The sequence below is a fragment of the Takifugu rubripes genome, chromosome 14 (assembly GCF_901000725.2).
Source record: "Takifugu rubripes chromosome 14, fTakRub1.2, whole genome shotgun sequence".
Lineage (NCBI taxonomy): Eukaryota > Metazoa > Chordata > Actinopteri > Tetraodontiformes > Tetraodontidae > Takifugu > Takifugu rubripes.
This window is the reverse complement of record NC_042298.1, coordinates 15,446,827-15,518,915: the sequence shown is the minus strand read 5'-3', so window position 1 is coordinate 15,518,915 and position 72,089 is coordinate 15,446,827. Positions and strand designations below refer to the sequence as shown.

The 72,089-nt window shown below is 47.5% G+C and overlaps 1 protein-coding gene and 1 long non-coding RNA gene across 2 annotated transcripts; one reads left to right on the top strand and one right to left on the bottom strand.

Moving 5' to 3' along the window:
• Positions 1-24,370: 24,370 nt before the first annotated feature.
• Positions 24,371-52,451, top strand: LOC101078956 (complexin-1-like). The gene is made up of 4 exons (XM_011619421.2): positions 24,371-24,679; positions 25,267-25,377; positions 48,034-48,209; positions 49,937-52,451. Exons 2-4 carry the CDS (start codon positions 25,347-25,349, stop codon positions 50,129-50,131), a joined length of 402 nt encoding a protein of 133 aa, XP_011617723.1. The 5' UTR covers positions 24,371-24,679; positions 25,267-25,346; the 3' UTR covers positions 50,132-52,451.
• Positions 31,373-32,166, bottom strand: LOC115252394 (uncharacterized). The gene is made up of 3 exons (XR_003890839.1): positions 32,082-32,166; positions 31,825-31,935; positions 31,373-31,435 (listed from the first exon to the last, which is right to left on the bottom strand). It is a non-coding gene; the product is annotated as an uncharacterized lncRNA (long non-coding RNA).
• Positions 52,452-72,089: the final 19,638 nt, after the last annotated feature.

Below are 72,089 nucleotides of genomic sequence, written 5' to 3'. Positions count from 1 at the left end.
CGCAGTCTGACCTTCAGACTGTTGCATCAGGGTCATCAGACAGAATTCTGTCCTTGTCAGATTCACCTAATGAGGTGTTCTTCAGTGGCTGTTGCCATGACGACATCCATAAAAGGAGGTGGATGTGCCAAACTAATCTGAGGACGTGGGCTTTTGAAGCAAGTCGTTTAAACTTGGCCAATTCCACAAAACCAAAAATGGAGATGAAGGTGAGGAAGACGTTGGTCTGGCGTGTACGCTTCAGCTAATTAATCCTCTTTTAGCAAATTAGAGTCCTGAAATGAAAAGAATTGATTAGTCGATTCAGTTTAAAATGAGGAAATCTTGAATTTGAGAGTGCTCTTTATTCCGAAGAGGAGCGTTGAGAATCAGTGTGAGGATGAGCTGCTTCTTCAGACTCATAGAAATGTTCACATCTTTAAGATCAAAGCGTAATTAAATGTTTCAGGTGACCTTTGGTTTCCCGTCACAAAACCTTTTTATATGCTCAGCTGCAAACATCAGATTTGGAACTCCCAATAAAGCTTGTTAGAATAATGTTGATGAATAAATCATCAGCATCACAAATTCCACTGCTTGTTGGCTGTAATGTGACTCCGGCTTTAATCTGACTCTGATCCGACTCTAATCTTCTTCCTGACACCTCTCTGAGAGCCTGGCAACAAATCAGGGCTTTGTCTTCACAGCTGCCATGAAAAAGGAGCTAAATCCCCGACCTTCACCTTTGTGAGGATTTCCATAGACATTATTCAGGACCCCATAATCCTGACCCTGTCCCATAACCCTGACCCATAACCCTGACCCATAACCCTGACCCCATAACCCTGACCCCATAACCCTGACCCTGACCCCCTGACCCCATAACCCTGACCCAAAACCCTGACCCCATAACCCTGACCCAAAACCCTGACCCATAACCGTGACCCATAACCCTGACCCTGACCCCCACAACCCTGACCCCATAACCCTGACCTATAACCCTGACCCTGACCCCCACAACTCTGACCCCATAACCCTGTCCCATAACCCTGACCCCCATAACCCTGACCCAAAACCCCGACCTCCACAACCCTGACCCCATAACCCTGACCCTGACCCCCACAACCCTGACCCCATAACCCTGACCCCCATAACCCTGACCCCCACAACCCTGACCCCATAACCCTGACCCCCACAACCCTGACCCCATAACCCTGTCCCATAACTCTGACCCTGACCCCCATAACCCTGACCCAAAACCCTGACCCTGTCCCATAACTCTGACCCTGACCCCCACAACCCCGACCCCGTCCTAAACTCACATTTAACCTGAGTCTCAAAAAATGTCTTTATCCTCAAACAGTCCTTTGATTTTGTTAGGACCAAAAATGTCCTCACTTTTGGTACTTTTGGAGGATTTTGGTTCTAAATTTGTATCAAGTACAAGAACACACACACACACACACACACACACACACACACACACACACACACACACACGCACACACACACACACACACACACACTGCAGACACTTTTTGTGCCATTAAATAAAAGACCTGAGCACAGTTGCGATGCAGCAAAGATGAACATTAAATCCATTTTACAGTAAGATGGAAAATAGAGCCAATCGCCCTCTGGTGGACGGCTGCGAGACAAGATCAACTCCCCGCCAGCTCCTCCATTAGGATCGCACACAAGAAACAGGCAAATTTATATGTGAGGCGTGTAGTGTGTATTCAACACACACTGAGTCGTCGGGGTGTTTTCGCCGTGGATGGACACCAAGATGCCTTCGATGCCCACATTTGAGTAGTCAACAACAAAGGGGTTGTTTTCCTCTTCTGTTGCTCAGCAGGTACACACAACGATCTCAGCTGCCCACACACACACACACACACGCACACACACACACACACGCACAGACCTGTCACAGTGCCTGAACTCTGATTTCAGGGAGTGGACACACATTTCCGCTTATGGCCATGACATTTCTCAGTGTCACCACGAGCCAGCTACCACTGCGTCAAGTGGGTGGAACAAATGTCAGTTTTTTTTATGACCTTTATTTAGTCTGGGGAAGGTGATTCATCTCCATGTCACATTGCTCCACAGCCGCCGCTGCTCAATTCAAACTTAGTACCTTCAGCAATGTCGGGCAGCAGTAATTATCCAGCTGGGTCCCCGTTAATGCAACCACAGCATCGCGATGTGAGTCGTCCTGGACTTTCTGTCTAAATAGCTTGAGACCTGCAGATAAGTGGACAGTTTCTACATACGTTTCTAGTTATTTTTGAGTCTGGAGTCTTCCATGCTCACATTCACAGGATTTATAGGCCCAATCCCTCCATGGAGACACCTTCTTTTAGTCAAACCTTCAAACTAAATCGGATTGGCCTAAAGAAGCTGTAGTCAGAAGTGAGTGGAGTCATTATTGTTGAGCTCTTCAACACTTCTTTCCTCTACTCTCATGTAATAACTTTGATTTGAGTAATGATGAGCAACGACAGCTCGTCACCAATGCCTCCTGGTGTCTGCATCTCCTGGCTGCATCGGGCTGAGGTGGAGTGAGCGAGCAGGTCATGTGACCGGCCCGGTTATGGCGAGGGGGTGTGGTGCAGAATGACTGCAGTGAAAGAGAGAGACGCTGATGTGCTGCAGCGCTGATGGCGTGACAGAAGGACCTCGATGTTGGCGACCTTCATCGCTTATTTGCAAGGCAGATTTTTGGTAAAGTCTGGCAGACGTGTTGGCCACATTTGGAGCATCAAGGACTAATTTTCCTGCTACTGTTGTCCTCTGTAAATTCAGTCACTATATGACTAATTTCATTCTGAAGGCCCTAAAGAACCTGCAAGGTTAGTTTAGGTGTCTGACTGCCTTATTTATGTTATTCTACCCTTTCTGCTGTCTTAATGCTAACCATAGGCTAGGTTGCTAACATATGGTAACTGATGAGACGCTGACATTCTTTTAAAGATCAGGTCCTGCTTATTTCTCCATTTAAAGGCTTCAGAGTTCGCTCCAGTGTTCGGAGATGTTACCCACTTGAAACTGTGTGGGATTAAATATTTGGTCACAAACACATTCAGACAGCTGGGAAATTAATGAAATCTGTGAATTATTAGTGCAGCATTAAATCAATCAAATGTATCCTTATTCAGAAAGAGTTTAGTTGCTAGAAGGACGAAAAGGAACGTCCACTAAAATAATCGCAAACCCTCTTGATTACTCATTTACCTAATTTTGGAAGATTTACTTTATTCTGTATTTGTCTAATTTGTGTTCCTTCCACATGATGGAAAAATGTGTTTCATTTATATAAATTATAATACGGCTCAAAACTAAGAACATTCAGTAGCCAAGCTCAACCTCTGTCTCACCCTTCAACATTATTTCTTATCTTTTTGTGATTAATTCATATTGAATTAAAGTAGGATGGAAATGTGCCTGATGCAGGAAACTGAGCTGCCTGTGAGTTATTTAATGAATCGGCTTCAATGTGAGCGCTCGTCTTTATTAACAGATCAAAATCGACCAAGCAGGATTAAATATCGGACACAGAAAATAAACAAACCCTGTCGGCCTCTCGTCACATTATCTGAGTAATGAAACAGCACAGTCGAATAATCAGGATAAAAGCTGAGAGGTGGAAGAAGCTGATGGGTCTGTCGTTAATTTACTCTGACCAGAAGAATGTGAGAAGCTGTTAACATAAAGCAGCATGTAGCTCAGAGCGTGTGTGTGTGTGTGTGTGTGTGTGTGTGTGTGTGTGTGCGCGCGTGTGCGTTGTACTTGGTACCAAAATGTTCATTCTACATTCAGCCAAGTGGTCAAACGGTTCTTTGACTTGAGGCCCAGCTAAAAGGACCATTTGAGAGTTAAGACCTGGTTTTATGGTTGAGGTTAGAATTGGGTTTAGCGCAAGGTCAGGGGTCACGGTCATGGGGTCACGGTTATGGGGTCACGGTTATGGGGTCACGGTTATGGGGTCACGGTTCAAGACCTGGGTCTATGAAAGTCCTCACAAAGATGGGAGTGCAGGAGTGTGTGTGAGGGATTTTAGCTCCTTTTTCATGACAGCTGTGAAGACGAAGCCCAGATTTGTTGGCAGACCATCCCGCGAGGTGTCAGGAAGAAGATTAGTGTCGGATTAATGAAACAATAACGTGTTTTTCATTCCATCTTGAAATGCTTCCTATTGGTTGTTGGTTTCACTGAGTCAGTCCTATCGACCGACAACCCAACAGAGGCCTTGTAGATTTACTTAGTCTGCAAACACAAACACAGTCACACTGTAATCAAAACCAGTCGATACTGGTTTTAATCCCACTGTAATCAAAACCAGTATCGACCGTCAGTGGTGAAAGTTTTCAGAGTTTGTGCCTGAACGTCTTCCTGTGTAGGTCAGTATTGAGATGGTTCACACGCAGCACAACTGCAGCTGCCTCGTCTTGAGTTTGTCTCCTGCATCACCACCTTCATGAGTCCTCATGAGTCCTCATGAGTCCTCATGAGTCCTCATGAGTCCTCTCAGTCCTCATGAGTCCTCATGAGTCCTCTCAGTCCTCATGAGTCCTCATGAGTCCTCTCAGTCCTCATGAGTCCTCATGAGTCCTCATGAGTCCTCTCAGTCCTCATGAATCCTCTCAGTCCTCATGAGTCCTCATGAATCCTCTCAGTCCTCATGAGTCCTCTCAGTCCTCATGAGTCCTCATGAGTCCTCATGAGTCCTCATGAGTCCTCTCAGTCCTCATGAATCCTCTCAGTCCTCATGAGTCCTCATGAGTCCTCTCAGTCCTCATGAGTCCTCATGAGTCCTCTCAGTCCTCATGAATCCTCTCAGTCCTCATGAATCCTCTCAGTCCTCATGAGTCCTCTCAGTCCTCATGAATCCTCTCAGTCCTCATGAGTCCTCATGAGTCCTCTCAGTCCTCATGAATCCTCTCAGTCCTCATGAATCCTCTCAGTCCTCATGAGTCCTCTCAGTCCTCATGAGTCCTCTCAGTCCTCATGAGTCCTCTCAGTCCTCATGAGTCCTCTCAGTCCTCTTGAGCCCTCTCAGTCCTCATGAGTCCTCTCAGTCCTCATGAGTCCTCATGAGCCCTCTCAGTCCTCATGAGTCCTCATGAGTCCTCATGAGTCCTCATGAGTCCTCTCAGTCCTCATGAGTCCTCTCAGTCTCCTCCTTGACCGGCTGATTCAACATCAACCACTGCAACAACTGGTTGAACTCCAAAAGCAGAGCTGCCCAGCCCAGCTGAAGCCCCCGACCCCCCCCACACTTTGGCTTCAGCTCTGAGTCCTGCCTGATTCGGCCTCTTCAAACAGCCCATTTGAACGAGTCCATAGCTGGCCGATGAGTGTCGGGGTGATGAGAGCGGACAGGAGGAAGCTTGTTAAAAACCCAACCTCGCTCCCAACGTTCGGCGAAGCTGCCCCCAGTTTGAAGATCCCCCGTGGACTCCTGTGCCAGACGGTTCTGCAACGAAACAGTCAGGGTTTGATCAGCGTAGCTGCGGAGAGGCTGCAGCATTCCTCTGAGGACCAAGTTCTCCTTCTTTGGTACTTGGAATAATCAGACACGGAAGACCTGTAGATGAAGCCTAACCAGCAAAAACTGACTCTACCTCTGGTTTCTACACATGAAGTTTTAAGGAGTGAAACCCTTTTTAATTACGGGGGGGCTCATCTCATCAGACCTTCACACTGAAGAGCTGCAACTGGTCGGAGACGTTCAGGAACTCAATAGAAAATGGTCAATCTCAGCAGAACACTATGGTTTTATTATAGTGTGGAAAAAGGGATGAGGAAAAATACACCTGTTGGTCCCCCCCCCCCACCGTGGCTGTGTTTGAGCTTCTGAAGCCGGTGAAAACTGCTGTTTCGAGTGTTTGTTCACATACAACTTCTGTGATGAAAAATACATTTGGGCTCTGTCAGTTTGGACTCACACCATCAGAGAAGCTGCTCCTCAACGTGTTCTTCTGACTGTGTCCACAAGCTGCAGATGTTTGGGCTTCATGTGTTTTGAAGCACAAATCTTCTTAAAAAAGGATGAAAAAAAACAACCTTCAGGGTTCCTGTTTGCGTGACTTTCTCATTTTGAACTTAGTGGTCCCACATTTCTGACCTTTCAGGCTCCACAGGAGTCCTAATGAGGAGACAATGGGAGGGGAGTCATGAGAGGAGAGGACAACAGGACACCTGGATGACCTGTCCACCAAACTACATTTTACTAGCAAAGTGAGGACTTTTGTCTGGTCCTCAGAACTTCAGTGTTCTGCCTGGAAAAGACAGAGAAAAGTCCTTCATGAAGCTGCGTCCTCAACTATGCCTCAGCTATGCATATGGACGTCCTGCAGGGACGACAGCAGGACGCCCATGACCTGCTGCTCTTCTGGGGGGTCGGAGCTGAGTTTGGGTGGAGCCAAGAGTCCTCATAAAGATAGAAGTACAGAGATGTGTGTCAGTGGTGCTGCAGGCAGAGGTGTCTGCCTGTCTGCCTGTCTACCTGCCTGCCTGCCTGTCTACCTGCCTGTCTGCCTGTCTGTCTGTCTGTCTGTCTGCCTGTCTGCCTGTCTGTCTGTCTGTCTGTCTGTCTGCCTGTCTCTCTACCTGCCTGCCTGTCTGCCTGTCTGTCTACCTGCCTGCCTGTCTGTCTGTCTGCCTGTCTGTCTGTCTGTCTGCCTGTCTGTCTGTCTGTCTGCCTGTCTGTCTGCCTGTCTACCTGCCTGTCTGTCTGTCTGTCTGCCTGTCTCTCTACCTGCCTGCCTGTCTGCCTGTCTGTCTGTCTGTCTACCTGCCTGTCTACCTGCCTGCCTGTCTGTCTGTCTGTCTGTCTACCTGCCTGTCTACCTGCCTGCCTGCCTGCCTGCCTGCCTGTCTGCCTGCCTGCCTGTCTGCCTGTCTGCCTGCCTGCCTGCCTGCCTGTCTGCCTGTCTGTCTGTCTGCCTGTCTGTCTGCCTGCCTGTCTGCCTGCCTTCTTCATTATTTCCTCAGATATCAACACATTGGTGATGAGTGGGGAGTTGACCAGGCTTGTAAGGAGAACGGCAGGTGTGGATGATTGACTGGAGATCAGTCTCAGGTGTGTCTTGATCGCCCAATGGGGGAGAGTCTGGAAGCCGCTCCGCCCTGCCTGAGAACAGACAGACCAGACCAGACACAGATAGGGGGGGGCACTCGGGACTCCTAACAGTTTATGGTTTTATAGACAACAAAAAACAGGAAAAAGTAGTTTCATCCTCAGTAAAATACCAATAACAGTCAAATGATTATTGCTTTTGTGATAGTAAAATCCTGCTTTTACAGCCAAAGGTTCAGTAATAATGTTTAAGTGTTTCCAGGGCTGCCAGACCGTTGCTACAGGACCTTAATGGCTGTGGCCACTACCGGTAGAGGGGTTTCACTCCATTTGGGAGAAGCTTTGAGAGGATCTCAGTGTGTGAGGGTGTGGGCGTGGGCGTGGGTGTGAGTGAGTGTGTGTGTGTGTGTGTGTGTGTGTGAGTGTGTGTGAGTGTGTGTGTGTGTGTGTGTGTGTGTGTCCTGTACCAAGGAGCAACAATACAGGAGAAATTATTAATATTGCACCAACTTGAGTCTAAATCCTTCTCCCCCCTCCTCCTCCTCCTCCTCCTCTTCCTCCTCCTCTCCCTTCCCCTCCTCCTCCTCCTCTCCCTTCCCCTCCTCCTCCTCCTCTCCCTTCCCCTCCTCCTCCTCCTCCACCTCCACCTCCTCCTCCGTGGTGTGGTTGGGGTGAACTGGACCGGCCCATTTTATCCCTGCAGTGATATTTATGCCACAGAGGATCTGGTGCGAGCAGGAGTTCACTTTGGCTAATTAACAAGAGTTAATGTTGTGACAGGGGCCGGCAGGTGTTTCCAGCTCGCCACGACCCCCTGCAGTCGTGATAAAGGCTAACATATGATCTCCACTCCCACCCATTAGATGACCTTTCAAACAACTGCCTTCATTAAGCTGCTACATTAGCCACACGTTCTTCTCCGCCATCGTCTGGGAAATCATCGAGCCGTGAGGAAAACTGAAAGTGCTCCTGGAATTATCGTAGTCAGGAACACGGATCCTAATTTGTTCGGGAATGTTAATTAAGCTCCAAAAACTGCAATTGGAATCCAACCTGTTTTTTCGGGGGGAGCCTTAATAAACTGCATAAATAACAACAGCAAAATAAGAGTATTTTTACATCATTTGGTGAAAGTAATGTAAAATCCAATCCATGAGAATGGGATCGGAAGCCCCACCAGGTTCCTGTATTTGAGGCGATGGCGGTGGGTTTGGACAGGACCGGCAGGAGATCTGCAAAACTGAACCACTCAGCACCTTCTGCAGTGTCCTCTGAAGCCTGAAATCAGTTGAATCCTACATTTCCTGTGCTACAGCTCAGCATATTTAAAGTCATTTGGCCACCTTAAAAGGTGACCTTTACGTAGATACAAGGACACATTCCCTTATAGCACCTTAACTACAACATTCTATTTCAGAGACACGTTTGTTCTGACAGAAAAGTTTGACTGTAGAGTTGAACTTAAGAAGGCTCAGTCTGCATCTGTGCCCCCCCCCCCCCCCCCCCCCCCCCTTAACGTGCAGCCATCAGATGCAGCATCCCATGGTGCAATGGGCTTTATTCAGCAGGCTTTGAGTGTAGTGAATTCTAATGGCAGAGAGTCTGGAGGCTGCATCGGTGACATTTACAAACGTCCAGCCAGGAGCCATTTTGTGCAGGAATATTTGCAGTTATGGTGTTGTGGTGTTAACACCGACTCTCTGGGACGTGACGGTGAAAAGCAGCCACACGCAGCCGATGCGTGCGGTTTAAAATAGGCTGGATTTGTTTTTAAAGGCCTTCGTCCTGGAAGAGGTGGCATGATGGGGCCAATCTCCACTTGACTTGCAGCCATTATTAGTCTGCAGCTCTGTAATTACAGCATCCATCACACACAAAGAGGTCTGCACTCAACAGCTGCCACCTTTTTAGGGCAGACATAGGAAGCACTGCCACTAAATGTGCACTTTAATTACCTGCTGCCACTCTACCCACACACAGCCAATGTGGACGGGATTGGTTTGTGTGGACCTTCGTTCAGACAGGAAGCCCAGTTATTAGCTAATGTTCATTATCTAAAGCACAACACGATATATATAAATAAATGTTCCTACTAATAGTAAAAGAAAAGTAAAGTTTGGAGGAAATAAATCTAAAACAGTCCAGTAGATTTCCAGGGGACATTTCTGCTGGAGCCAGCGGTTCAGATGTGAGGAACTAGCTTTCGGACTTACAGTGACCCACTTTCTTCTTCTTCTTCTTCCAAAACCCCTCAGCGTCTTCGCTGTTCATGCAGTTCAGAAACTTGAATATATTTGAGAGCGGATCCGCTTCCGCACACTTCTCCAGAGTCGGGCTGTTTATAGACTTCTGGGATGTTTCAGATGAAGGTAAAATGTCGTCTTGTTGCTCCTGGATCTGTCGTGGTAGAAAGTGAAGACAGGAAGTTTCCTGGTTGTTTCAGAGACATATTTTTAACAGCAAAGGCTTGGAGACACACCTACACAACACTGTTACCGTGGCCACAGAGGAAACGGCCACATTCGTGCTGGTTTTTTGCGTGGTCACGCGTCCCTTCTACACGTCTCTAAAGGAAAATCATTTCTCAGCTGTAAATGTGAGAGAAGCTCGAGGAATCGGATCAGACCGGCTTGGAAGTCATTTCCCTCCAGGGAGAATCTCCGAACACGCTAACAACTGCAGCTGGACCTTCAGAATTGGATCTATAGTTATATTACCTGTGTGCTGGAACTCCTGTTCGACCCACGATGCAGAGCTGGGTATGAAGCAGCCACCGTTAGCTGGTGGTTCTGTCAACTGCTCTTTGCTGAGTCTTTATTACTAGTGGACTTTTTTCTTTAGGTTAAAAAAAAACTGTTTCAGCACTCAAATGAACTCAATTAAAGCAAAAGAGAGTTTGAAACAAGAAGATAAAAAAGAAATCGCAGTGATTTGTGAGCCAAGACAACTTATCTGATTTGATCCTTTAACGCCTCTGGGATTATGATGAATTACTGGTCAGTGGATCGAACTCTCGCTGAGGGAACGGCAGCTCTGCCCAACTGGGATTTGTGGATCTATAAATGTGAAAGGAAATGTGACGATGAGCGTGGAGGGAAACGAGCAGAGCTGCTCATTACAGATTATATCCAGCTGTCTCTGATCCACCAACCACCTTCCGGTTTGTTGGCCTGCCAAAACTTTCCCATTAATCCTCAAATGAGAAGTCTCAGGAGGAATAAACAATAAAAAGATCACTTGTCCCTCATTTCTACTGTAAAGAAAACAGCTGAAGTTGCTGAGATCCCACTGTAAATATGGACCTTATTATGTCTCCTTATTATCTGCTTTAAACAGGAAAGTTGGAGAAATTTGAAAACCTGCAGTATAAAGTTCAGCTCTTTTATTTTTCAGGGTTGAATCTGAAGAATTTAATCGTTCTGAATCAAAACTCAAAGAGATTACGTCATGTTTTAAGTTTGAAGTTAGCAGCAATAAAGAATCTCCTAACTTTGATTTCCAAACTCTTTTGTGATAACAGTGAATCGCTTGCAGACAAAACAACAACAGTGTTTTTTTGGCTTATTGCTGTTTCGTCTGGGTGCTAATTAGAATGCAAATCAGTAGATGTGCTGCCAGCAGAATGCTCTGTCCCCACATTTCTGCAGACAAAGACTCGGTTTTTTCGGTCAGCAAGACTCCACAACTTGGAATCGAGGCTGAAGCAAGTTGGAGCAATTTCTGAAAACCTTCCAAGGTTTGAGGTCCAAAAACCTTCAGCTGATGTTGATTGTCAGTGAGGGAAACAGGTTGGAGACTGATGAGCTGCAGCCAGTCTGTCGTCGGGAGGCCGTCGGCTGGGCCCGATCAGCTGCTGCTCTCTAAAGGGAGGCTCTTTGGGGACGTCGCCTTCAGCTGCTTCACTTGGTTGTTGTGTGGGGATGTGGGAGGTTCTTTAAATGCAGTTTGGGGTTTTTGGGGGGGTCTTGGGCTCCCAAATGTCCAGCTCGCCTTCTCACTCAGTATTTGGTCCCCTTTTGTTGAATCAGCAGCTGTTTGATTAACAGTTTCTTCATTTCAGACCCTGTAGGAGCCATTTTCTGTTTGTTTATCACTGAGCATCACAGCATCTAGCATCTAGTTGAGCTTTAAACCGTGGGTGAAGAAGACCTAAGGCCCAAAACGTTGTGGCGTCTTTACACCCGCTAAAAGCTTCCTTGCTTTTGTGGCCTCTGGCAGAAATAAAAACACTTTAACAATGACAGGAGTGACGGCTGAGGTCAGACGGGGGCTCTGCTTTCAGTCATCACGTCTCCAGAGGTTCTGTGCTATTTACAGAGATCTGAAGGGAAAAAGGCCTTGGTAACATTAAGGACCAATAGATAGATTTTTTTCACTGAAAATGGCAGCATCCATGTGTTCGCACATCTAAATATGACCAAGTCTTTAAAGGGATCTCCAGTTAAACAGAAACCAGCACAGAGGGGGCCGCGTTTGATCCCAAACCCAAGATTGGTGGGATAGCGTGACAACAGGAGTCCTCCAGAACATCTGAAACCTGCTGATGGACCAAATGAAATAAGACGGATGCTCTAATAAAGACAACGAGCGTGGTGCCTGCGCTGATACAGCAGTAGCCCGAAGTGGAATCTGCTGATTGAGCTTGGATCTTTTCCACTCGGTCCTGTTGACAGCACTTCCACCTGGGAGACCACATTCCTCCATCTCTGACCGGAGAGGACGATCAGTGAGGTGGAGGCTGACTGCACACGCTCGTGGCGCCGAGGGTTCAGTTCTGACGCTCGAGTCGAGACGTCCTGAATGCTTGAACTGACAGCTCACAGCACGCAGCTCGCGTTGGCCGCCCGCAGATATGACAGCGATGCTGGATGGATGGATGGGTTTAGGTTTTCATCTCCATGTCGGCCTCTTCTATCTTCCTTTTAATCTGAAATGCCAACCTAAACAGGAGGAATCTCAGAAGAGGACCATGACGTTAAGAGGCGTGGCGAGCAGAGGACGATCTAAAGTGGACTCTGTCACTAATGTGTGAGAAGCTCTGAGGAGGAGCTTTTAGAGAACATGTAAGGCTTATAAATGTGCTGCACACGTCTGCCCTTCCAGGGTTATATCTAACGCCAACGTTCGGTGTGGACTCGGGGGGGCGTTTGCTGTGAAGTGATGCGGAAGAAGGGAGAGGGGGTGATGGAGGGTACATTTTAAATTGGCTTCCACAGAGGAGCCTTCGGGTTCACATGTCAGACACCTCAAATCAAGATTTATGTCTTTATGAACTGCAACGTGTAATTTGCCCCCGGCCTGGTTCTATTGACCTTGTCTTTACAATGTGGGTACGAAAAGAACCAACATCTTTAAGCTTCTTGCTCACTGACTGATCTATTATTAAAGCTCAGGCAGGCGCCGCAGTGATGAGACGGGTAACGATGTGCTGCTGCCTTTCAGTGCTAGAAATGCTGGAGCCAGCCCGACTCTGGTTGGGTCTTACAGGCCTTTCAAAAGTTAGCAAGGAGCGGCAAAATAGCGGCGGCTAAAAGTTGGTGACGTTTCATTGTGACATTTATCATCCAACGCTGCATCGATGCAATAATCTTCCGTTTGTTCCAGGCTGAATTTGTCAGCCTCCGATTCATCGTGCTTGTACAGCGACCGAGAATTCTTAATTTCATAACTGAGGGTTTGTGCTTCACGTTACAAAAGAACAGAGCTGAGATTAACCAGCCGCTGCTGAACAAAGAGCAGGAACAAGATACTACAGTGTTTGGGCTGAAGCCGTGACATAAGGGCTTGCTGGCGATGAATGAAGGGGGGGGGGGGGTGTATCAATGTGATCCTTGCAGGAAAAATACGGGCATGTTTGCGCACGAGCAGCCGCTCCCTCAATTTGTTGCCCCATGTGGTGCCAGTCAGATACATATCACATCACCTCACACACAAAGATGAGAAAACCCATTAAAAGGCCCGAGTCATGGGAAATGACGGAGATTGCAGAGAGAAGTGACACCCCCCACCCTCCTTTATTCCTCGCTGTAATGCAGCAGTTCCTTGTGGGCTGCGTGGTTTGCATAGTGGATGAGAGAAAACCCAGCAGTGGGTCTATTGAAGGCCGTTGTCCATGTTTCCATGGTTTCTTGAGCCACGGGCAACATTACACAGCAAAAAGTAACCAGATCGCAATAAAATAGAGGCTTTAACATGTCAGAGTAAAGATCTTTAAAAAAAACAACTTATTTGTATGAACAGATGAGCTGTCTCCCTCATCCCCTCGTCTCTCTCATAATAAAAGATTAGATGATTTTACAGACTAACACAACCTGCTCTGACAGCTGGGACACATTTACAAGGTCTAACCGCTCAACCTGTTACACCAAAATGTCACATAACAGGAAATATGCAGTGTTCAAAGTCTCTGAAAGCATTCGACACCATAAACCATGAAATCTTGTGGAGCAGCAACTCAGACGTGTGATGCTGGGAGAATCCCAGTATCACAAGTATCCCAGTATCACAAGTATCCCAGTATCACAAGTATCCCAGTATCATAAGTATCCCAGTATCACAAGTATCCCAGCATCACACGTATCCCAGTATCACAAGTATCCCAGTATCACAAGTATCCCAGTATCACAAGTATCCCAGTATCCCAGTATTACAAGTATCCCAGTATCACAAGTATCCCAGTATCACAAGTATCCCAGTATCACAAGTATCCCAGCATCACACGTATCCCAGTATCACAAGTATCCCAGTATCCCAGTATTACAAGTATCCCAGTATCACAAGTATCCCAGTATCACAAGTATCCCAGTATCATAAGTATCCCAGTATCACAAGTATCCCAGTATCACAAGTATCCCAGTATCACAAGTATCCCAGTATCACAAGTATCCCAGCATCACACGTATCCCAGTATCACAAGTATCCCAGTATCCCAGTATTACAAGTATCCCAGTATCACAAGTATCCCAGTATCCCAGTATCCCAGTATCACAAGTATCCCAGTATCACAAGTATCCCAGTATCCCAGTATCCCAGTATCACAAGTATCCCAGTATCCCAGTATCCCAGTATCCCAGTATCCCAGTATCATGCCTGGGCGTCTGTGGGGTCCCTCCAGGGTCGGCGTCTGCTCCGAAACTATTCATGCGGCACATTGATCATTTGTGCAGGAAATCCCATCAAAGGCATCAACGGCAGCTAAACAAAATTCAGGTTATTTTGTGACGATTTACTTAAAAATCAATTTCAGCTGCACTTTGGGGTGTTCGGGCAGATCAGGTTCATGGAATTCAGGTGATAGAAGTGTCTGAAAATTGGGTGAAAAAGGGTAAAGTATAATGCAACTATCATTGGCTGGTATTAAAATTCCCTCTCTGGCCACCGTCCAGCTCGGCTCTCATCTCTCTGAGCTGCTTTTGGAGCCTAAATATCTGCTTCTTGGGGGCAAATGGAGATAACGAAAATACATCCTGGTGAAAGCAGAAATGGGCCCGTGCGCGGCTTTTAGAGCACGCGACTGCATTGCCCAGAGAAGAGGGAGCATTATTACATTAGGTTGAGTGCCGGGGGAGCAGCCAATAATATTGCTCATTTGCATGATAATAGAGCTTTTTGTCGAGCTTTTGTTGACCTGCAAGAAATGACCGACCTTGATCTTCTGCAAATGAATAATAGCGGGAAACGCTTCCTGCGGTTATTTGTGGAAGAGCTTCTACATTCTGGACTGCATCACAGAGCGGCAAAGAGTGAGACGCTCCATCCATCCATCCATCCGTCCATCCATCCATCCATCCACCCATCCACCCATCCACCCATCCACCCATCCATCCATCGACCCATCGACCCATCCATCCACCCATCCATCCATCCATCCATCTGTCCATCCGTCCATCCATCCATCCGTCCATCCATCCGTCCATCCGTCCATCCGTCCGTCCATCCGTCCATCCGTCCATCCATCCACCCACCCACCCACCCACCCATCCATCCATCCATCCATCGACCCATCCATCCATCCATCCATCCATCCATCCATCCATCCATCCATCCACCCATCGACCCATCCATCCATCCACCCATCCATCCATCCATCCATCCATCCATCCATCCATCCATCCATCCATCCATCCACCCATCCATCCATCCATCCATCCATCCATCATCCATCCATCCATCCACCCACCCACCCATCCACCCATCCATCCATCCATCCATCCATCCATCCATCAATCCATCCATCGATCCATCCATCCATCCATCCATCCATCCATCCATCCATCATCCATCCATCCATCCACCCACCCACCCATCCACCCATCCATCCATCCATCCATCCATCCTCTACCACTTATCCGGGGTCGGGTCGCGGGGGCAGCAGCCTAAGCAGAGGGGCCCAGACTTCCCTCTCCCCAGCTACCTCTTCCAGCTCATCCGGAGGGATCCCCAGGCGTTCCCAGACCAGTCGAGAGACATAGTCTCTCCAGCGTGTCCTGGGTCTTCCCGGGGGTCTCCTCCCGGAGGGACATGCCCTGAACACCTCACCAGGGAGGCGTCCAGGGGGCATCCTAACTAGATGCTCAAGCCACCTCATCTGGCTCCTCTCAACATGGAGGAGCAGCGACTCTACTCCGAGCTCCTCCCGGATGGCAGAGCTTCTCCCCCTCTCTAGGGGAGAGCCCAGCCACCCTACGGAGGAAGCTCATTTCGGCCGCTTGTACCCGTGATCTTGTTCTTTCGGTCATGACCCAAAGCTCATGACCATAGGTGAGGGTAGGAACGAAGATCCACCGGTAAATCGAGAACTTCGCCTTTTGGCTCAGCTCTCTCTTCACCACTACGGACCGGTGCAGATCCGCCTGTCGATCTCCCGCTCCATTCTTCCCTCACTCATGAACAAGACCCGAGGTACTTGAACTCCTCCACTTGGGGCAGGATCTCCTCCTTGACCCGGAGAAGGCACTCCACCTTTTTCCGGTTGAGAACCGTGGCCTCGGATTTGGAGGTGCTGATTCTCATCCCAGCCGCTTCATAAGCGGCGGCGAACCGATCCAGTGATCGTTGGAGGTCACGGGCCACTGACGCCAACAGGACCACATCAGCTGTAAAGAGCAGATGACGTCCAGTTTCTGGGAAATCCTCCCTGAATCAGTTCTGAAACAGTTCCAAGGTCGACAGGCCAACCAGGAGAAGGAAGCTTCGGGCTGTGTCCCTCTGACAGCAGCCAAAGACTGCAGGAGGTTTCTGCAGACTGGATGAAGCTCCAGAACTGGTTCACGGTGTCCCGACGTCAACTGTTCAGCCAGTGGAGACGAAGGTCAGCAGTTAATCCTGGATAAATTCAGTTTTTCCCAGAAGCTAATTAGCATGTGTGATAAGGCAAGCTGTAAGGAAGGGGAGAGTCTCGGGGGACCTCGGTGATACTGGCTGGGCTACGGTGGGTCATAATGGTGGAAAGCAGAACCGGTTGGCAGCATTTAGGAGCCACCAGAGTCTGAGCGGAGGTGCATCTCAGCTGTAATGAAATAGATTCTAATCCCGCCGCCTGTGTTCCGCCCTTTCAAAAGATCCTTACATTATGATTATTATTATTATAATACTCTCGCAGAGTCAAATTCAAGCCACAAATATTCAGCAGACTTTTTCCATTTTCTCTATAATTCAGAAGGAAAACTGCAGGTGACAGAATCCCAAAGCTGCAGCAGTGACACAGCTCACGAATGCATCGGAATATCGCTGCCTCAGGCTCGACAGTGCACGCTTCAGTCCAGTTTTCTGTCCTGTATTCCACTTCTTGAGGACCTTGGTGGGATTTAAGAACTTTTCACCAAACAAAGTTGCTACGACAACCAGCTTCATAAATCTTAAGGAATGAGAAGCGACACTCGGCTGAATTAGTGCTCGTCAGGGTTAGACCTGGACACCAGTCCTGAAGGATTCCCAGAGGTTTTAAAAGCTTCAACACATCCGCCTGTGGCTCCGAGGGCAATTCCAGACCTTCACTTTCACATTCCAACCACTGAACAGTCTAATTGTACAGCCTAATTCATCTAAACAGGCCCTGCAGGTGTGATGTGGTGTATCGGCGATAGAGACACGCAATCATTTCTCAGTGACCCTGCTGGAAATTGCTGATTAAATTCTCACATCCATCTTTTTGGAAAATGGGGTTTCTGTCAGCAGCACAATAAACTCTCATTTGCGCCGCTGCCGGTCCCCCTGGCTGGTCTCGGTCTGCGCTCCGGCGATGACGGTGACCTCCGGGCCGAGCAGAGTCGCAGGATATGAGCTTCACCCTCGTTAGCGCTCTCTGTTTGCTGGCCGACTGGACGCAGGAAACGGAGCGAGGAGAAGATGACAATTTCCAATTTGTCTCACTTCCTTTGTCTTGTTCATCCTGACAAACACGTAAGTTGTTGGTATTTTAGGCTTATTGGGGAAGTGTGACAACACTCCCGCGACACATAAGAATAAGCTATAGAAATAATCACGTTGGCCACAAATTTCCCAGTTAGCCAGCTAATTTAAGGTTTTCCTGGATGAGGTTCAATTGCTATGTAAAACACCCAAGAGGCGGATTTCAGCTGACGTCGTTTCCAGAAGGTCAGTCCAGTCGGAGACGAACGTGACGACACCAAATCTGCGTAGCGGTGGCACCAGGTGCTCAGAGCCTCAGGGCTCCGCTTGAGGCTCTGAGCACCAACATGATCACCAACATTCATGAAAACATCACCTATAGTTGCAACGTCTTGAAACCAGTGCTGCTAAACAGGCCAGCAGGGATTGGGCTTCTGCTAGCAGGCAGAAACCTCTGCAGGATCCCCCTCAGCTGCAGAGCTCTGACGTTCCCCTCCGGGTTCCTCTGCACACCTGAGAACGGCAGGTTTCCTCCAGGGGCCACACAAGCTGCGGTTGATTATTAATCATTTCTCTAAATGCAATATGTGGTCAGAGCACGCAAACAAGAGCAAACCGCAGCCGCGCATCAGATGGATCATTTTAATTAAAGTGGTTCAGCAACAGCAGCACCTCTGGCAGCACTGGAGCTGCTAATTTGTTATGAACCAGTGCAGGTTTCCTCCAGGCCGGCAGCGATTGGGGTTATTTTCTAACTGCTGGAAGTGGCTGTGGAGATGGTAGTCTGTCATTTTTATATTTTTCAGCTTCTCTTTTTGTAGGTTTCCAGACATTTGGCCTTTTCTGAGATGGAATCCCGGGAATCAGCCAGCACGAGTCGGCCCAGATCAAACATTTTATTTTTACCATCAGCACGTCCTGCTGAGACCGACGACCATGTGGTGGCAGCAACTTTGGCTTCACACTGACATCACCAACAGCACCGCCTTTCCAAATGTTCTGTGGGTTGAAAAACAGAATCTGACACCCCCACGGGGCTCTGATCTCTGGGTTGATCGCCCTTTATCGCCTCGGCCGCCTGTCTGCGGCAGAGCTGCAGTAAAAATCCCGCCAGTTTTATTGGTTTTATTTGAGGATTGTGAACGTAACATTCAGAAATGAGATGTCATGTTTATAGATGGGAAAGGGTTTTGTTGGACTTGGTGACAGCAGGATGTATCCATCATTATTTCAATGTTCCGCCTCAGTTATTTTTTTAATCCCATGAATAAATGCAACACTGGAGTTCTTCATTTCGCTTTAAGCAGATGAATGTAGGACCAAAAGGAATAAACGCTCTGGACTGAAGGGGAGCGCCGTGCACGCTGTGACAGTCTTCCTGCTGTCTCAAAGGGCAACAGCGAGAGGGGGTTAAAAGGATGAAGAGGACTGGACGGACGGGCGCGTGCAAAGTTTTCCAGCTTTCTTTTCTCTCAGAACTTTTCCAAAGCTATTCTGGGAAAATCTGCCAGCTCAGTCTGTGAAGGTCTTTGTTTTGGTTCCTGTTCTGAGCCGAGCCGACTGGAGCCTCCCATGTGGCTTCTTCAGACGTTGTGATCCTCCACAACATCACAGCCTGTCAGCAAGATGCTGCAGTGTTAAAAGAACGAGGGTTGAATACGAGGGTGCAAGTTTCATTTATTCTCTTTAAAATGAGAAGTGTGATAGCTTTTAAGGAGCTGCATGTCCTTCATTTGTAATGTTGCCAGCAAAAATACGTTGTAATTCCAAACAGTTGGCCAATATTCAGACATCTGCAGGCACGCAGACTAACGTGCTTTATCCTTGGTAATCAGTTCTGGATGCTAAAGTAATGACTCATACGGAAGCAACATTAAGAGCCAGGCGCAGCTTTTCTCCATTAGCCTTTCTTCTAACACAAGAGGAGAATAACTTGGTAATTACTTCCAGTAAATAATTTCATTAGACAATGACATCATTTGGGTTTAATATTCTGAATTGTGATGGCAGATTTTTCTGCAGGTTATGGAAGACTAGAGGCTTTCAGCCACCCGCGACTCCTGTTTGCTTTACAGTCACAACCAAACATTTGGGAAGTGGGAGATGAGTCAGATTCTTCTCAAACTGGGACTCCTGGATTACCGTCTTCACTCCTGCTGTCATGAGAAGTTGCACGGGGAGAAGAGCCCTGCTGAGAATCAGCGCCATCCATCTGCCTGCTCGCTCGTCCATGCTGGGGACGCTCCCTGCAGACTGGACCGTTCCCACAGTAACCAGTGACCAGTCAACAACCCAACACCAGGACCCAACACCAGGACCCACCACAGACCGAGTGGTGCCGGTTCTGCTCCCTTCTTCTTCCCCTCTGTGCCACACCCACTCGTGCGAGACTCGAGGGTGAAAAGTGGCTCTTTATTTGTTGGTAGACGAAGGTGAGAAGACCTGAGAGGAAGCAGAAGGATCCTGTTCTTGTTTATTGAGCTTTTTATAGAAAAACGTTAAAATGGCTGCCAAGAAAAAGATGGATAAAGCGACCGAAGCGGTTGATTTCAGATATTTAGCATCGTGAGAACTCTGGTGTGATCATATCTCCACCATTTGCTAGTTTGAAATCAAAGTGAAGGAGAATTCCTATAGAGCTGGAACTTTCAGAGACTTTCGTATCTTTCCTGAATTTCTCCCCTTGAGGAACGTCATGGATCGTTCCATTGTACCTATTCTGGACCCAAGATGTCTGAACGTTAAACTGTCCGTTATTTATCCACTAAACTATGTTCCCGCCTGATGGGGGGTTCAGCTCCACCATCACAGCAGCACAGCAGCACAGCTCCCAGCATGGATCCTGATCTCTCACCACTCTTCCCTCAATCACTCGGCCGGGAGAAAATGTTTTTGCCCCTTAATGAAATGATTGTCAGTGTGATTTATTCTGGACGGAGCCTCCATCCGTCTGTCAGGAGCGTCATGATCAGTCTAGTCACAGGTTATTTCTGACATGTATGAAGGGCTGATTTGAATATGAATGCAACACTTGATAGATTTCAATGAGACTCATTAAAACGAGGCCGTTTAGGATGCAGCCGTTCAGAGGAAATCAAACCTAACAAAACATTGTTTTCAATAAAGGATCTGCTGACGGGAGCCACTGAAGTGTGGTGGTGCGTTCACTTGCAGTCAGTCGTGCTCTGCGAACTCTTCTGTGGGATTAGAACATCCTCCTGAAGGTTAGGGAGCGCTACGTCTTCTTTTTGATGACAAAGCACCGTCCTAAAATTAATGACATTCATTTTGCGTCAAAACAATTTGAATTAATTAACACACCCTTTTCCTTGGTGCTACTCTAAATACATTTTTGGTACAATGTTTTTGCTAAATATTAAAGGGCTGCATGAAAATATGCTTGTGTGAATCAAGCGGTCTGCTTTCGCTCTTGTTCATGAGGACAGATGACCTTACAGGCTGCCAGCCGCTCATTAGAGCTGATAACCGTTCACACGATTGTGCATCGGGAACCCAGACTGGGCATTCAAGGACACATCGACAGGCAGACTGAGGGAACGGCCTTCTGATCAATGGAGGGACAGCTTCCCCAGGAGGTCACCGTGCCAGGCCACCGCTAGTTGATTAGCATCTTTATACTGGAGGCTTTTGTAACATTTTCCATGTTAACGAGGGCATCAAAGCCGTCAGTCATTAGCTGATAGGATCAACTCCATTATTAAAGCAGAAAGACCGGGTCCTGACTTGCCCCATTTTATTCTCCAAATCTTTGGACGGCGCTGCTGTCGTTCTTTTAACTTACAACCATCCTTTTTTGGTGGATAACCACAAAGGGATTATTATTTGCTGATGTGGCTGCAGGATCGTTTTGGTTTAAATAAACCAGGAATGGCCGTAGTCAAGTCACGGTGGCTACAATCCAGACACGTTCGATCGTGCTGACGCTAAGGATAAAGCCCCTCTTTGGTTCCGCCTGTGTTCTAAAGGCTGGAGGTTTGTAGCTCATTGGTGCCATTTGGTGACCCAGTCGACCAATTTGATTTTATTATGAAAAGAGAGACGAGCACTACAGGGCAGCAATTAATGGTGCACAATTTAATAACGTAGACTTGGCTGTTGTAAGCTTATAATAATAATAAAGCTTCAATTCCTTCAGGTTTTCACATAATAAAAAAGCAACAGCACCAGAGGGAGGGACACAGCAGGTGTATCTCTGTAATTATGGCGGCAGCGTGTCAGCGTTGGCTGCTGGCAGATTATGGAAGTCAAGACTTTTTTTTTTTTTGCTTACGGCTGTTAAAATATTCATAAAATCGACTCATCATAAAAGTGACTCATCACTTAAGCACCATGTACAGCAGCCAGTCGGACCCATGAACATCACATTACTCCTGCATTGACCTGCACTATTCCTTACCATTTATGTATATATTGTATATATGTCTGATTTTATTTTATTTATCTTATTCTAGTGTTGTCTTCTTTATGTTGAATGTCGCAGCGTCACACCAAGACAAATTCCTAGCTTGTGTAATACTGTGTATTACATGAACAATGGCAATAAATCTGATTCAATTCTGATTCAATTCAATATAGTAAAGTTGGCCATTTAAGATGAATCAGGATTCCTTCCAGATTATTGAAGACTGAGCAGAGTCCAGAGGAGGAACTTTTGGACATCCAAAGGCTTGTTGAGCCATTCCCATCTAAACTGGACCAACAGTGATGCTTCTGGACCTGCTTGTGCTGCGTTAATGGAAGACAGACGTGCAGGAAACCACCGTTTTACCTCACCCTCCACCCTTAGGTTAAATTGTTAAATTCATCCTCCGGGGGGGGGGGGCAAAAACGGACTTGCTGCTCATCAGCCTCTCAGGGGAATCAGAGCAAAATATCAATAGCCTGATGGGAGCCCCTCGTGGTGATTTACAGGCCGCCCCGCACAAATGAGTGTCGGCTGCCCAGAGGGGATCCAGCGCTCATCAGCGAGTCCGTGCAGGCATTAATGTTCCCGCTTCACATGTAGACACAAGCGGTCAACTGCTGCCAGCATAGCGCTCTAAATTGGGCCTGGGCCGCATTAACGAGGTGTTGGGGGAGTGTGTGCATGTGAGCAAAGTGTTTTTCTGCCCTTGTTCTGCTCAGTCTTCACAGGAAGAGCCTGCCCACGAAGCTGCTGCCTGAGCCACTGAGGGTCCAGGAACATCTCAAATGGCTGACATTAAATGTAGACAATGGTGAGTTCAGGATCAGCGGGAAGGCCCACGCGGTGCCGCCGTCTGCTGCTTATAGGGAAACTGTCTTTCCACCACCATCACGAGCATTGTTGCTTCACAAATATGGTAAACTACAAGCGGGCCTGGCCATTTGAGCCTCAGGGTTTGTATGTGGTTGTTGTTTGACGCCTTAACTGTGGTTTCTGGGAAGTAGAGGCGCAGCTATGACATCACTGTGTGGCGTCCAGGGTACCGCCTGAGCAAAAACAGCACGTGCATTCATCAACACCCACAACACGGCTGGTGCTTTCAGTGCTCCGGCGCTGCAGGTTCTGTGAATTCAAACACTGCTGATCAGTGATTGATCAGTAGATTAATCACAATCAGATGAATTCAAAGTCTCATCGGCAGCACAATTCAGCCATGGCAGCAACAGCCTTAGAAAAATCACTTAATGAGAGTTAATATTGATTCCAGCTCTGATCAATAGTCATCTCAGAGGATGATGGAGAGGACCCACGGGGGCGTGTGGGTGGACGCCGATGACCCCCCCCCCCCCCCCCCCCCCCCCAGCAGCAGCTCTGCCCTGTGGCAGCAGGCGAGCGTGATGGACATCGATGACGAACCATTTGTGACTGAAACAAAGCAGAGAGTGAGATGAAATAATGACCCGAACTCTCCCCGTGTCACACCAGCCATGGAGACGTATCGAGTTCCTGCAACAGCAGAACAGCAAACACTTTGTTTTCTAACCGTTTCACAGGAAAAGCGGGAGCGGGGGGGCGCTGCTTTGGACCCGAGACGGAAGGTCTGAACAATTACTGCAGATGTGATGAGGCCAAGCAGGAGATGGGCAGATCCGTTTCTGCACGCCAGAGATGGGAAAGATGAGAAAGGGAACAAACAGGAGCAAAATCAGATGAAGAGTAATTGTCAGAATCTCTCTTTTCCACTATTGTTGAACTGTTGCTCCCGTTTAAGTTTAGATGGAAGACAACAAACAGTCATAGTGACTTGTTTCTATGGAAACTCTGTAGCAGCACAGTCCTGCAGTGATTCATGCAGGTTTAGGAAGACAACATAAACATCAGTGGTATTCCACAGATTAATGATGGGATGTGGACAAAGAAGAATTCCATGAAAACCCTTTGATCTTCTTTTAAACTAGTCATATTGATGTAGGTGATTTTTTTTTTTTAATGACTGCATGTGCAGCTGTGCTTTTTTAAAATGTCCCTGCAAAATCCTGCAGCGCTGTTAAAGTTCTCAGAATCCTCATCTCTTATAGCAACGTGTTTGTTTTTAACAAGAACATCCAGGGGATCTTTTTTTTCCAAACAAGTGCCAACAGATTTAAATTCCAGTCTTGGTTTGCATGTGCATTAGTTGTTGAGAATATTTAATGTTGGTGGAAACGTGGCTGAGAAGCATCCGGGTCAGGCTGGCTCACAGGGCAACAGCAGCTTCTGACCCTTTGACCTTGGAATTCCATTTTACAGCTGATGTATAGTGACACTGGACGATGTGCATCTTTCAGGACGTGGTCTCGCTCACATTTACTCGTCCTTTTCCACCTCTAATCTGCACTGGAGAAGTGAAGCTGTAGCAGACAAGAGGGCGGGTTGTAGGAGGGAGCAGGAGCCACCATCAGGGCACCTTCTCTATCTCTCCCTGTCGGTCAGGAGGACGTGAGCGGGACGTTTCCCTCCACGTGACTCCATCACGGTGTGTTGTGCAGCTTCACTCTACGTAAACCCCCACTATCATCACCACCCACTTCAACTCCTCTCTCTCTCTCTCTCTCACACACACACATCGCGTGAGTGCGTGTGTATGTGCGTGCAGGAAGACGAAGAGGCAGGCAGGAGGAGGCACCAAGGACAACCTTTTTATCCAGCCCCGGGAGCCGGAGATGCACGGGACTCGTCCCAGTTAGACCATCCCACGCCTGCGCCGCCCGCTGTAGGATAACTCTGAAGATTTGCTCCACTTTCGTCTTGTTCGACGTGCGTGTGCGACGCGGACATCCTCCAGGACGCCGGCCGAGGTAAAGCAGCCGTCCTGGCGGCCGCGCGTACATCCTCGCCTCGGACCGCGCTCCGCTCGGCGGTGGTGCTGAATGTCCGGAGCCAGGAAGTGCATGTGCCGCCGCGCGTCCTCGCCGTCGCCGCGTCTCATTTGCTTCCCGAAACGTTTTCCGCGCTGGTGCTGAGCCGTAAATACGCTTCCACCATCGCGCCTTTAGGGGGGGGGGGCGCAAATGTTCGTGAATGGAAAGTTTTACTACACGATTCGTGCGTGATGAAACACTTGTCCTACCAGGTTGAGCACTTCCTGGGGGGTCATGTGTCTGCAGGCGGAACAGTTACATCTCCGAGACAAAGACGAGATGCTGATTCTGCTGGATGCGCGTCTCGGTGCGTTTGAACCACACTGACCTTGGTGTCCTTCATTTGACGCATTGTGGAAACGTGAAACGCGCACGTCTTTTGTCCGCGCCACTTCTCTGGAAATCATCGAGTTTATATTGACCGCCATCTGTTACCCGCGTAGAAACAAGCACACATCTCATTTCATCTCCGATATGAAATTACGGCTAATCCAAGTTGACATTTTGTCATTTTCCTCACTCAGATTTGGACGTCACCATTTTCTTTACACTTGAATGTAACATCGCTCATTAAGGAGAAGAGGGGGAATTAAAAGCCATCATCATGAATTTCGTTATGAAACAAGCTTTGGGAGGTAAGACGACCTTTCTTACTCCCCTTTTCCCAGAGGTGCAAATGCGTGTGTTTGTTTTCTTCCACAAGTGCCCGTGCGACTTGATCGCTTTATCTAACGCTCGCCTCACTTCTGCACTTGAGTTATTTCTCCACATGCTGCAGCCGCCTCATCGGGCGCAGCTCACTGTAACAGGCTGGTGGCGAGCTGAGGCAGCCAAAAGGGCTTTTCATGTTCCAGTGAACACCACCTGCTTACAAAAACAGCTCAGGCTTTGTCTCTGCTCCACACCAGGACCCAGGTACTGACATGTATGAGAAGCAGCTGACCAAGTAGTCGTCTTGGACTTGATGCACGTCTGAACTGATATTTTGAAAAGTGAGAGGACGTGCACCGCTGCCATGATGTTGCTCCTCTGCTGCAGTCCGAATAGAATATTCAAGCATTGAGGTCAGCATGAACGATCTCAGCTCAGTTGGATTAGAAATTCATGGCACCTTCACACATCTGGACGCTACAATCTTCTGGTTTTAACTGGATTTGGTGTACGTCACCAGCCTACCGCGAGGGGCGCCTTGCTTGTACCAGACTGGACCTGTTTGCTTTCAGAATTGACATCATCTTTCCTTCCTGGCAAAGATTCAACTGCATACATGAAACAGCACACAGATTTAGAGACCTCAGCATCGGAGAGTTGCTGCGGGTCCGTCGGCTGTGCATCTGTGATGCTGATCTGGTTCACCACGGGGTGGACAGGGGTGGGCGTGGTCCACAGCAATAATAAAGGGGCCCAAAGTGTGCCAATAAGACACTATCCCAGTTTGATGACACCACCAGCCTGAACTGTTGAGAGCAGGCGGGGTGGATCATGTTGCAGCAGAAATTCCACCTCATCCAGCAGTGCACCGCGTGCCCAGGTCGCTTTGGTCAACCTCTGTTGGCGTTCCTGTTCTGAGCTGCGCAGAGTTGCTCCTGGTGTGGTCTTGAGACCATCTAAAAGGCGTGGAACATTTTCTGACATCAGGAAATTTAAGCTTTGGCACAAATGGATCTTCCAAACGCAAATGAACTACAAAGTGTCTTAAGGACAGTGGAGTCAGTGTTCTCCGGTGACCATCACAGGTCAGGTAGTTCAACACAGGAAATCTGTAGCTCCATCTCAAAAAGAGAGCAATTTGGCCATCCGACAGTTACACTGATTCTGTCTGGAAAGGGCCAAAATACCAGCAACAAGGCAAGATGTGGCAGGAAAAACAGTTTCTTGTCTTCAGCTTTGGAGATTTTACAATATATTGCTTTTATAATGCATCTACTTATGGTCCAGTGAGAAGAAACCATTCAAAATACATCTTGAGGTGGTTATTTCTGAAACACACCTGTGTAGGTGCTCTGTGGAGAAACCCTTGCTCCATCTGCTAAGAGCACGCAACTTATCCTCCGTGCACTGAAAACTCATTGCTCCTTAAGAAAAAGTTGGGTGGTTTCCTTTGTGTAACTTCTCCAATTCCCATGATTGTCATGAGTTTGTAGTGAGCCCAAACATGGGACCCCGCAGCAGTGAACACACAAACACACCATTAAACCATGGAAATATCGTCCAAAGGCAACAATAGAGGTTTATTCATAGTACTCGAATAATTGTTAACAGGCAAGTGAAAAGTACAGCGAACCAGCTCACATTTGAATTACTGACAATTGTTCATCTCATTTTGGAAGTGTCAATTTCCCATTTTCTTGCAGGGAAATTTTACGACAGCAGAGAGGAATGTTTCTTTCTTGGGAGGTGTCATCAGTCTCTCTCTGATGAGGGAGGTGATCAGTTCGATTATGATCGGGTCCAGCGTGGCCATTAAATATAGCAAGTCCAGAGATCCAACCTGTTGGCAGATGCACTTGTGAATTTTCCCTTTCAGGTTCTTGAAGGATGATTGGGTGATGTACATCTTTTCTTTCTGAACCTTCACCCACACTCCTTCAAAGATCTTGCTGCTGAATTTGTGCTTGCCCTCAACTATCACCCCTGCTTCATTGCAGATGTGGAAGACCACCATGTCGATGAAAGAGCTGATGTAGGTCTTCTTCAGCTGAGTCTCCACCACTAGATTAACTCCTGTCCCTTTTTTTGAAGTTGCTTCTCCTGCAGTGCCGACCTTTGAAACACCTTTGCATCCGATCTCCTCTGGCTCGGTACTTCCTGTAAAAGGTTTCTCTGTGTGCCCGACAATGCTCGTGGTAGATGGCATTGGAAGAATTCCTTGTTCTGGAAGATCAGAAATAATGGGACACGTTTCTGGTTCCAACCTGTGGAGGTTCAGTCTGTCACAGAGTATCTTTGTCCGAGCTTTCATGAACCATTTCATCATGCTGATGCAGAGCTTTGATTGCTTCCATATGTCACTATACAAGTTATATCTTCTGAAAGAACTAGTGGCTCTTTCAGGTTCTGGAACGTCCTGGACGACATTTTGGTAAATTAAATCAGTCAGGCCTCTGGTTAAATCTAGGATATTATGTCTGGACGTGTGTTGGAATATAGCTACGACGCCGTTCTCATTTTTAACTTCTTCGTCCGTCGCATTCACAAACTCGGGGGTGAGACTATCAATGATGGACTCCACCATCTCATAGCTCTCTTCTGTGGTGTCCTGAGGGTGCTTCTTCCTCACATTGGCCAACAGGCGGCACAGCCACACTCTGAGGAACCCCGTGGAAAAAAAGGATTTGACTTTCTTTTTCAAAGCCTGAAAAGGCTTTTTCCTCTTCTCGGACAGTATGGTAGTGATTTCATCAAGCACACTCTGGATTTCCACGGAGCTTTCAGACTGCAGCTTTTTGTATTCACCAACAGTGATGTCTTCCAACAAAGTGGAGCTGATGTCACTCCAGTCCTTCTTGATTACCTCCTGAACTGACTCTGGTGACACGTACTGAGGTAAGCAAATGTCTTCTTGGCTGTCTAGAGGTTCTCCCTCAACAACACCAGATGCCAGCGACTCACCGTCCTCGTGCCTCTTTTGATACCAGTCTTTAAAACGAAGCCCGCCGGCCTTGATCTTGTCGCCAAATTTTCGAAACAGTTCAATAGTAACGTTGACGATTGCGTTGAGTCTTTCAGGTTGGATGATGTATGTGTTCTCTGTGTACTCCTCAGTAATGGACAACGTTACAATCTCTTCAGTCTCTTTCTGAATCATATCTGCCAGGCTGCCTAAACTATCGTCATCTTGGTCCTTAAGACCAAGAGATTCACCAATGGTCTGTGAGAGGTCCGTATGAAGAGTGGACATTCTATTTTCACAACTAGGTGCATTTCCACATCCGACGCTCATCAACAAAAACTCACTGACGTTATGTATAACACCTAAAATGAGTTCTGCCAGTAGAATAGTTGAGGCATGGTCCGGTGAAGTAGAAATCAAAGAGCTCCATTGTTCTACTGTCATCTTTTCAATGAATGACCGAACCAAAGGTTTAACAACATTGCGAAGCTTTTCTGTCGTCATTGTAGAAACAAAATTGGAAATATGACGAATGCTAATTGAAACAACTCAAGCTGAGCAATATATAGTTTACAATCAAGGTTTATTTAAGTACGTTTTTTTAAGTTTGTATTTCAAAGCAAAATTTACGTTTACGCTTGAAAGTAGTTTGAAAGTTCAAAGCCAGCTCTCTGCAGACATTTGAATTTTGCAGGCTTTGGTGATTTCTTTCAAGCACTTTGTACAGAAAGTATGGAAATCAAAGGGCTTCAGTTTGGTATGCTACCCTCACATCAGCTAAAATGGTGGTCCCCATGTGTATAGCATTGGAGCTCAGTCACGCCAAATACATCTGACTGCCCAAGTTTAGGGTTTAACTTAGGAACTCCATTTTTTCTGCATTCCTGGGAACAATCTTCTGTTGAGATGAGAGCAGCCAGCAAAGCCGATCTTCAGTGTACCTTCTCCACCCAACACTGGCTTCTAACCATCTAAAGAAGGCGATCCATAAAGTGAGGAGATAGTCCCAGGAATGAATCAGACCTCGAAAACGCTTAAGAATTCAAAGGAAGCTCAAGAAATCCACCCCTCAAATGCTGCACCTTCTACATGCCTGACTATAGCGGTACAGGGACCTTGCATCGATCACTACTTCCTGAGAAGCACCGAGATGGAAAACGGTTCATAGAGGACGCAAGCACATTGGGGCATCATTCGCCTTGGAATAAAGGTGGAAGCTGCCATTAACTGGTCAATCCTGAGGGAAAAGTGTGACAATCAATTCGAAAGATCCTTTCAAGTTTTGAGGGGGTCTTTGAACTCCTACCAATAAAGGAGATCTTGAAGCCCACCTGTTGCAATGGTATATATGGAGAAAGGAAGGGGCTGCAGCTGTGGGGAAGGGGGGTGGGGGGGTGCAGGCGGTCCCTAAGGCGGTGCTGTAGACCTATCCACTGAAGTACCGGAGGAAGAGGAGGGGGTCCACCTAATGACCCCAATGATTTTGTGGCCCCTTCAACTATCCCAGGAACACAATTGTGAGGGATACAACTCCTGATAATGCTTCATGTCCCATCAGCATTCCTCTTTCAATTACACTCACAAACCAACACAAACATATACACAGGAACATATTTGTCCTATCAAGAACTTTCTTTTATAGCTATGGATCAAGCACCCATCTTGTGTTTTAAGAAATTCATTTATACTGCAAACAAATTAAAGTGCAGAGATGTGTGCAGCAATAATTTAATTTTGACCAACAGTAAAAAGTTATTTTTCAAACTTTAAATTCTGGTGCTTCAATAAATTTTAATAAAGTTTGCCTATTAAAATGAGCCAGCACTGCAGCGAGAACGCACCTGCCAGCTTGCGTGCGCCCCCTTGAGTTGAGGCAGAGTACTGCCTGCCTCATCTGCTGACTTTTCTCTGCACTTTATTGTGCGGTCAGCAGGAATAGTTGTCTCACACGTGCATAAAAGACATTAAAGATTGCAGAATGCCATGATGTATAACGACTATTTCTGTAAAGTTCATATTAGCGATATGCTGAGGAACCAAAACTGGCACACGTCATGCAACCCAGTTTGTGTTGGACCCTGCAGTCAGACGTGAGCCACAGTTCGCCCCTGCCTCACCCAGGGTTTCTGCCCTGGATTGGATCGGAAAAACTCAAATTCGGCAATTTTTACTCAATAAAATGGCAGAAATGTGTAGTCATACTCCAAATGTAACACATATCAGTGGAAAATATTATTATTTATTTATGTACACTTTCTTTTTTCTGGCACTGCCTCGACGTATTGGGCACCCCTGCGTTAAATAGTCTGTTTGGCCTGTAAATCACCTGTCGCCAGGGCTGCAGGTGATTTGGGACAAACTTGTTACTGGAGGCGAATGAGCATATTGACTGTACTGACATGCGCTGATGACCTCATTGCACAGAGATTTGGCAATTAACTCTTTAAATAAACAATTTTTTGCTCATAACAGAAAGTAACGGGACGCCTGGCATCAACATGACATTTAGGACCAGCTGTGACTGTGCATGTGCAGTGTATTGTATGCTGTTACTTCCTGTTCTCTGGTCACATGGTCTCTGAGGAACTCATAATAATGCAACAGAATTATTTTATAGGATTAATTGGAATTGGCTGTGCAGCCCTGCTGCATATATGGGAATGTAGGAATCTCTGACTTCAAAGATGGCTGTTATTTACTGCTCACCAGCTTGGGATCACACAATAAAAACACCATTTTATAAAACTTGATTGATTTTTCCATGGTCTGTAGCAGTTAGCAGCGACTGAAATGAATAAGACATATCTAGATACCATGATGTCGATTCTTTTCAGCCCCCATCAGGATTTTACCTGAGCTGTTTGTGCACGAGGTGGGGGCAGGTCTTTGCGGGCAATTCTTTACACTCGACTGCCTTTCAGCCGGTTTGGCCTGTAAGAATAATGTTTTGTGGCGCATATCAACCAATTTCAGCCAAACTCACAGGAATGAGCCTGGAGGCGACGCAGCGTAATCCTGACGAATTGCTGTCCAGTAATGATGTCTGGCCCATGTTCACATGCTGGCACTGCAGTCGTTTCCTTACCAACATATTGGTGGGAAGAGCACGTGGAAAAAAGAAAATTGCCTTTAAAATCATAGCGCAGTGTTAGAATTGTATTTATAGAAATTAGGTGTTGAATAATCAGAAGATCACAACAAAGGCTGTTTTCTTTTATATTGATTAGTAATGTATTATGTTGTTACAGTGCAATAATAAGTGATCACAGGAAGATTATACCTGTGAACGTGAAGCTGAGCAGCAAATATAAAGGATTTAAGTTTTATTTACAATTCAATACTCTAATAATTAAGGCGTCTGGTTGTGGTTTCTGATCCTCTGTGTGGGCAGGTTTGCTAGTTGTTATTGTGAAAGATATAATACAATAACCCTTTAATTTAAATTTCTAGTGAGGGCGTGTGGGCCAACCTGAACGAAGCTTCTTTCAGGCTTCTCTGGGTTCCTTTACTGGAGTTCCTTAGTACCGGGAACAAGTGTGTTTGTCTTTATCTGGTGACTGCTGGGATAGATGGACGTGACCTAAACGAAGAAAGCCTTTATCTCAGGATCCACAATGAAAAGGCAGGCTTTGTAAAAGCTTGTCGTCAGCTGACTGGAGGCGCACAAGGAAGAAGACAAAAAGCTGATGTATTGGTTTTAGTTGTCATCTTGTTGCAGCAGCTCACCCTGAAGTCTGGGTGTCATCGTTTCTCTTTTGTGTTTGGCTACGCTGACATGATGGTGACCTGCAGGGATCCTCTGACGCGCTGTTAGAGTCTGCGGAGAGCTGCCTAAATGGGAAATGCTTCTCTTGGAACCCTGGTAGGGCAGGTGTGCTCTTTTAAAGCTGCCAGATAAATTACACTTAGATCAATAAAAAAATATTAAAATGTTACCAACATAGAAGATGAACCTGACCCGGCTGCTTAAACAAAGGTGCAATACAAGAAAATGTCACTGTGTGGAAATACTCCGAGCCGAGGAACAGAGAAGACAACCTGATATCCTGGTGGCCCTGGTGGTCCTGGTCATGGAGGCAGTGAAACTCTCTTCTTTCAGCCACTTTAACTTGTATTCCATAGAGAATATTCCAACATTCTCCCACTAGATGAGAGGTTTATTCTCTCAAGGATGTTTTAGGTCTGCCCCAGGGGTCCCCCTGAGGTCTAAAACATGCCCCGGACCAGTCCCCCTCCGGAGTTTGGAGCTTTAGCCAGATATCAGAACCACCTCAGGTAGCGACTCTAAATGCAGCCTAATAGCATGTGGCTGAGCTTAAAGCAGCGTTCAGCAACCCATAATATCAGCCTTTCTCTCTTCTCATAGATTCACTGCTAGCTTTAGATCTTTGTCAGCTAAATTACCTGTTTTCTGCTCAAACAAACCATAAACACAACAGAGGCAGCCTATCTGATGTTCTCCCAACTTGGGAAAAAGCTTCTTGACCATTTCCACTTGGAGGGTTTCTCTATTTTCAACCTTCCTGCTGTGAAACGTGACGGCACACTGCTGAAATCTTTCATCACCATGGCCACCACAAATGGCGTCCCACTGTTTGACAAGTCCCTCTTCTAAAACACGTCTGTAGGAGCTTTTGTAACGAATGATCACGATTGCCACGAGCCTCCTGATTGTAAAAAGCAACACACTCTCCAGACATTCTATACATAATCACAGCAGCTGATTGACATAAAACAGTGTGAGGGGGATTTGCTGCCGAACAGCAGCCTGCTGGCGAGGAATCCCCATGAGGCTGCTGTCATTCCAGACTCACCGTGAAAAGACACCTCATCCGTGTGGAAATTGCCAGAACAGATAAAGAGGGACGAGTCTTTCTGACAAAGACGGAAGCCAGAATGTGTCTTTTTAGAACAGGTGGGTGGATCCAAAATTCTAAAGAATCTTCTAAGCAAATAAGCCAGAACCTGAACACAACCATTTCCCCATCAGTGCTGATAGGGTTGGTAATACTTAAAGCTGCTTTAGTATCATTATATTCTTGATCTGAGGAGTCGCAAGCACCCAAACACACAACCTGCACCACCAGGGAGCAGAGAGAGTGCTGCCCTCTCACGCTCTGACCCAGAAAGCTTTCAAAGGCTGCAGGACATCAATCTATGCTACAGTGGAAGAGACTGAATAGAACACCAGCGTGTGTGTTCTGTTCTGGGGATTTGAAAAACAGCTGCCTATATTATCATTTTGGTTCGGACTCCTTCTCTGTAACAGGTTACGTCCAGGTGACATTTTTCACACTTTGCCGACCCGACCGAGCATTTTCAACAGTAATAAGAGACGCGGTAGGATTCCGGGTGTATTCCTGGGACACGTGTGTGGGTGAAGGGGACCTGACTGCTGCAGTGCTGCCACAGCTTTACAGCAGCTCCTGAAAGATCAGATGCCCTGGAAACTATATGCCGGTGTGGATCCTCCGTGTTTGCTGGCAGCACTCAGATAGCTCATATATCAGTCAGATCGGTGCCAAGAACAACACAAGCTGGCGTTCTTCCAGCCACTGGCAGCCAAATGGGCAGGCCAGATTAAGTGGGGGAATGGAATCGGTGCCCACACTCGCCTGCAATATTGGAGCCTCGACTTTTAATGGCAGCAGTTTTGGGTGTAATTTGTATTTTTTGCGACACCTTTCAAATCCTCTGTACGTTGTGTTTAACCGCGGATTAACTGGGAACACCAGAAACAAGATGAATTACAGTCCCGTAGGAAACATAGTCTGCCTTTACTGATGCTCCCAGCAGGCAGAGAATCACAAACGCTGCTTCAGCACTTCAGAGGAAATGAATGTATCAGGGATGATGGGCTGTCAAGGCTTTTGGGTGATATAAAAGCAGTCGCCATCGAGACAAATTCTGAGTTTGCCTCCTCTGTAGGTCACGTTTACCAAGCTCCTTTCCTTCAGAAATGGCATTTTTATCAGAGGTGGAAACATAAACTCAGCTTTTTAACTGCATCTCTGCAAAGTAAATTCTGGCTTCCGCTGGAATGAGCGCGCACGTGCGATAGACCGATCAACGGAGGACGGTCGCGCACAAGCGATTGCGAATATTAGCATTGTTTATCTGGTTTACATGGTTCACAACAATGTAGCAGAAAAGAACAGAAACAAACTTCAGCTCCATGTCAGAGGCTCCTCAGACAGGTTGGGGGGATCCGGGCTGCAGAACTTTAAAACAAAACCATCTTTCCTTCGTTTATCAATGAAATCACTCGCTCACCTGTGTTAGTTGAGATTTTAGTTGAGACTTTGCCCTAGCACGTCTTAAGCTTAGCTGGGTCTGACGCTAACGTGCACGTACATCTGGAATGGAGTCAAAGCCATTTTGGCAGCGGCAGCTCAGGAAGAGCCATCGATGGCGTCAGCTGCCACCGACAGTCCTGATACGAAGAGACGTGCACACACAGGCGGGAAGCTCCTCACGGCCGCCACTGGCCACTATTGCTGCTCTTCCAAACCTGTGTGTGTGCTGGGAGCTGTGGGAAGAACCTGCACTCATTATGATGAGATGTACACCAATAAACACGTGGGTCCCCTAAATATAGGCAAAAAACAGACGCATTCAGCCACATCCAAAGTGCTCATTAACTTGAAATTGGAGGCTTTTGTTCAGACATGGAGACAGTGATGGACACCACAGATGGGCTCCGTCTCCACCTCTGCAGCGAGGAAATGATTCATCCTGAGTGTTTGCACCCACGTTACACAACAGTGGCGTGACAACCTCTGCCGTGCGTTTATGGCCATTTAACGTCAAAACACACCGTTTACGGTGGGTCAGCAGTCGCACACACACGGAAAAGCTGCGTTATGATAACTTCAGGGACCAGATGAAAAAAAGGAAAACACAACAAGTAAATCAGCCCGAGAAGAAATGACAAAATCTTTGCAAACTTCTCCTTTTTGGTCCAAGAATGTAAAAGAGCATCGTATCTCATTGCCCGTGGACACGCTTCAGCCAGTCGGGCCTCGGTGGTGTGCAGGTCTGCTGTGTTGGTGCTGCTGGTGGGGCTCTGAGCACCGAGAACCTTGCGACTGGCTTATGTCACAGTGACTTGCAGTTATTGTTGCAGAGGCACCGATGCATTAGCAGCTGCCTTGGGGGTGAATCGGGCTTCACTCGCCGGGCGCGTGTGGAGGTCGAGGCGGTCCGAAAGAGAAGCTCGGCTCTGGAGAAGAAGCTGGTCGCTGTGTCTTGATGGCCCTGAAGGAAGAAGGACAAAAAGTCTATGACTTGGGTGGCTGTAGAGGCTGGTGTGTCCACGTTGTTCAGCCTGTCCTGGTGTCGTGCAGTTTCTTGCTCCTTAATACTACCTAGCACACAGGATCATTTTTTTATTGATTTAAAAATGCACATTTCTTTCCAAAGGAACCACTGTTGCCTAAAAATAACCGCCGTGACGTGCAGGTTCTCAGATAACCGCTAATCTTCCACTTGGCTCTGGGATAGGACCCGCTGTGCAGTTCCAAGCGGTGAGAACAGTCTGTATTTCTCTGGCAAGAGCAAAAAGCAGCAGCTGACCTTCACCACACCTTCTTGACTGTCCTCCAAACTGGCCGCCCTCACACGTACGACACCTTCGGCTGTTCTCTGCGTCGACCTCCAATAACTGGAGGATTTAAGTTGCGCTGCACCCACACATGCAAATGCGGTTATAAATGGAGATCGAGTCCATATTAAAATGTATCCTTCCACCTGTTCTTCTGGACTATTAACCTGCAGCTGGTCTCTTTTGTGTATTTGCTACTGAACAACTGCCCTCCAAAATGAATATTCAGTGACATTTATGGTTGCTGCAGTGAAACGAACAGCTCCGATATCATCTCTGCCGCTCTTCTAGTCGGCCAGAAGCTGGTGTGATTGGACCTCCTTCCCTCTCCGGGGTCTAAATCTGTCTCTTATCACCTGGCAAAGGTCATCGGGGCCGACCTGCTAACCACTCATTTACAGATTATCTCTATGTTTCCCACATAGGTTTGTGGGAAACATATGGGTGTTGGCAATGGTCCTCGAACCGTGTGCACAGGTGACACTTGGTGTCCTGTAGCTGATCATCTGCCGAGCATTGAGAACGATCCATGATCCCAAACTCTGCCAAACGTTCTGGGATGTGATCCCTGCATGAGGCGAACCAGGCTGAAAACACACACACACACACACACACACACACACACACACACACACACACACACACACACACACACACACGCACACGCACGGTTTCCTGTGGTTGTGTGCATTTAATAGCTGGTGGTGTTTGGTCTCATTATTGGAGAGATGCACATGACCAGGGAGGGGGTTGTGATGCATTCAGGTACCCGTCATTCATCAGTTGTCTCTGGAAACGTCCCCTGTATTGCTTTAGACTCAGGGACCGGTGACAGATACAACAAAAGCAGAGGAGGAGACGGAAGGCGAGCTACACACATGCACACGCTAGAGTACACGTTGGACCTGAGAAACATGTCTGATCGGCTCTGGTATTGGTCGGGAAACCCGTTACTTCCTGTTGTCCGGGCTCTCTCCCAGCAGTTGGAGCTCCATCACAGTTCAGGCTGGAAACCCTCCGAGTCTTTTATGTTGTTTCTTTGAGGGTGGTAACGCTGGAGGCTTCGGTGGTGATGCCTTCAGAGCTGAGTCATCGTTTGACACCTGAGCTCAGGTGATGACTCCAGGCCGTCAGCTCATGCTGCATCTAAGTATTCAGAGGCTGAATGTGCTGCCCACAATATGCTCCGTTCTGGACCCGGCTGCATCGGCACTGTGGTGAAACACACACACCTACCAACGTTGCCTGCAGCATCTACATCTGCTCAGGTGGCTTCTTTGGGGAGATCCATCCATCCCTCATCTTCTGTTCTTCACTGTTCCCAACCAGGGGGACAGACCACACAAAGAGGCAGAAATACACTTTAATCAGGTCACCAGTTTATCATACTGATGTCTCCAAACCCAGGTGAAACCCAAAGAAGCTCAAGGAGAACATGCAGATTCAACAAAGAGACATGTGATGTAACAGCAAATGAAAGCACATTTGTTTGTCACCCACAAAGACAGAATATGTTGAAGCTTTCAGAGAAGAATCTGTTGGACAGGCCTCTCCACTGACTGTCAGTGTGGAACGTGGTCACGCACGTTCTGGTCTTTGAAAAGTTGTTCTTCCTCCGTCAGACGTGAACAGATGAGTCGCGGTGCGACGCTGAACGTCTCTGAACTCCCTCAGCTTCTCTCCTCACTCTGAAACTTTCTGAAGGTAGAGGCAGGAGCGGAGGTGTGGGTGTTTGAGAAAAGGCTGGCAGGCTGCTGTGTGTGGGAGTGTGAACTTCTGCTGACTGCTAAAAAGCTTTTTGAAGCTTCTGGAGCTGCCTGCTCACAGAACGCAAAGGCAGCCACTCCGGAAACCAGATCCTTTCATTGTTGTTGGATCGGAAGATGTCATAGAGCCGATTCTTTAGGTCTGGATTCTTTGAGCTTGTTGTGAATTTGGTGAGGAACTAACTTTGATAAAGCACCTAAGAGACGTGGAAATGATGAAGCTCATATCATGAAGCTGGTGTGCAGATATGAGCTGAAGGTTTTATGGAGAGCATCTATGCAAAAAGAACATTTCTTGCATGTGAGGTGAGAAGCAACCGTGTCCAGCAGCAGCTGACTGGATTTGCACTAGTTTAGTCCTGCGAACGTGTTTTCCGATGCTAAACAGTAGGTTGTGTGTCGGTGCAGATGGTTCGGGGCGGAGCTGCCTTCTGCTAGCTCAAGCGTGCATTTGGCTAATTTATTCAGTCATGGTGAAAGGGTCACGACTGAGGGCGAGGAGCACGGCCTCCTGTCAGACACTCAAGGCAACCTCATTTCCCTGACACAAGGAGTATTCTCATGAATATGTAAAGCAGGGCGCCATTTTCCTGCAAAGGTCACTCCTTCCAAAATCATCCCGACTGCAGGGCTTCACATACAGTAACGTTTGTATTTGCTGCACCAAAGTCACGACACCGAGGCGACGCTGTGGAATCAATAGCAGCCTGAGGGTCATAAAAACAGGACAATTGCCCTTTCTAGTAGCAGAGTCATTATGAGAGTGAATTGGCAGTTGTGTTATCAGGGCGGTGCACGGTGCACGCATCAATGCAGGTTTTTGTCTCGCCAGTGAATAGAGTGTCGCTATCTGCTCCATTCATATCTGCAGTCTCACAAAGACACGTGTCCCACAGGCCAAACGGGCAGAATAAAAGCCCGTAATTGACTGACTTGGAGAGATGTTATTGATGGAGCTGACAGCTGTAGTGATGGAAGTCACAGTCTGACAGCTGGCGTGCAGGATGCACACAAAAATACACATTTGGAGGCCGAGTTTTCAAACCTGTGTCCCCAAGAGTGTTCAGGAAAGCACCAAACCAAGAGGAAGCCGTCAGAGCCCATCCGGAGGAGGCTCCGAATCACCTGATATGAGAGACTCGTTGCAGCTTTAGCAAATTAGAGCTCAAAATGGACACGTGTAAGTGGCACGATGACCAGAAGAAGCTGTGACGACAACCGCAGTGTCGGCAATTTTAGGTTTGTCACCGCGGCGACAGGAAAAATGTGGTTTCAAAAAGCGGTACGATGTTCATTCATGTAGAATGTTTAAGATTTAAACCATGCTCATGTTTCCTCATCATTTCACTTTCACCATCCATATCAAATATTAATGGCAACGTGCATTCTAGAATAATCCAGATAAATATTCTAGTGTAGCAGAAGGAGGCTGAGATGTGGTTTCCTGTTTCCCCCTGATGAGACTGAAGAGACACGATGATACAATTTAAATGACAGGCTCATTACCGATGCAGCGCTGATGAGATGCTAATGCTAAAGCCACTCTTGGCTGATGACGTGAGAAGATCTGACTGAGGTGCCTCTCAAAAACAGTTTAGCAGAAGCAGCTGTGGCTTCACCTCCCCGAGAGCAACCGAGCTTCTTTTAGAGCAACTGGAGTTGCCTTGAATGTTGGAAACCTCCGTTTGTTGAAGCGAGGCTCTTGTGAACGTTGCATTTGGAAGCTGTTTTATCATCACCAGTTATCTGACAGATTATTTGCATAACTTAAAGAGATTAAAGACAAAATATCTAAATAGCTGCGTTGATAGTTTCCCACTAAACTTTATTCCACTGATGGGTGAATCAATCATACTATTTATGGAATCCCATTAAAATGAACTCATTAAAATGTTCCTAATCAGATCTGGAGGTACGGAGCCTTAAAGCTTTGAACCCAAAACTTTAGACAAGGCGGTCTTGTTTTAAATGACACCAAATTAGATACCAGCTGTTCAGAGAACCAGAGGAAGTCTTTAAAAAAGCCTGAAAGGCCACAGAGAGACTTTCTCCGGCTGTTCATCATCCCGTTAATCTGAACATGTCGGCCAGGACCAGCATCAAGCCCCCGAGGTGGAAAGGTTAATTTTCCGAGTGAGCTGCTCCCGTCAGATGCATTAATGTGCAGCGTGTTGGTGCGATACACAAACAGCAGCTGTTCCTGCAGCATCCAGCCAGTCTGAGGGGCAGAGCGGCACCGTCCGAGCTCACGCAGCAGCACAGCTAACTTGGGTTTGCAGCCTTTTCACAGTGTCAGCAGACGTGCGCTTCTGTCCAGAATCTTGGACGACTCTGTTTGACTTTGGAATAAGAGGTGCGGCCACGTGATCAAGCGGAGCAGAGATGCAAAGACGTTGGTTGTCATGGTGACCCTGGCAAACAGATGAGTCCTAATTGTTTTCAGAAGTGTTCAAAGGTCCCTTTATACTTTATATTTAAGTATTATTTGCAACTCTGATGCAGGCTAATCCCTGAAATCTCGGTGTGAGCCGTGTGCTCTGCTTCCACCCTGAACCTCTGAGCTTTCCCATAATCGGTTCATCCAGGTTGATGATGAGATGATGATAAAGCTGCATTAATGACTCTTCCCTTGAGGAGGAGAGGTTCAGAGCACCTCTGTCTGTCTCGCTCTCTAATAACAACTCACAGGAAACTTCATCACAATCTTTTGTGCAACTAATCAGGAGAGCAGAAGTAATCAGCAAAGATCTGTTGGCTCTTCTCTTATTGTGAGGTCAGGCAGGATGAAGCTGATGCAGGAGAACAGAGGTGTAACCTCCTGAACAGCCCACCGCCGTCAAAAGAGCTGAACCATGAGGTGATCTGTGAAGATTAGCACCAGATTTGTGTGATCTGTTGCCCCGAATGGAATCTTTACTGGAGGAATTCTGCAAAAACAGGACTGAGCTTCTACAAATGACACCTCTGCTGCGTCAAAGAACAGATTTTCTGCTGAAGAAAAGCAGCAATCTGACCAGAAACTAGGACTAGAGAAGGATGATGATGCCAGTGTAGCACATCAAGTGATACATTTGATTTATGTGGCCTTTGAACACAACGTGTGCCTGTTAGCTCATTAACCAGGGCTTGTTAGACGGAGCTAAAATGTTATCTTAATTAAAGTGTCACCACAGCGTGTTGATGCTGCTGTGTTGACAGAGTCTGTGACTATCTGACATCTTCATCATCATCATCATCTTCTTCTTCTAGCGTAATAATAACTGCTGATTCTTCCTGTCAGGAGTCTCAGTGCTGATTCCATCGCGACACTTCGGGAAACAGGCGAGCATTCATTGGTTTATTCGCTAAATGATTCAGTAGCATCACAATCCTCATCATCTACCTGCATTCTTACAGGTGAACCTGTGCAGGAAATATTAAAGATTGGAGAAGAACGCTGCAAATAACTGAAGTACAGATGTTATGTTATTGACCTTTTTGGGAGAGTTTGTTATTTGAGAGTTTAGTTGGGGGAAGTTGGAAAGATCTTCCAACAAAAGGCCAAAATGGCCTGAACGTGTCCTCGTTCAGCTTTTCCATGAAACACTTTAGACACCTCAAATAAATCCGCCTGTTCAAAGGTCAACTCACACTTCTGACATCAAACTGTCTGAATCTGCTGCTTTCCAATTTCATTCTCCGTCGTCTGGCTTCCTTATTCACACCTCTGCTTCTCTTTCTCACTCTGCTTTCACATGGGGATTAAATTTCCTGAAACTCAGAGAAGAGACAGCCAGAAGTGTCTCGTGCCTAAAGATTTGCACCGCATCCGGCGGTGACCTCAATTCCTCGCTCACTTCCTAGACTTCAACAACTTCAAAGATCAGATGGAGAGGCTGGAAAACTAAAACCTCCACCAACATCCTAAAGAGTTCTTTTGTAAACCTGCAGAGGTCACAGACAGAGGTCACAGACAGAGGTCACAGACAGAGGTCACAGACAGAGGTCACGGGTTGGCTTCACAGCTGTACGTTTGATCATGCCAGTATCAAGAGAGCAGCTGTTTCTCAGCTCATCATTTCACCTCTTTTATAGAGCGAAACAACCAAATCAGAGGCTGTAATTGTTCATCAGCTTCTGATTCACACCGTGAAATAACTGTGTTCCATGTTCGTACCGGCTGAACGTTCTCCTCCCAGTTTTGTAGCGCTCTTTGGGACATGATTTAAAAACCATGGTCCTGGTCCAGAGTTGCTGGGACGTTTCAATTCAGCCACAAAGGTCCGTGATTCCCCGTCCTGAAAATGAAATTCCAGGGCCTGTTTCTGACATCCAGCTTTCTGAGCCAAGCAAATATTTAGGCCCACATGTCTCTGCTTTGCTCCTGCTAGCAAAGAGGTTGGAACCGTTTCCTCTTTCGCTAATGTTGTAACTGGAGTCGGATTTCCTTCTCAGACTGCAGCCGTTCCAATTCCATTAGGAGGCACAGAGGATGGGATCAGAGTTCCTGACGTTGGCTGGAAAGTAGGAAGACAAAATGAGCTAATAACACACTTGAGGGTGGAGGAGCGGCTCAGGTCCGAGGGATCGGAGCTGCATATGCAGAGAATCCACAGCAGGGGAATCTGAGCAGCTTTGCCCCACAAGGAGTTGATGGAAGCCTCGGAGGCTTTGAGCATGTATGAAAACACGGAGACCTTTGAGAGGAGAGCATCATTCTTCCAGACATAGAATTGCAGTTACATTCAGGCCGGAGATCAGGAAGATGAAAATTCTGTCAGAATCTTTTCGGAACAATGTTGGAATCCGGAGCCAAGCAGGAAAAACGAAGTGGAAACGTAAAATCGGCCAACGAACCTTTTAATCTGGAACTGAATCAAACACAAATGGCTCCTAAAGAGCCACCAAAAGGACCTGCTCACCCTTCTGCTCATGCACGTGGAGGGATGGGTTAATTGAAGCTTGCTCACTGGGGTCGGATATTTTAAAGGTGTTAAGAGTGACGGAGCAGGTGTCGCGTCAAGACAGGAATAAGGTGGAAGAGTTCAGCACCTTCAGTGTGAAGTCGACTCACTTCTGTCAAAGCTAAATCTGACATTAGTGCTTTCATCACCCTGCAGGACGCAGCAGCAGCAGAACTGACAAAGCCTGAGGTCAAGAAGCTCCAAATATGGCAGCAGAGACGCCCTGAAAACAGTTTAACAATCAAAACAGCACTGAACCTGCTTTTGCCATCTGTCAAGTAGAAGCTTTTCCATGAAGCTAATTGGTTTTTCCACGTGACTAAAACCTTTTGTGAGCTTTAGCGCTCGGAGCAATAATAAGCTCCCACAGATCAAACACGGATGCAGAAATAAGCCAACTTGTTCTCCAGTTTTTGAACCTTGTTAACTACAACGCGTCTGAGTCCTTCCAGAAGATTCCTGTTGTCAAATACACAAAATAACTTTTCAGACTTAAATTCAGTGTTGGGATGAACAAAGATGACCCACCTCGTAAAGATTATTGATTCAAATTGGAAGATTCAAACATATTTTCCCCTCATCAACCCGGGAGCAGGAAGAGCCGCTCATGCTGGTCTCCTCATGGGGTCATGACCCACAGGGAGCACATGATCAATAGTGTGGACTCAGCACTGTCGTGCAGCATCGTGTGCCGTGTGATCGTGTCGTCCTGGTAGTTCTCTGCTCAGGCACAACTTTACCAAACTGGACGAAATCAGGTCAAATTCCACCAATTTAATGGAAATAAAGAGGCAGTCTCACCCATGGCGACATTCAAAATGATTGGTGTGGTCATCACAGGGTGAAGAGGGTTAGTCTTCATGTATCTGTGTGTGTGTGTGTGTTGGTTTCCCTCCTCCTTGGCACCAGCCTCAGAGCTGATAAATGCGGCCTTGCTCGTGCACGGGGTCGGACTCTGTGGGCTGTCTTCCAGTGATAATGGGTGTGAGGGGGTGATAAAGCACAGGACTGATGCACCTCAAGCCTCCATTTCCCTGGTGCTTTTCAGATTTACTGAGACCTGCTGTGTGTGTGTGTGTGTGGGGGGGGCTGGCTCAGACCGTTTTGCGACACATGAGGATCCGTCTGCACCTCTGTCAGCGTTGACAGGCGGCCCAGCAGATGACGGGCGTGTAGCGGCTGCCAGTCATGAATCCTCCCCCCTGCTACTGTCGGCCAGGCCGCCACCCGCCCCCAGAGCGTCACGCAGGCGCCCATCTCTCCCAACACGATGACCTCAGCAAATATTTAAGCTCAACAGGAACACTTGAGCTGTTCCAGCAGGTCCTCGAGTCAGTATCAATCCCCAGAATCAGCTGTTCATCAAGACGCTTCCCCAGTTGTTCTCCAATCAAAGATAAAGCAGGATGTGATGGCATCATGTTCAGGACTCTTCCTAAAATATCTGACAACTTTACAAGAGACTTTTCATCCTCTAGTCACAAAATACTTTTGTGGAAGCTCACCTGATTAGACCTGACCAGGACCGGTGAATTTAGCTCATCATTTTTATTCTGACTTTTTAATAGACATCGAAAACCGTGAAACATCCCATAAACCCCATCCAGTACCAGGTACTTTATCCACCCTTATGACCCAAAAATGAATCAAAAGAACCGAGTGAACCGTTTCCACACTGACAAATATTCCCCAGGCAGCCTGGTAACCATGGCAACATACAAGCTCCTGTCAGGATTTATTCTCCTCCATCTCCGACCGGTCAGGTAGATTGTTCACCTTCCGACATCGGCCTACACGAACGACTCTTCATTTGTTCCTTCGAACCTTCGAACAGAACCGTTTGTTATGATGGAAGTCGGTCAGATCAAAGGACGGGGGGGGTCATATGATCCGGCAGCCATGTTTAGTGGAGAGGTCCGGTCGGGGGTTTGGGGCTACAGCACAGAGCAGCTCAGGAGCACCAGGATGATGTTGATGGTGGTGGTCATGGGGGTCAGAGCAGCCGCCGTGGGACTGCTGAGCTCGGCGTGATTACCGGTGACCTCAGGAAAAACCCAGAGATCGATTTTGACAAGCAAAGCTACCAGGGCAGCGAACGAAACGGGAGGTTGCTCATCCAAATGAGAACTTTTAGGCAATGTAATGAACTTTGAAACCATCATTTAGAAGCCTTCTGTCTGTGGGCGTCTGTAATTCTAACTTTGCCGCCAGGGATGAGTTAATGGTTGTGTTTTCTAATGAGGTGCTTAGAAGAATTTTCCATATTCTCCTGTTCTCCGAGATGTTTTTCCCTTTTTTCCATTGTCAACACTGTCAGACGCCACAGCTGGCGACACTTCCTGACACTGAAACGGTTGGGAGCAGCAACTGTCTCACACCGCAACCCGGCAACTTTGTCACAATCAGACAAGCTAATTAGCCGCGAGCATGGAGATTTGACGTGTGGATGTTGGGGAGAAGAGAAGCTGGCATCAGTTACAAAATGGAGACAGAATCAGCAGAAGAGCTAAAATAAAGAGTTTAAAGCCGCAAACATGGAACATTATTATTGTTCCGTTTTCCCCATGGAAAGGGTAACTTGGTGTCCAAACTATAAGGATATTACTCTTTTCAATTTTTCCACTTTTGTTATTTTTATTTCCAAAGTGCGGTGAGCAGGTAATAAACCTGAAATCAGGAAATCAAGGTTTCGCTCATGTGCATTATGAGCACAACTTTCCAGTATTTACATACACATTGCATCATATTCAAATATCAAACATCAAATATCAGCAGCAAATGAAATCTTGAAACACATTAATAATAGCCAATAGCCTCTGTCTCTCCAGAGGAAATACAGCTGGACTACAGCTCCCAGAAACCACTGGCCAAACCAGGAAGTGGACATCCTTGCTACAAGCTGGCCAAACAATCAAACATTACAAAACAAGGGAAAAATGCAACCTGAACAAACATTTAAAGCTTCAGAAAGACGGTCAAGCACCAAATCCATCTCCATTAACAACATCACAATATCAATATTTAAGTTTAGGAGCATGGAGACAATGACAGTGACACAAGTAAACCAAACAAACCCAAGACTTATCCAGAACTTATCACTATCTTTACCAAGTAGACCCAACAGCACCGCAGGAGCCACCATGACAGCAGATGACAAAGCCAGCAGAAAGTAAGAAACCCAATAAACTCACCCAGCAGCCGACACCAGGTGAGAACGTGGACAGGTAGCAACTGAAATCTCCCGCTCCCTTTAACCAGTCAGAAGGGTCACATGGGCACAAAGTGCAGATGCTAATAAAGTGACAGTGCTCATTAAACTAGCCTAGCTACCAAGTAGGTCTTGGCTTTTTAGTCATTTTATCCCTTAGAGAGAAATAATTAAAGAGAATTAAAGAAATAATTAGGGAAAATTAACTGCTGCCAAATGTGTCCCCTAAAAACAACAAGATGCAGATTTGGCTACTTTAAAACTGTTCCATTCCTCCTCGTTGACCTGCTTTAGTGCTAATTATCGCTTCCGTTTCTGTTCTGTTGAGGCGTCTGAAACGGAGCAGAATGTAACAGGTGCTATTTTTAACATGAACCTAACCTGAATAAAGTTCATCAGAAACTTGGTTTTTCATTTAAAACCCTTCATCAGAGGAAAGAAAGATCGTTGTTGCTGAAGCAATGTGAAACGATTTTACATCACAGCTGAATTATCAATTAAAAATCAAACGCGTTTTTGATTCCTTCTTAAAACAGGTCCTCACTTTTGAGCTACATGTTTCATGTGTGTGTGTTGGGGGGGGGGGGGTGCGTTGCATGGATGGGGCCCCACTTAAATCTTGCTTCGAGCCAGCGTTGGATTGAGCACCCTGCTGTAAACGCTGCTTTATTTGGGGTAAATCACAGGCTCTCCTGATTCTGGGTGCCTGAAATTAGCGCTGAAGGATAAAGTCAAACATCCTTGTGAGGATAATTAGCAGCTCCCAATTCACTCTGAACCCAGTTTGACACCTTTAAATGCTGTTTTCTTCTCTTTTGTTGACCCAGAGTCATGATTTAAGTTGTGGTGAATATTCCAGACCTGCAGGCAAAACCAGGGTTTATGCTGAGACCCACCTCATTACTCATTCCCAGCAGGTACACTGACATTAATAAAGGATTTAGAACTCATAGAAGTAGCACAGAAATAGCTTTGATGCTTTGAGTTTAATCGCCAACAGGAGGAGGATACAAAGTATCAGTGAGGCCAGAGATGGTGTCACTATTAGGGGCCGATCACTATTACCCGTTAAAATAAAAACATCCAATCTTTAAATCAAATTTCAGCTCTTTGCTGAAAATTCCTCTTAACAGTGTTGCACAATCAAAGTCGTTGATTGTTTTCTACAAAAAGTGAACTGGTTTGTTCATGAAATCAATATTGATTTAATTCTAAATAAATAATTTCCCGACTTTTGCACATTAAAGTGAAAAATCCCTGCAGAATCGGAGGTTGCGAACTGGCTTTGATCTTCTGAGCATGTTGCCACCAGAGAAGAAGAACGCCGCCGTGTCATCACGTCTGCTTGGTAATTAGCAGTCACGCTGCTCTGCGTGACGAGGGGCCGAGGCGGGTCCCGGGTCGCCAACACGCCGGGTTCTTGCGGCAGCCAAGAACCTCAAGGTCGTGCTTTCTCATCAAAGCAGCGTCTGTAGCAGATGGCCGTGTCTTCGAGCTGATGGCGTGCGGGGGGGGGGGGGGGGGGGCAGCTTAGCAGGCGAGGACCAGCAGGCAGCGGCAGCATGACGCAGATCAGAGGAGGCCCTTCAGATCGGCCCTCTCCCGACTCTCCCGTGAGGAGAGCAGAGCGACCTTCAGGACTCGTCAGGTTCCTGAGCAGCGACCTAACGTCGCCACCTCACAAGATGGTTGTTGCCCTTGTAAAGGAGGAGGGTTCGACGCCCTCTCAGAGCCGAAGGTCGACGTTTTCCAATCGTTCCTGCCAACGCACGTCAAAGGCGGTGCTGGCGGATCCACCCTGAGTGTGGAGCATCAAGGGTCCAAACAGCCAAAAGGCAACGTGACTTTGGGTGGTGGCGGAACCGTTCGGCCGCAGCAGCTGTTCGCTGAGGCAGATGTTCCGCCCGCTCAGTTCTGCCTCGCGGGGAGCTCATTTGGATCCAAACTCTCATCTCCAACAGGGAGAATTAATTTCCTGATTCTTTAAGACACCGTTGAAATGAGAGCAGTCGAGGGAAGGTGCAGGTTTCTGAGACTGTTCTGCTCATTCGTTGATTCCTTTGCTCTCCCGTTGGTTCCGCTCAGGCCACCGAGGTGGTCGATGTGGTTTGAGGTTTCTTTCAAATGTGTTTTATCTTTTTTTGTTCACCGCTAACAGGGGCCACCAAGGACATGGGCAAGATGCTGGGAGGGGAGGAGGAGAAGGACCCAGATGCTCAGAAGAAAGAAGAAGAACGACAAGAAGCACTGAGGCAACAGGAGGAGGAGAGGAAGGCCAAATATGCAAAAATGGAGGCAGAGAGAGAAAACATCCGACAGGGGATCAGAGACAAGGTGATGAAAAAACTCAATATAGCAACCAAGCTAACGAGATCATAAATGTTTGCAAGAGCGCTGAGTCCTGAGGTTTCTCCCTGGAGATGAAGCCCGCTGTGTTGTACAGCCATCACTAAGGCAAAGCTAACACATCACGCACCTAAACCCTCTGGGGGGGGGGGGGGGGGGGCAGGACAGTGGTGCTCACAGAGCTAAATCAGACAGTAGTGAGGGAGAAGGGTTAAAGCGGGCATCAATCACCACCGCGATGATACTGATTAAATCAGACACGTCATTAAGAGGAAGAGTTGGGGTGAAAATGGAACACGCACAGTAGCACAGCAGCACAGCAACACAGCAGCCCAGTAGCACAGTAGCACAGCAGCACAGCAACACAGCAGCCCAGTAGCACAGTAGCACAGCAGCACAGTAGCACAGCAACACAGTAGCACAGCAACACAGCAGCACAGTAGCACAGCAGCACAGTAGCACAGTAGCATAGCAGCACAGTAGCACAGCAGCACAGCAGCACAGTAGCATAGCAGCACAGCAACACAGCAGCACAGCAGCACAGCAGCACAGCAGCACAGTAGCATAGCAGCACAGCAACACAGCAGCACAGCAGCACAGCAGCACAGTAGCACAGCAGCACAGTAGCATAGCAGCACAGCAACACAGCAGCACAGCAGCACAGCAGCACAGTAGCACAGCAGCACAGCAGCACAGTAGCACAGTAGCACAGTAGCACAGTAGCACAGCCATCCAGAGTCTGACTCGCTCCTCTTAACGAGCCTTTTTGGGCTCATTCTGGGCTTTGATTAACCGGAGCTAATGAATTCTTCATTGACAGCTTGATCCTGCAGCTTTGGGTGGAATATTCCAGAATGCTGTCGTGAGTCTGCTGAATCCCACTTCCACACGCGAGGTGACGGGGTATTTTTGGGAGGTGTCTGACTGTAGCGGGGGGGGGGGAGGGCCGTTGCTACTGTGGCGAGAGCGAAGCAGCGGGCGACTGTTGGGGGCACCGACGCTGGCGGAGGGCAGAAGGAGACACGCAGAGGCCTTTGAGCCAAAGTGGCCTCACGAGCAGCGAGCGATCGCGGTCCCGGCCTCGGCTGGCTTTTATGGGATGGCAGAACTGATGTCAGGGGAACTGGACCCACTGGTTTGCAGTTATTGAAACCATAAACTTCCTGGGGATGAAAAGCAGCCCAAGAGTGAGCGAATCTCTCTTCCCGTGTGCAGCAAACAACCAAATTTGCATCATCTTAATGTGATTTAGGAGAACGCTACACGACCGTTGCTGCATTATTCCCAGGCTAGCAGGCTCGCTAGCACCGTCTTAGCTTGCCTGTTATTTTAAAAGCCTTCTGTGAGAGGAAACACACACTGGCAATCTTCCTTTTAAGATATTTATTGGTCCAGAATCACATTAACAGACGCCCGGGAGAGCGGCAGAGAGGTCACGCAGGAGTCCAGCTCATTTTCCACATCTCTGCCTCCCCATCAAGCATCACTCAGTCTATTGACCCCTCTGAGCTCGGCCGCTGCCTCCACCCATCCAGATGTATTGATTTTGTTAAAATGGAGCCACAAATAACAGGACAGTCGACCAGCACGGTGGACGTTTCACTTCAGCTTCCCCTCCCAGCGCCATTAAAGCTGTATTTCTTTGTCGTCCACGTCTCTGCTAAACTTCAGCAGCGTCCTGAGTCGTGTCTTCATTGGCTTATTTCTCGCTGCAGTACGGCATCAAGAAGAAAGAGGAGAAGGAAGCGGAGGCAGCGGCTGCGATGGAGCAGGCCTCCGAGGGCAGCCTCACCCGCCCCAAGAAGGCGGTGCCCACCGGCTGCGGCGATGAGGAGGAGGAAGAGAGCATCGTGGACACGGTGATGAAATTCATCCCGACCCCAATCATGGACATATTCAACAAAAAGTAACAATGTGAAATGTGATGAACACGTCGGTGCGGTGAGAATAACGCTGTAGTTTCCTCCAGTCCGCCCACCTCCACCCTCCACCTCCACCCTCCACCTCCACCTCCACCTCCACCTCCACCTCCACCTCCACCCTCCACCTCCACCTCCACGGGGCCCAACTGTGGAGCACATAGAATAAAGCATCATCCATCTTCCACCCCTCTGGTTGTGTAAATAACCGCAGATATTACTATAAAGACGTGAAACGTGACATATATCAAGATACAGAGTATAAGCCATATTTTTAAGGTTTAAGAAATGATCCAAACCATTTTTTCTGTTGTGTTGTTGCTGATGTTTGGTGGTTTATGTGCGCAGACACCGTTTCCTCTGTTCTCCGTCTGTTATCTGCATCTGTGGGAGCGGAACGTCAAGAACGTCTCTGGAGTTATTTTAAAGAGAACAGAAGTCCATTGATATTCGAGGCAATAACACTTCTCCATTGATTGATTGATTTATTAGGACTTCATTTAGACCCCCGTTGTGTTTTCATCCAGTTTCTGTCTTTCCAAAATTTAGAAAACGTTCAACTCACAGGCCAACAGTGAGCAGACAGTGACAATAGTGCAATATATTGTTAGAAATGAAGTTGTCCAGTTGGTTAAACTGATGGGAGCCCAAACCCCCGAATCAGCAATAACAGACAATCTTCAGTGTTGTTTGTTTAGACTCCTAAATGTGCTCGTCCATATTTAAAAGACACGCGCGTCTGCATTGTGACCGTGGACGTATTTGATTTAAACTGCTAACGAGAAAAGGGGGAAGGTGGGATGTTTTGTTCCGTGTCGTCTAAAGTGTTTGTGAAAAGCATGTTTGGTGTTTAAAAAACCGCAAACCGGAAGTCCAAATGACACGACAACACAATGGCAACACAGCCGGCCCGTTCAGGCATCCTTAGAGGGACAACGTGGCTCCTTCCGTCTTAGTTCGTCTGTGATCTTCCGTCACGTCAAAACATTCCAGAGATCTCAAACATTCCACTGAAGTTTTAGCCCGGACGAGTCCTGGAAAATGACCCAAGTCCAAAACTAGATAATTGTGAACGAGTTTAGCTGCGGTTTCTAAACGGGAGCATCAATTAGCCGTTAGCAGGAATGGGTCAACTGGTGGCGGCAGAAATGCTTCTGTGGTTTCCACGTGAGCAGTAGCTGTAGGAGCCACTGGAACGGAACTGTGTCCGGCTCAACATTCCAAACTGACTCTGATCTGTGTGCATCTGTGTGGCGTAGAGGAGGAAAATCTACATTACTGGCTCTTTGTGATCAGTGTGGTACTTTCAGTCTAGAGAATATTTACTGAGCTTCCTGTGATTCTGTTGTACTCGTGAACTGCCTTTGCTAACCTTCCACCATTAGCATTTAGCCTTCTGGGCCACAGCACCACTCACCCCACCCTTGATTAACGCAGACGTACAATCAAACCAAAGACCTAGAGCTGATAACAGCTAGACAGCGGCGCTCATTCAGGTGATTTGCTCGATTCTACCTTTCATTTGATAATTTCTAGTGATTTTCTTTGCAACCTTACAGAATTTCTGTGGCTGTTAGCATGTGTAGCGCTCTAGCATTAGAAGGACGGTGCTGCCCCGTCAAAGCCGTCTGCATCCTCCCACAAACGAAGCCTCGGCGTCCGAGCCGGGCGTGGTCACAGCTGCCACCCCCCCCCGTCCCCAACCATCACAAACCCATCCATCTTCCTGTAAATGCCGACCGGTTGCGCTCTAAATGGCTTCTAGACCACCGCCGCCGCCCCAACTGCCCAAGTCACGCGTGATCGATATTTAGCTGTCCGCTGACACGGAACTCCTTCGGTTCACCACTCGCGCTGCCATTATGATGAATAAAACTGCCAATATAACAATATTCCATGAAAAAAGCTCCTTTGATGTGACTTGAATGTAAGCGTCTGGCGTTTCCCTCTCTGCTTCGTCTCTGCTCCGTCCACGCTGGGAAGGTGTTTGCTCTCCTGCGGTAGTTCCCCTTCGCTCTCCTGCGTGCTGTCCTTCCTGTTCCGTCCTTTGGTGGTTGCCTCTTTTCCTTGTTTGCCTCTCCTTGGTTTTGGTGCATCATGGAGATCTTCTCCCCCCTTCTCTCTACTTCCCTGTTTGTTGCCAAACCGTGTGCATGCTTGTGGTGTGTGACGTAGGCCAGGTTGCTGATTAAAGTGTCTTCTGTGTGTTTCACCGTGAGCCTCTCTGCATGCTCTTTTAGACAGATTTCACTCTGTACATTTACTGCAAAAATGGAATCACAGCACACTGAGAATAAAGTGATTTCATAGACTTTGTCTCCGTCTGCTGTTTCTGCACGCTGGTGTGGGGCCTCCCTGGATGCAGGAGGCATCCTCGCCCCCCCCCCCAGACGGGGGTGGTGTCATCGGTGACGATATATTTGAGCCTCGATGTATAGAAGGCGTTACTGTCACTGTCAACCAAGCCTGCTTCTCATCCCAACGCGGCCGTTGTGATTATCTTTTTAAAAAAATCATTTCTTTTCTTCTCCAGAGGATTTTCAGCATCGCTTCAGTAAAAGTGAAAAGGGCTGCAAACAGAAAGTGCGCTGTGTTGTTCAAATTGAGATTGGAGGGCTTTCCCCTGCAGGGACATCAAAGCCATGCGAATAGCATCTTCCTTTCATAGCAATTTGTTTTTGTGGCGAGCGGCGCCGCCGCAGCGAAATTGGCGAACCTTTTCACATCAAACAAGCCCACTGGAACCATAAAGGAGGAACAGTGAGCAAGGATTAAGGACAGCGGCGTTCAAATGAGCCGCCTTGTTTGAAGTGGTGCTTCAGGCTGCCAATGAAGCTCTTTAAGAAGGTTTCTGGCCTTCACCCCTCAGCCTGTCACGCTCAGAAGAACCAGGCTACAAAGACCGGCTGCCAGCTTCCTGTCAGACCCCAAGGGTTCTGTTCGACGTGTTTATGTAGCGGATGGATCGGTGCGTTAAAAATAAAATCATGTGATTTACCTGAGTTGGTGGAGCGCCGTCACGCTCGCACGGCTCCTGTCTGCTGCGCCAGATGTTAGCGGATAGCGAGGAAGGTCCCGTTCTCCTCTCCCACAGACTGACTAACTTTAGTCAGCAGCAGAACTTTTGGATCACCGCTGTGCTCGCGCTACCCCCACAAACGAGAAATTATCCACCAAATAACCCAAAAGGGATAAAAGATTCATCATCCTCTGATTCAACCTCTGAAGTCTGATTCATGCAGGGTTTATAAAAGACAAAGACCCTTTTCAGTGCTCAGAAAAGCAGAACACCACCATTTCTAATGGATTCCACCGTACTTTTGAAACCAAGGACGTGGCTGATTCTGAGCAGATAAAGATGCTGCTGGGCCAGATGCATCATGAAAATGGATGAAATCTCACTTTAAAGGTGTAGAACCTTGACTGAAAGGGTCTAAAGCATTTAAATGAATGTTTTCACTGAAATAATTCCACATCATCACAGCACCAGGCCGCAGGGTGGTTGTTGCACCTGAATCTCCACCTCCTGATTAGATCTGGGCCCACTCGTGATATCCAGGCAGCCGCGGCGCCGGCGGACCCACGGCGCTCTGCGTCGAGCGGCGTTTTGATTTCTTCGGACTGCTGAACACAGACGATTCCCACCTCCTTCTCAGCAATAAAAGTCCACCAGTCTCGCTGCAGGAAATGGGGCCTAAATCAATTCTATTAGCATTCATGCTCTGAGGCGGCCTTTTCAGGCAGCGCTGCTCCGGCGCTCTGCGGCGCCACCGGTGTCCTGTCCAAATGCTCCAGTCAATGTCAATTAACTGCTCTCCACTGGGCACCATAAAGCAGCCAGAGTGCACGGACCGGGGCGGGAATCTGGAAAGGACTTTTGTTTGTCTTTTCCTTGTATGAGAACAGGAACCGGAACGGTGAAAGGCGGATACGGGCTGATTTATGCACGAGCAGCACAGCGGAACTCCTGGAGGTCAGAGAAGGTTTCCCACCAAACCGAATGGTGACCAGGCCCCCGTTTGTGTGTTTTGATGATATGGAAATGAATTCTTGAGAGGAAGATCCGACCTACATGACTTACAGCTCCCTCCCTCTTTTAATGAATAACCCACCCCTGCTCCCCACCCCCACCCCCACCAGCCAGTCAGGACTAGCGGAATGTGTGGAAGCTGCTCCCGCATCCACCTCAGTGACAAGAGGTCCCAGGTTTTATAAATCTAATATTTAATTTCAGCAGAGCTCCGGGGGGACGGTCCTCCATTTCAGCAGGTTAAACTGGGCCGACAAACGGGCTGAAAAGGATTTAAGACCTTTCAGTTAAAGCAGGCCCTGACCTCAATTAGCGAGCCCCCCCCACCCCCGCGTCTGAAGGACGGGCTGAGGAGGCGGCCGCTCCTGCGTTCAGCTCTACATTATACATAAAAGCTCCTTGGTGACAGGAGAATACGGGATGAATAGTTCATGTTGCACCGTAGGGTTTGAATAGAATAAACACGCTGCTCTGCTCCGTCTATAATTACCGCTGCTTCACCTCAGTGCTGCTCTGATGTTTCTGCTTCTCCTGCCTGTTCAATAAACACATAAATACTCTGTTTCATCAACTCAAAGTCTGCCTGAAAGCATGTAGAGCACATTCCTGATGCACCACAAAGGCCGCTGTTGTTGTTCAAAAGTATGTTTTTCTTCTTCTTCCACTGAATATTTGTGACTGTATAACTACCCTTCTGAGAGAAGGTCACCATCGGCTGCAGGATGGAGCTTCCTGGAATACCGCCGTTAGCCTCCGGAGGCGATGGCGGCGCCCGCAGGCGTCACAGCAACTGAAAACAAATGTTCTTGGTGGAAACTTGCTCAGAGGAAGAGACGAGACTCGTCCTTCCGCCGGTCCCAACAGAGCTTGGAGGGTCAAAACACGTCGCTTCATGCTAAGCTAAGCTAAGATTTCTAAGGGGTGGAGTCCTCCTGGACATGTTCGAACCTTTAATACTGAGAAAATCCACACGCATGTGGATTTCTTCCTCAGAAGAAATGTGAAGATAAAGTTTTAGGCACATATGACAAGGTGCACGTGTATTTTCTTAGCATCAACCATTCAGAAACAAGCAGGTTTCGGTGGAGAAACTCTTTCTTTTCCCAAACTCACCCGATGATTTTCACTGAATTACTGCAGCTTAATCTGCAGCCGCTCTTCTTTGGATCTGCTGGGCTGCAGAAGTGAAGCGTCCTTCAGCCGGAACCATTGGTAACGGATATTTGACTGTTTAACTTCGGCCACGTCCTCGGCCTCCCTGTGCAGAGAGAAGAAAGAGGAGAGGAGGAGGAAATTCCCGTTTGAGTGACTGTTTCCTTGTTTGATGGGACATCTGAGACTTCTTGATCCGCCCACGTTTCCCCCCACAGAGACCCGAGTTTGATCCATCACAAAGCTAGTTGGATCTCGCGGGCAGACTAATTGTCTCCAAATTAATTGGAGACGTTAATTTGTTCTTCAGTCAAGAGGCGGCTCAAGAGTGAGGAAGAGGAGCCGTGTTTAGCTAGCGGAGCAGCTTTGAAGTTGAGAAGCTGCGGCCGCCTGGAGATGGTGGGGTGACAGCAGAGGTCCCTTCATTCAATTTAAGGCTTTTCATTCTAAAAGACCCATTGACCTGATGATGGAGGCTTCTGCACCGAACGGTTGGAGAAGAACCTTCTTCAGTCACAAGATTAAGGAAAAAAATCACAACCTGAATCATTCAAATCTTTTTGCTGACCTCAATTCAAAGGTGAGTTTGCGAACGTGCTGGATTTTGAAGCGTAAAGAGGCAGAAATGTCGTTAACGAGGACACACAGCTCACAATTGGCTGAACTTCTGTGGACGGATGAAAATGGGACAGCAGCCTCTTTCATATGTTTTATTTGGCAAAGTCACTTTCAGTGACACCGTACGGAGCCAAAAAACTCCATTTATAGAGGGAAAAGATGGAGCGTTTGATATTCGCCAGAACCTTTTGATCATTAGCTTAATTCAGAGCTGATGGCTGCAGAACAAATACCAGTTCATGAAATATCTGGATTTTACACATCATAGCTGTCCTATTTTAAATGATTCAACTTTAATGTAATTGTTCATTGACAAACTGGTTAATCTGAGGACACACAGCTGCGTCAGCAGACGCAATATTCTGCTGCTTAAGTTAGCGGCCGCTGGCTAACGCTAGAATAAGCTCAGTTTGTAAGATCAAACCGTCTGAATACACGGAGCAGCACCATGAAAACACAAAACCACAGAAAATCTCTGGGATCCGTTTTCATTTGAGCAAATCGGTGAGTTTTAAAATTGGCTTCGACAAACAAACACATGTAGTGCTGCACCGAACATCCTCCCAATCCAAAGGTTTCTAAAAATAGAACGCGAGAGGGGGGGGGATTTGAGCTGTGTGACAGATTATTAAGCGAACTGTCATGAAACATATGAGCTGACCATGCGAGGGGGGGCTATGCTCCATTTGCTAAACTGTCAACAAAGTGGTGAGAAGAGCTGAGAGGAGGGTTATAATTGGGGGGTTCCAGAGAGGCTGAGACGGGGGCCCGATCGTCCCAGACATGCACAGGGAGGTGCCCCAGCAACGAGCCACGTGGCCGGGGGCCCAGGCACACGTTTACCCATCACACAGGTGATGCTAAAGGCTCTGTGTAGATGTAGTTTAGATAGTTCTAAAGCAGCCAGCTCTTCTGTCCCCGACTGTGGTGTGGAACACCTCTTTCCTCTGGGTCAGGTGCCCCCCCACGTGGTTGTTCTGCCACTGCTTTGATGGCAGATGGTGCTGGCTACATGATCTTCTCCCAATAATGAGAGCTCAGATAGGAAACGCACTCATGCGCCACATCACAGCTGGAGGAGATGATTCCGTACGTGCCTCCTGTATAAACATGCACATTTTGATTATAGCTAAACTAGCGCAGGCAGCAGGAAGGCTTCCTCCCTGAGAGGAAACATCTGTAATGAAGCGACTTCTTTAAATCTCATTTGCTTGGTGAGTAACATCAGCACGGCTCTACTGTGGCCTCTTCATGGAACTTATAAATATTCACTTCATCTCTAATCATTCTCATTATAATCAAGTGTTCAACAGTTGCATGTAATTAAACGCTCCAATGGTCATAAAATCTCTGCTCCTTAATCCGTTTCAGGAGCGTCAAACATCTCACAAGCTCCAAATAAGCTGAAACATCTGGGAGCTGCTGAGGAACAACGTATAGCTGAGGTATAGCTGAGGTATAGCTGAGCTATAGCTCAGCTGTAGCTGAGGCTGCAGTTGAAAGTGGAGCAGAAACTTCTGCAGCTGAGAGCTTTAATAATTCAAACGCATGAAATGAAACATGCACGTGACTTGTAAGCAGACAGTTTATCCAGCTGGAGAACTGGAGGAGGAGGAGGAGGAGGAGGAGCAAGAAGAGGAGGAGGTGGAGGAGGAGGAAGATGAGGAGGAGGAAGAGGAGGAGCAAGAAGAGGAGGAAGAGGAGGAGGTGGAGAAGGAGGAGGAAGATGAAAAGGAGGAGGAGGAGGGGGTGGGGGAGGAGGAAGATGAGGAGGAGGAGGAGGAGCAAGAAGATGATGATGAGGAGGAGGAGGAGGAGGAGGATGCTGAACAGACCTGTGGACAGTCCCGCTCTCCCACTTTCACTTGGTTTTCCATTAACAGGATCACTCAGTGTCACCTTCATTTTCATTTCATGGATGCTGAGAACGTCTGGATCAGCTGTGATTAGACCATAAAGGCAGCACACACGTGTGTGTGTTGTTTAAGAGCGTGCACGTGAGTCAGAAGGAAACATTGCAGATTGAGATCTATCTACGATGCTGAATGGTTCTAACCTGAAACCATCAGGGCAGAGCAACAAGGTGGGATTAGTGGGTGTTTTAAAGCTTTTACTGCATTAAAAAGCAACTTATGGAGCAGCAGAATTCCATTTACCAATAACAGACCTTCAATAATCATCATTTTTATGTTGCTAACAAAGCTTTGAGGAGGCACCATTAAAATGACTGTTTCCTTAAAATGACATTTAGGATGGGGAGAACGTTTGGGTGAGGGTGGGAACCTTTGTGGGTCTTGGCCTCGGGGACGAGACCCGCTGCCCTCGTGGCCCCGCCCAAACAGTAGAACCACCTCAGCTCTGCATGTGAGCAGAGAGCAGAACATTAAAGCTACGTAGACATCAAAGCTAAAGAGCCCGAGAGAAGCTCAGGTTCATATCTCACGCATATTCCCACCCCTTCCTGCCGCAGCATCAGAGGAGGATCATTTATTTACCAGACCAGTGGAGTGGTGGGAACGCCAGGAACATCCTGAGTGCTCTGAACATGCTTCAGCCACCACATCAACATGCAGCAGGACCACGAGGAGATATGGATGTTCGGGCCAGGGGGCCAAAACCTTGATGCTTTCCTCACAGTTTCTTCAGGAAAATTCCCTTTTATTCGAATAACTTGTCATTTCCAAAGGTTCCGACTGACCAATGTCAACATTTCTTCCATCTTTTTTAAGCTCAAAAAGTAAAACCAACATCTCTTCACTTCTGTCCAGAACAATAAACGTCGCTCCGTAGCTCCTTCTCAGGGTGGTTACCAAGGAAACAAAGTGCTGAAAAGTCAATCTATTATGGAAAATGGACCCTAGAGTGGAGGCCAGGGATGAGCCAACTACACCTTCCCAGAGAAACAGTGGATCCAGGACTTTAATGTCCAACTATGGACACTTTCAGCATAAACCAGCTCCATGTTGGAACAAACTGGAGGAGGTAGGAACGTTCACACTGACAACAGAGACCTTCAAAACACCCTCAGGGTATCTCCCTCAGGATCTGAGCGGCGATCATGAGACACTGGAAAAGGCTGGGAGACGCTGGAGACGCTGGAGACGCTGGAGATGCTGGAGATAGTGGAGATGCTGGAGATGCTGGAGATGCTGGAGATGCTGGAGATGCTGGAGATAGTGGAGATGCTGGAGATGCTGGAGATAGTGGAGACGCTGGAGACGCTGGAGACGCTGGAGACGCTGGAGACGATGGAGATGCTGGAGATGCTGGAGACGCTGGAGACGCTGGAGACGCTGGAGACGCTGGAGACGCTGGAGACGCTGGAGATGCTGGAGACGCTGGAGATGCTGGAGATGATGGAGATGCTGGAGATGCTGGAGACGCTGGAGACGCTGGAGATGCTGGAGATGCTGGAGACGCTGGAGACGCTGGAGACGCTGGAGATGCTGGAGATGATGGAGATGCTGGAGATGCTGGAGACGCTGGAGACGCTGGAGACGCTGGAGACGCTGGAGATGCTGGAGACGCTGGAGATGATGGAGATGCTGGAGATGCTGGAGATGCTGGAGACGCTGGAGACGCTGGAGATGCTGGAGACGCTGGAGATGATGGAGATGCTGGAGATGCTGGAGACGCTGGAGAGGCTGGAGACGCTGGAGATGCTGGAGACGCTGGAGATGCTGGAGACGCTGGAGATGATGGAGATGATGGAGATGATGGACGCTTCAGTCGCTCATTCCCTTCACTCTCTCCCTTCACTCTCTTCCTTCACTCTTTCCCTTCACTCTTCCCCTTCACTCTTTCCCTTCACTCTCTCCCTTCACTCTCTTCCTTCACTCGTTTCCTTCACTCTTCCCCTTCACTCTCTTCCTTCACTCTCTTCCTTCACTCTTTCCCTTCACTCTTCCCCTTCACTCTTCCCCTTCACTCTCTTCCTTCACTCTCTTCCTTCACTCTCTCCCTTCATTCTTCCCCTTCACTCTTTCCCTTCACTCTCTTCCTTCACTCTTCCCCTTCACTCTCTTCCTTCACTCTCTTCCTTCACTCTTCCCCTTCACTCTCTTCCTTCACTCTTTCCCTTCACTCTCTTCCTTCACTCTTCCCCTTCACTCTCTTCCTTCACTCTCTTCCTTCACTCTTCCCCTTCACTCTCTTCCTTCACTCTTCCCCTTCACTCTCTTCCTTCACTCTCTTCCTTCACTCTTCCCCTTCACTCTCTTCCTTCACTCTCTTCCTTCACTCTTTCCCTTCACTCTCTTCCTTCACTCTTCCCCTTCACTCTCTTCCTTCACTCTTTCCCTTCACTCTTTCCCTTCACTCTCTTCCTTCACTCTTCCCCTTCACTCTCTTCCTTCACTCTCTTCCTTCACTCTTCCCCTTCACTCTCTTCCTTCACTCTCTTCCTTCACTCTCTTCCTTCACTCTCTTCCTTCACTCTTCCCCTTCACTCTCTTCCTTCACTCTTCCCCTTCACTCTTCCCCTTCACTCTCTTCCTTCACTCTCTTCCTTCACTCTTCCCTTCACTCTCTTCCTTCACTCTTTCCCTTCACTCTCTTCCTTCACTCTTCCCCTTCACTCTCTTCCTTCACTCTCTTCCTTCACTCTTTCCCTTCACTCTCTTCCTTCACTCTTTCCCTTCACTCTCTTCCTTCACTCTTTCCCTTCACTCTTTCCTTCACTCTCTTCCTTCACTCTCTTCCTTCACTCTCTTCACTCTTCCCTTCACTCTCTTCCTTCACTCTTCCCCTTCACTCTCTTCCTTCACTCTCTTCCTTCACTCTCTTCCCTTCACTCTCTTCCTTCACTCTTCCCTTCACTCTCTTCCTTCACTCTTCCCCTTCACTCTCTTCCTTCACTCTCTTCCCTTCACTCTTCCCTTCACTCTCTTCTCTTCCTTCACTCTTCCCTTCACTCTCTTCCTTCACTCTTCCCCTTCACTCTCTTCCTTCACTCTCTTCCTTCACTCTTCCCTTCACTCTCTTCCTTCACTCTCTTCCTTCACTCTTCCTTCACTCTCTTCCTTCACTCTTCCCCTTCACTCTTCCTTCCTTCACTCTTTCCCTTCACTCTTTCCCTTCACTCTTCCTTCACTCTTCCTTCACTCTCTTCCTTCACTCTCTTCCTTCACTCTCTTCCTTCACTCTCTCCTTCACTCTCTTCCTTCACTCTCTTCCTTCACTCTCTTCCTTCACTCTTCCCTTCACTCTTCCCCTTCACTCTTCCCCTTCACTCTCTTCCTTCACTCTCTTCCTTCACTCTTCCCTTCACTCTCTTCCTTCACTCTTTCCCTTCACTCTCTTCCTTCACTCTTCCCCTTCACTCTCTTCCTTCACTCTCTTCCTTCACTCTTTCCCTTCACTCTCTTCCTTCACTCTTTCCCTTCACTCTCTTCCTTCACTCTTTCCCTTCACTCTCTTCCTTCACTCTTCCCCTTCACTCTCTTCCTTCACTCTCTTCCTTCACTCTTTCCCTTCACTCTCTTCCTTCACTCTTCCCCTTCACTCTCTTCCTTCACTCTTTCCCTTCACTCTCTTCCTTCACTCTTCCCCTTCACTCTCTTCCTTCACTCTCTTCCTTCACTCTTCCCCTTCACTCTCTTCCTTCACTCTCTACTCTTCCTTCACTCTCTTCCTTCACTCTTCCCCTTCACTCTCTTCCTTCACTCTTCCCCTTCACTCTCTTCCTTCACTCTCTTCCTTCACTCTTCCCCTTCACTCTCTTCCTTCACTCTCTTCCTTCACTCTTTCCCTTCACTCTCTTCCTTCACTCTTCCCCTTCACTCTCTTCCTTCACTCTTTCCCTTCACTCTCTTCCTTCACTCTTCCCTTCACTCTCTTCCTTCACTCTTTCCCTTCACTCTTTCCCTTCACTCTCTTCCTTCACTCTTCCCCTTCACTCTCTTCCTTCACTCTTTCCCTTCACTCTTTCCCTTCACTCTCTTCCTTCACTCTTCCCCTTCACTCTCTTCCTTCACTCTTCCCCTTCACTCTCTTCCTTCACTCTTCCCCTTCACTCTCTTCCTTCACTCTTTCCCTTCACTCTTCCCCTTCACTCTCTTCCTTCACTCTTCCCCTTCACTCTCTTCCTTCACTCTTTCCCTTCACTCTTTCCCTTCACTCTCTTCCTTCACTCTTTCCCTTCACAGTATTTGTTTCAGCGTCCGACCCGTTGACAACACCTTCCAACCTAACATCTTGCTGCTCTGTAGCATCTTCTACAGGCATTTTTAGGCATGGAAATAATGCAGGTTTGCCTTAACTGGGGTGTGTTAGCACAGCCGCTGAAGCTCGGCTTACTGAAGGATGTGTGGCTGCTTTCATCAGAGCGACAGAGGAATCCTTCAGACATCAGAAACCCAGCCAGAGAGGAAGTGGGCTCATTTGAACAGCTCACTGGTTTTGATGGCCGTGTGTTTCTGTTCTGCACTGGGAGGCAGTGATACATGAAGGACAGTGGAGCATCAATATTCCGCCCCTGTTATTTGCACAGAGGGGAGCACAAAGGCTCCAACGGTGGGCATGAGAGAAGCCCGGGAGAAGATGACAGACAGCCTTCATCTGCAGCTGCCAACTGGACAGCCGAGGACGTTCAAAACGTCTCGTCGCTCAACTTCTGACCTTCTCGAAGCTGCTGCTGAACTGTGGCGCGCGCTGACTCCCTCCTGCACGGACAGTAGGTGAACGCCGAAAGGTCACTCAAAAGTTCATGTTCGTCATCTGCTGATGTGATAAAGGTTAATAAATATACCAGGAGCGAAACTGGGGGACCTGCTTTGCATACCAATTAGGCTATTTCACTTTGTGAGAGACGGCATCCAGCTCTCGTCGTGCTCTTGCTGCCTCTCAAATGTCCAATTAGGTGTGAGATGTTTGATGTTGAGCCACAGGTACCTCGTGGACCGGTTTGTTGGTGGCACCGCTCAATGACAGTGTTGGTGGCACCTAATTGCATTTTGAAATAAAGGAGATGAGCGTGGACGGCCGGCATGAAAGAGGCAACTTCTAAAGGCAAAAACACGACACAATCAAAGGAGAAAAGGTTCATTTGAGATGAAGCTGAATTTATGAAACAGCATTTCGAAATCAACAGTTTAACTATCAAATATCAATATGACACAAACTGTGATTCCTGAAGACACAGGAAGAGTTCCTGCCTGTAGTCTGGATACAAATGTGACTGATGGTGAGCCACAGTCTTCATGCTTAATGCTCAGGCCTCCAGGAGGCTTCTGAAGCTGCTGGTCTTCCCTCTATAGGACGTCTTTGAATTCCTCCACTGGCGTCCACAGTTTGCTGAATTCTTAATGAAAACAGCCTCCAGCAAAAGATGTTTTTGCCTCATTTTTGTCATTCTGTCAAGACAATATCAACAGTAAATAAAAAAGAATGTGAGTGTAGAAGCACGAAACAGTAGATGAGGCGTGAAAGCTCATAAATCAGAATCATCTCTGCTGGCCTGGTGCTGAAAACGCTGGGTTTGACTGAGCGACGCCTCACACACGTTCACAGTGCGGCACGGACTCCCGGGCTTTTGCAGGGCAGCAGTAATAACCTAAGTGGTTCTGGAAGGCTGGTCCAACCCTGCTTGGCCTCAGGTGACACCAGCGAGAGCCACAGCGCTGCAGCATCGTGTCCAGAAAACATCTGGCAGAAAAATCACTTCTGTGTTGCCTTATTCTTATTTATTTGCAGTTTATGGATTTAACTGGCAAGTTTAAAAGGACCAAAGTTGAAAAATAGACTCCTCTACATCCTGGACCCACAGGAGAATGGACTGGGACTGGTTGATATGGGCTCTCTTACTCAGACAGTCTTTGTACTTATTTTCTTTTGTACCTTTTCAAATATGTAGTGTGGCCAGACAACCAAGCAGAGAGCAGCAGCTACATTCCTCCATCTTCACTCACAGCTTCAGCAGTGTGAGGCACCTTCTCTCTGCCGCCCGGCAGCCCGGGGCGAACGCTCTTTCCCTTCTCCAGCTCGGCTCCCAGTAGGAGAAACTGGAGGTTGCCCTGGGGTTCAGACTCAAAGGAAATCATGTACGGTCTAAAGAAAAAGCCCAGAATCACATTCTGGTCATTTTACTCAACTGCTACTTTTGACACACTGAGAAAAGACCCTGAACAGTCACCTGGGGGCTTCTTCTCCTGCTGACCTGGGTCCCAGGATCTGTGGGCTTTGAGGCGTTTGTGGGCAATATCTAACAGAACTGGATGCAATAATTCCTGGTGTCTGAAGGCTGATCCACTTACTGTAGGTGAGGACAGCGGAGGCGGGCCTTTATCATCATCTACACTCAACAAACCAGGACTCATGCCTCACTCTGAGGGTCTTCCTTCCCCGTCGAAGCCTTATTGATGGAAGTCACAGGTTGGGCTACAACACGCAATCAGCCATTACAAAGTTCCAACATCTGGAATCCCCTGGACCAGCATCGGTGTCGGTATGAGCCAGAGAGATGGGCCCCTAAGTGGCTCAGGCTGATATGCTTGTTGTTACAGGAGTTAGTCTGTCTCCAGGGGGAGTCTTGTATATTGACTTCCATCCACCAGCCCCTGCTGTCGCCATTGTTCTCCGCTCCAGGCTACATGTATACGTATTGAATCTTCCTCATGCCTTCAATCTTATCCAGCCAATTTAGCATTGTGTGTCCTGCGGCGGGCTCCCGAGCTGATGGAACTATGGGCCCCTGCCTCTCAAAGCTTCTCCAGCTGTTCAGGGGCTGAATCTGCAGTCACAGGCGTTTCTCTCCTGTCGCTCCTGTGAAGGTCGCGCACAAGAACACACCAGACTCCTGCAGAGGTTTAATAAATGGCCTCCGTGTTTGTGCACATAAGCTCGCGCCTGTGGATTTTATGCTTTGTTTAAGTCCATAAACTGTCGTTTCTGTGCTAAAAGCACATTGTTAGAGTAACGTGGGAACATGGATGCTCTTCCAGGAGAACTCGTCAAAACTCTGTTGTCTGAAATGACAATAAAAAAAGCAGAAACACATATTTTATCATTTCCCAAAACTCGTTTCATTAGCACCAAGCGATGGAGGCATTAAGAATGTATGATATTTCGATGTGTAGATGAGAACAAGAAGGTTCATATTCAAATGTATTCAGAGAACAAGTGAGGGGAAGGGGGGGCCTCCTTCATCCCGCTCTCACATCTGCATCCCCAGGCAGCAGCAGAGAACTCATGGGTTATAGAAATGTAATTACAGCCCTGCCTCATACACTTAAACTCCCCCCCTACAACTTAATACATTCAGCCTTTCAAGACTTCTGAGGAATGGTTTAAATAATGTAAACTCCGGTGTGTTTGAGACGTCACCTCCTCCTCTTATTCTCCCTCACATTTTCCTGATGTGAGTATAAGAAATGCGCAGATTTGCTGGTGCGGAGGCTGACGTCTGTGTGGGAATGTCCCTGATCCTGGATGGAAGTTCATCTCTTTAAAGGTCAACCGCAGCGTCGTCAGATGGTGGAGGTGTGTAACAGCCTGTAAAAACTGACCGGCGGCTGATCTCGCTGAGAGTTTCTAATCTTGCTGGCTGCTGTGTGATCACCACTTAATATGCGTCTTCCTCTCCCACGGAGGAACTAGCATCTGTAAATAATAAGTGAATAATGAGTGGTACAGAGGCAGCAGAGCCATCATGATGGTCAAGAGTTTGTGGTCCAGTCATGCAATGATTTCTTTGTCAATAGAACTGATGAATTAATCACCCACAACCAATCATGTTTAGGAAATAAAACCAGGTCATGTTTTTTCCTTTTAGATACAGCTCTATAATAAAAAAGAGTACTGACGGTCCACAGCAGCTCTGAATCACCACAACACGTCCAACAACGACGGTAGTTGTGTGATAAAACACTGCCACTGTGAACGACGCCCAATATCACCCTCATATCGGACCATTTCCTGCCTGTATCACAGTGAAGAACCCACCATAAACGAATGCTTTTGAGGTACAACAGGGATTTGACCGACCCACAACCAAAGACACACTAAATGTTTAGCAGGTGAACTCTTAAAATAGTCAGAGAACATCAGGAGCCAAGGGTTTAGACGGAGAACACCTGCCTTCACCTGCCTTTGTCCGTAAGAGCCTGACTCACTGGGCTAGCACAGCATGGACCTGGACCTGGACCTGGACCTGGACCTGGACCTGGACCTGGACCTGGACCAGGACCTCCTCCCTTTAGCTATTAACCCTCTTCTTTTGACTTTTGCTCCCTCCAGCTATGATGTAACTCAGGGCTCATTTCTAACACCAGTTTTTCCTGCGTGTTTATGGCCCCAAATGTCGTCGGTTCCCTTTAGAACTGATTGAATATTTAAAGGCTGAATTTATTCCCATTTGGTCTCAAACACATGAGCAAAAAGAGTGAACATAAACAAGTCTGGCTTTTAAATAGATTGTTTAAATCAAAGAATATCACACACATTTTCTTCTGTGTCCTGCCTGTTTTATGGTTTTATTTGATATTTGTTTCGTTGCTCCGCTTTTTTTTCCCTGTGTTTTCCCCGGAGCAGAGAAATGTGTCAGATTTGAGGCTTTTCATGACGTTGCTGAGAGTAAATCTGTGGTATAGAGGATGAAATGATGGCGCAATCACACATGAGATGGATTATTGGGGGTCCCAGATGTGGAACACCTCATAGGGAATTCTCTGTGATGACGACACTTTGAAGTTCAAAGCCTGCTGAGCCGGTCCAGAGATGAGAGTCGCTGCGAGAGCGCCACTATATCACTGTGCTCTCCGCTTTAAATATCGAATAAAAGACCCAGGCAGCAATGGTGCGGTAATTGGAGCAAAAATAGGCTTCCCTCTGTGCTCCACTGCTCCCTGAGCGTGTCTGACTTCTGGTTTCATCCTGCCAACAACGCTGGCTGCAGGACTGACCAAAATAATCCAATCACTTCTTTTATTTGGATTTCATTTGCTGTTGATTGCCTTCGCTTCCTTTCAGGGTCAATGTCCTCATTCCAGAGCTGCTCAAGGGCACAGCTGACTATATTAGTCTGTGTAGTGACGCCAGTTCCCCACAGGTTACACCAGGAAGGGCACCTCTGTGCTCTGTGGGCCCCTGAAGCCATTACCCTCAGTCCAGCACCTGCAGAGATGGTCTGAGGTGGTGAAAGTAGAGCAGGACAACAAGCTCCGTTGATATTTAATAACATATATGAACTCTTCCTTTATCCCCTGCTCTTATGTGGCTCTTTTCCAGAGAACGAGCGTTCCATTTGAAGCTCTTGCAGCCAGAGGAGAAAGTAAATGTAGGAAAATCAGAAGCAGCAGCGTCTGTGCCTTCGTGTGCATGTGCATACAGATAAAAGCGCTCGAGAAAAACATTCATTATACACTGAAAAAGCCCTGAATGGAAATAAAGCCAGCTGAGAGTTAAGAGTGAGAGAGGCGCTTCAGAAGAGTAGACAGGCTCCTTGCATTTCCATACTGAGAACAGTCATCAGAGGGGCTGTTCTGTAAAAAAAGAACTGGATTTATTCCTGAAGGTCAGCTCTTTGCTGCATTTATGTTGTAACGCTGGATTTGTGAATGAATTACAATCTTGAAACGTGATTATGTGTCACACACAAAAGGTCACTCGGGATTTTGTTGCTCAGGATTTCCGAAAACGTCAGTTATTGTTGGAATTCATCCTGATGTTGGGGGAAATTTTCTTCAAGCCTCTTTTGTTGTTTTACTCGTCAGACTTTCGTGTTTCTGAAATGAATAATTGCCAAGAATTTCTGTTTGTTGATGAATAACCGACAGATGCACAAAGACAGAAGCTGATGGATGAGCGATGGCGAAACCAGTCAGAACAAAACGGCTCATTATTGCCAACAAAGTCGGGCTTGAAACTCAAACGCACACGTTTGCTCACTCGCTCTGAACCGCCGGCAGACGGGAGGAGACGTCAACCCGCCGCGGCTTTCTGAGGAAACCTCAGCTCGTTATTGGAGACGAGATGGATCAGCTGTTTATATTTATGTATTCATGGAGGAATATAAAACAATGCTGATGAATTATTCAGCGTGTGTGAGTGTGTGTGTTTTTACCTTCACTGTCATCCTCCAGCAGGCAGTCATCATCTGTTCAAACAACACTGCACATCAGCACACACACACACACACACACACACACACACACACACACACACACACACACACACACATACAAGGACCTGGAGCAACAAAGCATGACATCATGTAATAGATAAGTTATGACTGATGGAGATGGAAATTAAATTAAATGGAATGTCATTGATCCAAACTCCTAATATCATTTTTACAAGGAAACCTAATTTTAATGACGCCAACGTTTTAAGTCCTTGAAAGTACAACAGAGCCACAGAGCTATTAAGTCTATTGACTCATATGAACTTTGACCTTTCTTTTCTTTTGTCCTCAACCCTCCGAGCATCTTCTGAGGCCTCTCAGATGTGAGAGGATCAAACCGGGCTGCTGCTTTCAAAAGGGGAAAAAAGAGAACGTCTTTAAATGGATGGACTGAGGGGAGGAGTGTGACTATATCTATCTATCTATCTATCTATCTATCTATCTATCTATCTATCTATCTATCTATCTATCTATCTATCTATCTATCTATCTATCTATCTATCTATCTATCTATCTAAGCCTAATTTAGTCTCATCCTTTGTAACTGGATGCAGAAATGAAGTGTGTTTATTATCTGATGGGTCTAATTTCACAATAATGAAATTGTGACTCTTCAGTTTCCTTCCAGGACAGAACGTTTAATCTTTGATGTCGCGAATTACAGAGGAAAAACTCTTTTTTCTGAACGTCTCTGCAAAGAGAAACAGCTGACAAAGACGCTGACCGATGAACGAGCGGCCATTTTGATCGGTGGACATGCAGCAGCATCTGCTCGGCCCCTCGGCCGTGCTAGCACACATGCGCTGTGCTGAAGCACCTAAAGCTGCTATCACATTAATCAGCTCCAGCAGCACAAACATGCAGACCGAGCATGTTCCCCCCTCAGGCTGTACGTGTGCACGTTCACCACAGCTGCGTGTGGCTGATACCAGCGCCGCCTCGGAGGCCTGAGAGCCTGATGATGGAGGGAGATTACCGCTGCATGAGCCATAAACGCACCGAACAAGAGCTCTTTGCATTATGCATTCATCCTTGTCAAGATTAACAGGAGATTGGGAAGAGCGCTGATCTCAGGCCGCTGTGAAACCATGAGTCCGTTTCTACACATACTGTTGCACATTTATTACACGGCACAACAGGAGGACGGGCGTGGGGGCTGTTCTGATATTACAAACAGCATCAAACGGAGAGACGATGAGAGTAGACGAGGACCAAGGTCATCGTATTGGAGTAATTCTACATAAATGTGCTGATGGCTAACAGCTAGGGCAGGAACCGCTCCCCTGTGGCTGTTCAGGTGTCTGAGTTCAACAGAGTAACATGACTTTCTCCTTCACCATCTCCCAGCACAACCATTGGGCTGAAATTCATGTTGCTTCCATCGGTGTGAGAATGAGAATGTTTGGTTTTGTTTGTCTGCCAGCTGTGTGATGATTGACAGGGGAGCCTGCTGGAGGCTGCCAGAGCCAGAACTCCATCCTCTATATTGATGTCAAAGTCTGGATATGGTGACCTAGTTAGCGTATTTACAACGTGGGGAAACGGAAGCACAGCAGCTATTTTTACGCCCTTGATTTGCACGGAACACTGAGAAAACATTTCCATTTTTATGAAACATTCTTATAACATGAAGACATGGGAAGGACGAGGGGACAGAAGTGGTATTAATAAGGACAGATTCTGCACCACTTCTTCACCCAAAGGAGGTCAAAAATCTGCTTGATGTATAGAAATATATCCTTGGTTTTATCACCGGGGACCCTGTGGGACAACCACTCAACTATAACAACTGTAAATACATCAGCCTCTTTAATTCCCAACACCAACACTGGTGACTGTTGCTCCGTCCTGGTTAAAGGGATTAAAAGGAGCATTTTCACTCTGACCTCCTCACGTTTCAGGTTCAACCATGTAAAAAAGGCCTCAAACTGGCTAATAAACGCCATGGAAACGGGAGATCGAGATGTTGGCACCACAGCAGAATTCAGAGCATATTTATTTAGATTTGATTAATCACTGGGAATATTTGTTGGCAGATTTTTAGTCTATCAGAATTTTATATTAGCCGCTTAAATAAACCCACCAAAACAGTGTCAGAGCATCGCGTCACTGTCATCACGGCGGTGCTGCGCGCCGCTCTGCTAATCCCAATAACGTGACTCTTGTTTCAGAGTTCCTCCAGTTCCTGGAGCTAATCTGTGATGCGAAACGCGGATCCTCCTGCTGCACGTGACGGGCGCCAGCGCAGCGTTTGTGTTGCCGCAGGACACGAAACAGCCAGCAGCGCCACAGAAGCCTGGCGCTCGGCTTCGTCTGTGACATTTACACAGCGGCAGACAAACACCGGGGCTGTGGAGCTCATCGCTGGCTGCTTCCAAAAAGGCTGTCTGATTAAACCGTCGCGGGGCGGCTCGCTGCCACATTAAACCCTGTTTTATGTTCCTCTGCCGTTATTGATGGCTGCTGCCAGGTTTTGTGGCGGCCAGATCGGGGTCAGCGACGCCAAACGAGGTGGACCGGAAAAGACGAGGCGTTAAAGGGAGAGGAGAAGCAGCCGTCAGGCACCTTGGTGCTGGATGGATTTCATCAGAGTCCAGGACTAGTTTGAAACTCTGCTCGTGCGGGTGCCACCAGCAGTAGGATGGGGCAGACCCGCAGCTTCAGGCTAGACCTTCTGTACATGTGGTCAGCAGCTTTGCTGTCTCGAAGGTTGGGAACAAGGATCCAGAAGAGTGGCAGCTACACAGATCCAGAGCTGGCATTGTTCAGGCTGATTCATGGGTGGTTTGGCATTTTTGTGGAATCATCTAGGAGCCTCAGAGGTTGGCAGATATCTACAGGGAGACCTCGGTCAGGTGGACCAGTACCTCCAGAATGGGATGTCCATACCTGCCATGGCCTGAAGCTTGTCTTTGTTCCCCAGCAAAGTGTCAAAACTCTAGAGGGAATACGAGGGACAGGCCGGTGCAGCAGAGTGGGAGGGGCCTCCAGGTGCGATCTACAAAGCCTTTCAGCTGGAAGATCAAACATCAAGACCTGTGATGTGCCCAAGGTGTTCCTCAGCTAATCACCGCCCATATAGATGTTGAGTTGCTGAATACTGTCTGAATACCGACACACAGGCCAGTTTATCTGGACTACTGGGATTTTAATCCGTTTCCTTTCTGCAGAATCATTTCTGAGGAAAAGGATCCATACGATGTCTGCGGTGGGACAGGACACGTGAGGACACGTGAGACAGGACACGTGGGACAGGACACGTGAGGACACGTGAGACAGGACACGTGAGGACACGTGAGACAGGACACGTGGGACAGGACACGTGAGGACACGTGAGACAGGACACGTGGGACAGGACACGTGAGGACACGTGAGACAGGACACGTGAGGACACGTGAGACAGGACACGTGAGACAGGATGTGTCGTGCAATACACAGGATTTAGGCTCCGCCATCGTTACCTTGAGTGTATTGAGGTTTCTCCAGCTCGACATCACGAACATGTTTAAGTGCGACATGAGCAGAACTCCAAAACAAAGTGAATTTAAAGCAATTAGACGACATTCCCACGTTAATTCCAACGGGATATTCCTTCGGAATGTGTCTGCATTCACGTTCTTTCTTCAGCTAGGACACTTTTATCACCAGGACTTTAACAAAAGGCCAAAACAACGTTCATGTCATTTGGAAACAGTTGACTAATAATTAACTGGAAAAGTACTCAGTCTTTCATCAGGCAGTAAAGTGACGAGCAAACGTCTTGTCAGAAGCTCGATAATATTTAGAATTATAACATTAATAATAAAAGACTTAACTGTTGGAATCGGCGCCTCTCTCCCGTTGAACTGTGGGTGTTGGTTACTAAGTTATTAAGGTGCAAGTTTGGGTGGTGGGCAGGTGGGACATCAAAGACGTCGAGAGGCAGCCGGACTCTTCATCCAACTGGCAGGTGTGGAATCAGCTCATCGTGTGATGTCATCGAGGGAGTAGCTGCGTGTTACCTGCAAGCGAAAGCGCTGCGCAGCTCCGTC

What these genes read in the sequence shown, in the direction of transcription:
- LOC101078956 (XM_011619421.2), top strand. Translation starts at nt 25,347, where the DNA reads ATGAATTTCGTTATGAAACAAGCTTTGGGAG. An exon ending in TATGAAACAAGCTTTGGGAG is followed by an intron (nt 25,378 to 48,033) that starts GTAAGACGACCT and finishes CACCGCTAACAG; the next exon opens with GGGCCACCAAGGACATGGGC. An exon ending in GACAGGGGATCAGAGACAAG is followed by an intron (nt 48,210 to 49,936) that starts GTGATGAAAAAA and finishes TTCTCGCTGCAG; the next exon opens with TACGGCATCAAGAAGAAAGA.